Source organism: Homalodisca vitripennis, chromosome X, assembly GCF_021130785.1.
Source record: "Homalodisca vitripennis isolate AUS2020 chromosome X, UT_GWSS_2.1, whole genome shotgun sequence".
Lineage (NCBI taxonomy): Eukaryota > Metazoa > Arthropoda > Insecta > Hemiptera > Cicadellidae > Homalodisca > Homalodisca vitripennis.
The window spans coordinates 104,416,507-104,488,595 of NC_060215.1; the positions used below are offsets into that span (position 1 = coordinate 104,416,507).

General features: G+C 33.4%; 2 protein-coding genes across 3 annotated transcripts in view; both read right to left on the bottom strand.

Annotated features, from left to right (window-relative positions):
• The window catches only part of LOC124369542 (heat shock 70 kDa protein 14-like), a 42,486-nt gene extending 41,162 nt beyond the window's left edge, over positions 1–1,324 (bottom strand). The window contains exon 1 of the mRNA XM_046827566.1: positions 1,261–1,324. Coding sequence (XP_046683522.1) covers positions 1,261–1,324 — 64 coding nt within the window. The remainder of the gene's footprint in view (positions 1–1,260) is intronic.
• A 10,687-nt stretch (positions 1,325–12,011) lies between these two features.
• Positions 12,012–27,930, bottom strand: LOC124368558 (CLIP domain-containing serine protease 2-like). 2 transcript variants are annotated; one of them, XM_046825801.1, is made up of 6 exons: positions 27,822–27,930; positions 22,542–22,682; positions 21,568–21,667; positions 19,645–19,838; positions 16,490–16,585; positions 12,012–12,469 (listed from the first exon to the last, which is right to left on the bottom strand). In XM_046825801.1, the coding sequence occupies exons 1-6, from the start codon at positions 27,913–27,915 to the stop codon at positions 12,132–12,134; spliced, it is 963 nt and encodes a 320-aa protein (XP_046681757.1). In that variant the 5' UTR covers positions 27,916–27,930; the 3' UTR covers positions 12,012–12,131. The 2 variants fall into 2 exon arrangements, with proteins under 2 accessions (XP_046681757.1, XP_046681756.1); XM_046825800.1 differs by having other exon boundaries at positions 21,541–21,667.
• Between the last annotated feature and the right edge of the window lie 44,159 nt (positions 27,931–72,089).

Genomic DNA, 72,089 nt, shown 5'->3' on the forward strand with positions numbered 1-72,089 from the left:
CGAGATACTTCAAATGATTGATTTCCACGTTCCTCGGTCGGCGAGACATTTCCAGCTGTTTACTATCCATCATCTCTCGACAAACTACCTTTACCACAGCGCTATTCCAAGATTGATGAGGATTGGAAATGCAGTCTCTGCAGATCTGGATTTTTTGGGATGCCCCTGTCATCATTTAAGAGGAGGGCAGCCACTATACTGCATGAGCTTGATTAGTTTATTGTTATATAGCCTGATGTCACTGTTATAATAACATTATTTTTTTACTTTTATTATTGTTACATTTATACATAGTCTACTTACGTTTTCCCTTAAGAATATTATATATTTAATTGATCATTGTTGCTCTTTGTTATTGTTTTAGCTGTTTTGTTGATCTGATTAATTTATAGTTATGATGTGGATGTAATTTTGTTGAATTTATTGATGTAAACATCAATGGTAGTCATCAAGAAACCAAATATTGTAAAAAGGTGTATTGCCGTTCATTGTAATAAATAAATAACCGCCTATATTATCCACGTATCCAGATAACTGTAAGAACAAGTCATTCATACAGTAAGGCAACGAAGGGAATTCCATATATCAAGAACTGGATGGCTTTAAGTAAGTTTTACATACAGACTGCTGAAGGAATTGGTATAAATCACCAACTTTCTACAAACTATTGTGGCTATTTTCTATGGCTGTTAGTCCAAATATATAGATGAGACATTGGAAACTGTAATGATTACTTTCAAAGGCACGTCTAGTTCTAGAATTGGTCTTGGATCCGTTGACAAGAACAATTCTTCCGTGATGTCGCCTTCCAGGAGCTAGGAGACCTCACCTCTCATGTAATGGGAGGGGGAATGAAGGGGGGAGTGCTGGAATTCATGGAAGCCATCTGTAAGGAGTATTCTTCAGGATAAAACTGTATATGTTTTCTACGCTGAGGCAACAAAAGTGACGAAATTTGCTCGTAGAAGTAGTCTGAAACCCTATCCTACAGGCATGTGTAAGACTATCTGAAACTTCATGTACAACAAGGTATCTCTCAATCATATGAATTTCATTCCAACATTACTTGGGAATTCTTTTTGAGGTATCCACACTAAGAATAATAATTAATTTTTGTCTTTTATGGTTACTGAGATACGTGTTTATTAGACGTATTGAGGCTGCTGATGAATTAGGAAATGAAGCATTATTATAATGATTAAAAAGGACGTGACAGGTTGATGAGCCTAAAAGCTATAAAATTAACCAATGTTCAACTACTAACCTTACAAATAGCCAAACAGACGCTGGTGTTTCCCACATGGATCCCGAATACTGGATTCATGGTTTCTTATTTTCTCGTCCTATAACAAAGCATCAAATGGATGAATACATACAAAAAGTCTTAACAAAACTGAAACTGTGAAACCTAAACTCAGAGTTTTGTTTGAAAGTTTGAAAGACAAATATAAATTGCACCCCGTAGTTTATTTAAAGCTAAAACACATTATGAAGTGTTAAACCTACACACATTCGCAGGTAAACATTCCCAAGGCCGTATTTTTTGGGAATATTTTATACATTCTAAACCACCCAGTCTTAAGTGGGTTTTTAATTTCTACATACCTTCATACTCAAAACGGCTAGCAATCTATAGATAACAGCATATTTCAGTGCCAGCACCTAAACTAAATAATTGTGAAAAATAACAAGATGTAATTTAACGTTTCACAATAGCAACAGTTTTTAACATGCAATACCAAATTTCATCCGAACTGGAAGCTTTTACTAATATCCAATAAATAATAAATAAATGTGCAATATAATCACAAAACTATGTATATACTCCCTATGTGCGGCACTGGCCGCTCTCAGGTCTTGAACGCAGTAAAATGGGCTCATGGTGACTACAGTCGTAAGTGGCAATGTCAATCTAGCTGTAAACTCTACAAAAACTTCTCGGTAGCCCTAATGCCGCGCTTGTCGGGTCCTTATGTGGCTTGGGCAGATATAACCTTAGGAGTGTAATTGATTTTCTTACAGGATGTGGCCAATACAGGAGTAATTTGACAAAGATCGGGTAATTCAGACCTAATTCTATAACGATGAACCCTTATATCGCTTATATTATTGCAGTCAGGAAACTGAGCATTGTCTTTGACTGTGTAGCCTTGTAATTTAAGAGAAGATAGGAGAAGCTGGAAGCTCAATCTCTAGATGATGCCAAACCAACCAGACTGGAAGTCACCCATTAATGTTATAATCTCTGAATTAAGTGCTGTGAAAACTGTTCGTTACCAGCCCAAGAATTGGCGTGCTACTAAGGCGGGCAGGTATACCCAGCAGGAATCACTTCTGTCTGGCTTATACCTTCCAGTTGAACCTACCACTGGGCACAGCAAAAACCGATCTGTCACTTAAATCTGGGCAACCTTATGGATGTCCAGGAGCGGCACATCACTGACCGCAAATGTTGAAATTCTGGGGAATTGCCCTTGATTCGATAGGTCTGGTCTACTGCGGGAGATGGCTGTTGGAGTTGGTAGGGTTTGTTCCCTAACCTCAGAGGTTCTTGCTAGCCTCAACAAGGGTGTGCCACCCCTGCCTACTTTGACTGGAGAGGCTGGTTCAGAGCTGGCCTCCTCTTCTTTCGGGGAGACATGACTTTGAGATTAGTGCCCTAATTCTTCGTCATGGGTCTCGGTAGGAGGCGGCCCCTACTCCCTAACCTTACCCATCCTGAATATCATGTCACTCCGGAAGCAGCGCTAAGTGCAATTTATAAGCTTCTTGTCCTAAGAGAACAAAAAGTGCACTGTCTTACACAATCGTGCATTCAATCAATCGGCGCTGATGCATAACAATTCCATAGTCTTAAACTGAAAAGTTAGTGTTTATGTCTGTGTATTTTTTTTTAATTACATATTTAACTACGCGAGTTAAAACTAATAATCTATTTTAACACCATTAAAACCTAACAAAATGTAGTAAGCGACATACTTTTCTATTATTTGGCCAGAGGAAAAATGCATTTGGTAAAGTTTGGCATTAAAGTATTTCATAAGAAGTTATTTTGCACCATTTATAAGCGGTTAGAAATGAGGAAAACTGGAACGGCATTGCCGACTGTTCCGCCCCCTTTGTTCTCAGTTCAGCGGAAGCTATCTAGCTTTCACGTTATGTTTATTATGTATAATACAGTACTATAAAAACCATGTAACAACCACAAGTGATAAAATTTTTATAATCAATTTCAATTTAGATAGTAACAGTACTGATGTGTATGATATATTTATTTATAATTTATACACGTTAACAAATCAGTTAAAAAGTACTTAATGTTATTTCACATGTTTAACACAAAACTGAACATAATATTAATTATTGTATTATTGAAAACCTCATTATTAGGCCTAAGTTAAAAACAAGAGAACAAATCATCTAATCATTGATATTTTATTATTAGTTCCCAATGGCACACAACTTTGTTAAATAATACACATATTAGCTTAAATTTTCAATGTATGTATATTTTAAATATAAACCGTTGCACTGGTTTATTAAATATTTGTCCAGCAAAATTCTGGCACGCTAATAATATATTTATACTTTATGGTTACTATGAGCAGTTTTTATAATGAAAGGGTTGTACAAAATTGAACTAATTTTATTAGATAATTAATTGTATAACTTTTAACGCTGGAAACGTTTGAAAATTGTATGTAAGTATTTAGATTGATCTTATCTAATAGTAGAACCTGTTTACATTCCTGACAATATATATTTTTTTAATTTCTGGATCGATTGTGGTTTCTGTAAATATACCCACAAATGTATTGCTGTATGTTTTCTCCAACATAAGATGTTTGCATACACTTATTGGGAGTGTCGGTGGCCGAGCGTTCTAAGACACCGGACATTGGATCGGTGCTAAAGGTAATAATGGAGGTTAAAATCCTGTATGTGACTTTTTATCAGTAGCACCGATCTTGTAATGTATCAACTCTAACCCTTTTGTTTGATAAGTTCCTCGCACAGGCCAGTGACCCATAAGGACGGGTAGGATAAGGCGTAACAGGAGAACAGCATCTCTTTAAATAATTTCTTTACATCCTTCAGTTTGCTCAACTTCATCACAAATTAATTAATGGACGCTAGTCATAGAAATTTATTACAATAGTTTGGAGATTAATATCTTCAATTTCTGCCCATAGGAGCACGTACACTATTAATTTCTGAACAAAAGTTCTCTAAGGGCCCACTGGAATTAGTTTATGTAAGGGTTCTTGTTATTCCCACCTCTTGACCTAATTACATAAAAAACAATTCCAGGTGGTCTTGAGAAAACTTGTAAGTTAAAATATAATTAAACTTCTAATAATCTATTATGAAAAGTTGTAATTACACTAATATTGCTTATGAACCCTAATGAGGTTTAACATTTTTCCATTTTCAAACTGCTTAAAAAACTTATACAACTATCAAGAGCAGTTTAGTTAAAATTAACATTTTCTGGTTTAGTTGGTTTTCTTGCCCACATGAATTTCCACTATAGAAGTAGTCAAAAAGTCGATCTATGGTCGTAATAAATCTGTTTGTTGGTTTGAAAACCAACAAACGGATCGTTTTTGCTTAATAAAAGGCTAGTGCGTCCGCGACTCGTGCACTCAGCATTTGTGCTGATACTTTTATAATAGTTTTTTCGGTTTTATCAAATACATGCTTATGTTTATTTGTGAATTTCAAATCTTCTGCTTGTGGTGATTGTGTAATTTTCTTCTACTTACTTCGACATGTTCTGATTAAATTGTACGCATGTCCGATATGATGTTGTAAGCTAGTTTGAGCAAATGTTAGACGTCTAGCATAACAAACACTCAATGACCTATTCTATTATTTCAAAATATGATTTTAAGTAAACCTTAACCCGGGTTTATTTTCTATAACAACATTAGTGCGTGCTACATCGAAAGCGACATTTTCTACACGTACCCCGACTTTATGAAGTTTTTTTATTTATAATCAAAAAAATATTTTATGAAAAAAAACATATTTTAATCGTTAATTCCTAAAGTTATATTTAATTAGAAACAATAATATCTTTAAGTCAATAGTAAAAATCACTCCCTGTATGTATTTATGTTGTCCAAGTACATACTGTAAGAATTTCACAGCGCTATCTTCAGCAGTTTATCTTGGGCATGATTACAAAACCGCCTAGTATTCCTACTTTAAATGCTTGTAATGTCACGTGGAGTGATCCCAAAATGTTATCTACTGTTCTGATATGCGTAGATGTTATCTCATTAGCTTAAATACTATTTCATTATATTTGAATAGCACAAAACTATAAAGCATTAAACTTTTAAAACGAATGAGACACTAACTATTTATTTGGGAAGGCTAAAAAATTCCCTTGAAGAGGGCTTTTTAGCTTTGGATGTTAGTCAGATCTGATTACTATAAACGTTTTACATAAATATTTATGTCGTTTTTTTTTAAATTATCAACTCTGAATAACTTATTGTTTCATTTAAGACGTATTACATTAGTTTTGTGATGTAAGGTAACATAAACACTTTTACTGTATTCACTTACACAGAATTTGATTTGATCTACGAGCAGTCTCCTGATTGTATAATTTCGCGTAATGCTTATCACAAATGGCCAAAAATGTCATGTGATTGTCGATTTTCTAATCCAATTAACACAGCGAAAAGTAGTTATTCCTAATTGTATGGACTTTTCCTACTGGACCACAACTGAAACAACACTTTACGGTACTTTTGACAATTTCACGAGTTCCGCTTGTGTTAGAACGTTGTATTTCATACATTCGTCCGGGATTGTCAAAATTGGATTGATCCAAGTGTGTCAAAGCGAATGATAGTAAAATGCACGCTAACATTTAACTAACGTTGGATCTAAAATAATTAGTTCAATCTAAGAGCGGTTCACATTTTATATCAAGCCTTTAAAGATGGAATTAAACCCTATTCAAAATACTCTCCTGGATAAAATACTTGCTTCATCCCTACAATTGGCAGTTATAACAGCATAAAATTTGTTATCATGATTAATAATGAACATAGATTACTGGTAACAATGTCCTTTATTATATTATATTCTTATTTTATCTACATATCCAGATTAAAAATCATACTTAGGGTTATTATTATATGGAATTTTTTCGTTTTATCTGTACTAGATCTATATTTAAGATAAAAAGTAATTTTTATATTTAAAGCAAAATAATAGCTACCAGCTATATAAATATTCACAAAATATGGCAATTTGAATTTCAATAATCATAATCCAGGCATATTAACAAAAATCAAATTAATAATCAAATATTGGTCTGAGGATCGATCTTTGAAAAAGACCATATTTTAATTATGTTTGTTAATATATAGCTATAACTTCAATCAGATTCGTGGGATCCTGTTCTTTAATGTCCTTTGGGCTCAAGATATAAACCGCTAGGAATCTTTTCTTGGTTTTAAAGATAGCAGAACGGTTCAGAATTATTGTGCTCTGCTGATTTGTCTGCCCTCTGCCTCTGATTTCTTCTGGCCTGCATTTATAAATCTGGCTTGAACCCAATTCATTATATGTTTTCAAAGACAGCCATGTCCACACAACTACTAGTCCCAAACACAATCCCAAAGTTGCTATCCCAAGTACTAGTCATATGTCTTCCTTGCTTACATCTAGGAGTCCAACCTTTAAAATACAGACAGATAAACATTTTTGAGCCCTGAGGCCTTTTTCTATGTCTTGGATCTGATCATATTCTCTCAGGCTTTTACAAGTGCTTTTCTGTAGGAGATGGCTACTTCCAGGCTTTTGGTCAAGGAGTCCCCTGTTTCATCCCCGGAAATGCCTTTATGACCCAGCACCCAACAAAGGACAACTCTTGTTCCACTTTGTCAGTTCCGTTAGAAAAATAGAGCATTACAGCATTCCCATATTACCTTAGCGGTGAAAGAGCAGGCGTCAAGCGCCATTAAAGATACCTGACTGTTCCACAGTATTAGGTATTCTGCACCTTTAGATGAATGAGCTTCTGGTGTTTGTTTCAATAAAATTACCACGTCTTCTGATTGAAACAGCATGGCATATTTTCCTAAGGGCATCGCCAGTCAGGAATCCGGCCCATATGTAACAAACCCTGTCCTTAAGTTGAGGTATATTCGTCAGCATAAAGTTTCAGAAACCATTTAGGTAGGGTAGGCTTCCTTTGAATTCCATTTATCTCTGCTTCTTAAAGAGACATCGTATGCTGTATCAAAGGAGAATTTCTTTTACGTCTAGCCTGCCACTTTTGCTATCACTTCGTCGCCAGAAAAATATTTTATTATTGCCGTGTGTCCTTAGATATCTATTTGCTTTTACATATGGTCATATTGGCCCTGATCAACCCAATTTATGAATTAACCGTGCAAGTAGCTAGCACTGCAAAAGGACGACACAATATACGGATCGAGGATGTTTACATTGCTTATGCCTGACTGAAGGCGCCCTCAGAAATATCGTTTCAGCTTGTATTTAGTAATTTGTTAAATATTTTTCAAGGGTGCATAGCTTTTTAGAAGAAATGTAAAATAATTAGGGCATGTAGCCACATAAATAATATTAATTTTGGTGTAAATGGAAAACCTATAAAAATATAGAATTTTGCTTCTGAAAACTGTGTATAGCCTAACTATTATGGCTAAAGTAATAATTTCCTTTTTTGGTTAAAGACAAATTATTTTCTTCTAAAACTCCAATAATTTCTATATATAAGCATAGTTATCTAAATTGTAAATAATACTCATTACTATTTCTGAAAACATCTTAATTTGATTTCTGCTTAAAATATATTAATTATTTATATTCAACCTTCATATTGGAAGGTTTAATATAAATAAGCCGTTGGAAGGATACATTCCTGCTGATGAGATACATGTTACAAACTTACCCAGGAGATTCATTGCACTGAATGCGGCTGCCTTTTCAACTTCGTATCCCAGAGGAGAGTATCCTAGAACTGTTTCCAGCGGCACAGATGGAGAGAGGTCAATGCCCCGGTAATACTAACATATGCTAGTCTCTGAAGACTCTGTAGCCTTGCTGTGTTCTGTTCCGTTTACGGTTAGTGGCGTAGCCAGACAAAAAGGGATTTAAATATCAAAGCTGTTTAAGAAAGGACACAAGGAGATGTTCCTATCCCTACTAAAATTTAGGAAATGTGCTCAGAAGTGCAGTTTTACCGTAGTAAAACTTTTCTGCTTGAATAAATTATACAACCAAATATTTTAATTTTAAATGTCCAACTTTTCAGTTATTTAAGATATGTATTCTTACTAGAAATGTAAATACTTCTTAGGAAAAATCAAATATGAATCATGTTTTTAAAGGAACTTTTGTATTTTAAAATCTAATGTAATACAATTGGTCTTGATATAACTGTATTAGCGGTTTATTTTACCATCAGTCATGATTAAATAACTATACTTTTAGACGGTTTAAAGTTATTCAGTAGTTGTCACATACTACAGAAAAAGTTAATAAACATATGAAATTGATCACTTTGAGCCAATTCTCAGAACTTTAACCTCCGAGTAAGAATTAAGTGCGTGAGTGATTCAAAATTAATAACTGTAATAACACTAAATAACTTTAAAATTTCTCAAAGCACTTCAGGAAACACTGACTGGATAACAACCACTCTAAAAATATGATCTGTTCTGATGAGATTGAAACAAAAGAAGAGACTGATTGTACTAAACCGTAGTTCGAACCGGGAAAGCCGGTCACTCTGCAGTTAAACTTCATATCAGTGTAATTTTTAATCTTCATTGAATCCTTCGTCCATTGCATTCCTAAATGATCCAGAAAAAATGACCAGTAAACTGATTTCCACGCAGACTTTAAAAAGAAATGTAAGTCTTAAGACAATTGAAATGTTGACGACTTATAATGTATTACTCTGTATTACTATCCTCTTCATAATGAGGAGTCACTTAAGAAGGGTTTACATTTAAAATTGGCGAGTTACCTCCAAAATCCCTCATTTTTTATGGACACAAAAATGTTCAAAATCACCAAATGAAACTTCCTTTCCACATTGCATCACTACCTAAGGTATATTTCCTTATATAAACTGTAGAACAAAATAGAGGGGGGGGAGGGTTCTATATATTATTCACCCTGTATAAATGTTATGATTAAAATAAAAATTTATTTTTCAGTTGTTTATGGTTCACATGAAAATAAAAAGGCAGCAAACCACTGATAAACTTATTTTAATGCCTTACCGTACTCTTGTATTACATTATCCTGATTTTTGTTATAATTTAGAAGGGTATTTTTTCTGCATGTAACATAGATGTTCATAGACTATTAAAGAGACGATATTTCATTAGTTCAATGAATAAAAAGTCCCAAGAACAGAACATTGAGAAACATTGGTCCTTATACTTAACAAAAATCAGACTGATGTTCTTCCTTAACCACTGTTTGTTTCCTGTTTTAATAATAGTATGTAAGTAATTTAAGTTCACTGCTCCTGATGCCATACTTATACAGTTTTCAAATGATCAAATCGTAACATAAAATACAAAGCCTTGGTCAAATTATTTAAAGGAGCAGATGACATTTATTTTCGAAGTCAATCGAAACTGTATCAATAATAAATTTAACCGCTTCAGTTGTGTTTTTACCTGAATTTAATCCAACAAAACTGATTTGATTTTAAACTCTCATGTTGTGTACAGGGATTATTATGTTGCTGCTTAATTAGAGTCATGAGATTAAATAATGACACCAAAGCTTTTTTAATGAATGGAAAGTTGTAGATCGATAGCTAGATGGACTTAACCTTTCATCATTTTTGTAAACTACCAAATAAATCAGAAGAAAAATTAAATGTATACATTTATCACCGTTATTTAACAACGTGTGATTCTGTAATCTAATCGATCATTTTTAATTTTTGAAGACCTAATTTGAAAACGCATAGTAGTCTTGTTCCAAGCTACGAGAGGAACTTAACTTAGTTAAATTTTTTAAATAAATCTGTAGTTTGGGTTGCTTGCCATTTAATGATGTCACAACTATGTGAGCTAACACATATTTATTTAATAGTTCTAAGACATGGTTACGTTCATGTACATTTATATTTACATGTTTTACATTTAATTTGGTAATTAAATTGGAAAAATTATAATTACAAAGACCTGGAATCTATTACCATATCCTAATTCCCTTTAGTTTTGTTAGGCACATTGATATTAAATCATTCCACTTAACTTTAAATGTGTTTGAAGATCTCTTAATGGACTTGTCTTTATCTATTATTTATCGGCACTAATTTTATTTCTGTATACCCTTTTAGCCTCCGGATTTATCGAGTTGTAAATTACTACATTTGGTGTTGCTATTTTTTAAATCCATTACATGAAGTAATAATATATTCCATTTAATCTCTTGAACTCTGCAGCATACCATTGAATATTTGGCCTCACTGCAATTTTTAATCTTAAATCCTTAATTTTACAGCTCTCTTCAGGACAATGTATTAACAATAAGGTAAAAAGAGGTTTAAATCTTCAATTGTTTAAATTTACTCAGTTTTATCCATTTTATCTGAGATATTTTTCCTTTAAATCTATAATTGTTTTATTGCTTACACATGATGTAAAACTTTAAGAACCTTTTCAAACAATCCTCCATGCCTAATCCTTGGTTTCTTTACTGCTGATTATTTGTGTATAATTTGTAAGAAGAAAAATACAGTTCCAGTGTACTTGATTTTAAAAGGTAAGAGTAGACTTCAAAAAATTCAATTTTAGTGTTGCATGACTGGTTTATTTTTCTTTCTACTAGTATTATGGTTTACTAATTTTTAAGAATCAATGTTTCAACCTATATAATATTACGGCCTTTTCGTCCTTTTATTTCTTAACTAGCTGGCCTCAGATCTTTATTATAAGTTAATATTACTTCACTTTGAACTTTAAGGTTCTGAATAACTTCATCACATTATATCTGATGTTTTCCTAGCTATAACATCATTAGTAGTGTTTTTTCAGGGCCGTATCTTAAATAAATTGGCAATGTCCCTAATACATATATACTCTTGAAGTGATAAATTTGTACACTTCAAATGATAATACAAGGTCACTTACATTCCTTTACAAAACATTAATTAGCTACATTAACAATGTCCTCAAAGATATTTAGGCTTATACTTAATTTTAAAATAGTCTACGTATTTCACTTTACATTTAAAAAATATAAATAAATTTCCAGTTTGAACTCAAATACTTTAAGATATTCTGCAAGAAATATTTAGTTATTTATATTTTGCTCAACAAAAAAACCTGAGATGTCCTATTTAGTAGTATTATTCTAATTGACAGCTATAACGTCCCTATTACCAACATGATTAGCTTTTAGTGAAGCAGTTCACTTCTCTACTGGAATAATCAAGCTTTTATTATTACAAAAAATTATAAAATTCCATATTACCCGTATATAAATATAAAAAAAATCTTTAAACAAATTTGTTTTTTTGATTAATTTTCTTGTGTTCCCTCTTCTTCCTTCCTGGGATCTTCCGATAACTTTAGAGATTCTTTATTATCCTTAAATAGATTTTTTTTAACTTTCAGCTGATCAGTTTTTCAATTTTTTTGAAGTGGCACAGTCTATTGCCAGTGTTAGTATTATAGACTTCGCCTCGCCATTCCTAAAAAAATTATTAATAATAAAATCCTTATTCTGTACCTTCATGTATGTTAAAATCTTGGAGATCCTCAACTGATGTCCAGTGGGCGTATTTATACAAAATCACCACCAACGGCCGGTTGGGTGGGCTGCTTGCAAGGGCAGGATCGCTCAGCAGTCATCCAACTAAGGAGCATCCATGCTCGACGTTACTTGACCTGCTATCTCGCTATAGTCGCTGTATTCTCTCGACTATACCATTGGCTCGTGTGTATAGAGGTTATATTATGGTAAATTTGAAATAAAATTTTAATAAATCTCACATTTTATCATCAATTTATTTCTTTTTTAAGTGGTTAGTAACACAAAATGTTGTAATAATAACATTTTTGAAAAAAACACAACTCTCAAGTTACAATATTATGACAACATTGTATTCACTCTCTTATGTTGTTTAAGATCCACTGAATATACTCAGAAACCCTAACATAAACGCCAATATGGTCACCACAAAGTACGTGGCCTACTCGTGTTTTCTTTGATTCTCCAAATGAAGTGATGCCAATCAAAACTGAGAAATATCCTATTCCATTTGGTTTCGCCACTCTTCCCATCAAAGGACCTCCCGAGTCACCTGTACAACTGTCCTTTCCATTGTCACCTTTTGCGCAGATCTGAGACTTTACGACATCATAAACCCAGCGCTTGCACTCTTTTTCAGAAATTACTGGGACTGTAACCACTCTCAAAATCTTGGTATATGGATGGCCAGGTGCTAGAACAAATACATCATGGGTAATGCATGGTGATCTTTCATTAGGAACTAATGTAAAATATAAAATGTGTAATAGAATATTTTATTATCTTACAAATTACATTAAAAAGTACTTAAATTGAAAAAATTAGCAGGAAGGGCGATCACATAATGGTATTTTAAAGATGCTTGAAATACCGATATATCTCAATGAAAAATGCTGATAAACATACATACGAGTACATGAATATTTTATTTCGAAATTCAGAAACATGACCAAGTAGCTTGTGAGATAATATGTGGCGGTTAAAAGGTATTTTTGGCGTTTAAAGTTGGTAAGTAACAAATACAAATTTTAATATAAAAGATCTTTTATTCACTATTTGCTAATTATTTTGATTAAATATAAATTTGTTCACAAATAAGATACTTTTCCACTTAAATCTACAGTGACATTGGAAGTTGAAACAGAGCAAGTAATTTTAGAACAAGTAAACACATGGTAGGGCGTGATTCTTTAACACATCCTAAATCAAGAAAGTATTAGGTAGTAAAAACTTATAGCAAGCAGCAGATAAAAGCTAAATTTTAAGAAGTTGTACTTGAAAATGTGGTTATTCAGGTATTGCAGTGTTATTAAGAAACAGTTGTAAAGGTGTATTAGCATATTTTGAGCAATGAGTTGATTACAGCGATGTAGAAAGGAGATTATTTGAAAATGTTAATAAGTTAATGTCAGGAAAGATCTGAAACCCACGTTTGTGAGCAAAATAAAATTCATTACTAATTACTACCAAAGGTTTCTTCGAATTCAAAGTAACTCTTGAGTTAACTGCTAAAATATACCAGTCCAAAGCAAATTTATAATGGTCAAGTTAGATTAATTTACTGACACAAAACTAGCCTTGTTTGTTTTAAAAGATATTTAAATACTTGCAATAAACTAACCAGAGTCCTAACATGAACTCCAAATTCTTTTTAGCTTATTAAAAATAATGGATTTAGTGCTGTAATGCAGAGTAAATAATTTTAATTTTCAATCTTGAACAAAAGCTTGCATCATTCATGGAGATACTTTTGTTTTGTGTAAGTAATAAGAAGTAAAATATATGACAATTGCTGGCCTTTCGTAAAATAGTAAAAGTAAGGAAAATTGAGCAGTAATAAGAAAAGAATGTAAAAACGTGCTCTCAACGTCTTCAGTGCTTGACTCATTTACCGTTGCAATAGAGTCCTTGATCATGTAATCCATGGCAGATTGCTTTCTTATCGATTCCGCAACATAATTTTGCTTTAATTCAGTAATAACGTTTCTTGTTTCAACAAGGTTATAAGGTTCAAGAAATTTAACCATATTTATTATAACATCTGTGTCAGCAATTATACCAAATAAAACTCTAGTGCTGTTTAAAATGAAAAGAGTACAGTCCGTGCTATTATTGTTTTGTTGAAGACAATTTGCTTCGAAGAACGAATTTAAAGAGCTCCTTTCAAATGCAAAGTTTTCAATTTTTTGTTGCCAGTAGTTTTGCATGAGTTAAGTTCAAGCCCGGAATATAAATTGTAAACCATTTTTTTAGGACGTATGCCAAATTATTCTGTTTACCTCAATCCAGCCCGTTAGTATTGCTAGCAATAGCTACTACGTATCCCTACATTTTAAATTAGTGTCCTTTACAACTAAAATATCACGCGACAGTTTAAAAAAATTGAGGTTCTGCACCATTAAAAACCGGAGTGTTGACAAGAAGGAGAAACGAACTGGCAGTATACAAATTTCACATTCTTTCTATTCTACATTTAATTATCAAAACCAAATATCCTGATTATCTGTAAAACCATTTCAACTCTATCTCTGATATTATTTAACAGCCAACAAGAAACCACATTATTATCAATTCCAATTCATTAGTCTAGAATGTTTCAAAGGTCCTTTACTGTTCAACGCTCTCCTCGATGATAATAGATGTATTGAGACCGTGCTCTCTTCGGGACGGTGGTTAGGGCCTTGCTGCTGGGAGGCCTGTGGGAGTGACGGGTGTGTGCATGTTGTAAAACGGTGTGTTCGAGCATTTGAACGTGTTACTCGTTCAACGTATATATATATATATATATATATATATATATATATATATATATATATATGTCATGTTTTTCTCAATTTTTAATTTTCTTGAATTCATTTCAAGTATATAGATTTTTACTTTAAATTAATTTAATTTTTTATAGGTTAATTACCTTGACGTGGTAGTTTTCTAGTAAACTTTTGCTTCAACCAACAGTTGCATAGTATGTTTATACAAGATCAATGAGACTCGATTGCTGTCAGTTAACTCACGTGCTCTATCAATAAGATCATCGTTTGTTTTCAAACAATCATCATCAGTCTGTGTCCCGACATTGCACCTTAGTTTTTTATTTATTAATTCAGAAACTAACGGAGATAATGGCAATTTGAAGAATTTTCACCAGCCGAAGGGTTATAAATCAATTTCCTAGAAGAGAGATCAATATTAAAGGTGAAAGTGATGTCGTAGTAACAAGGTGTGGTCATGTATGCTTTATTCCCCACACATTTCAAGTTGTTTTCTTTGAATCAAGTCTTTATGGACAAAGTTTACCTACGCAACGTAAACTAATCTCACGAAGTGTTCTTGCCTATCGAAATGTTTTACCATTAAATAATTAGCACTGCTTCGATTTTTGTGTTTTATCCAAAGAGAAATTCGTTGAATCACGATATTTAGTGCAGTTCAACTAAGAAAAAAGTTGCTACACAAAGGCGTTCGTAAAAAGTATGGAACTAATTGAAGGCGTCCATCAGTTCTAATTGACGTTGATCATCGGTTCAGTACAGTCCAATGGTCCCTCTACGCACAGTCTACCGGTTCCTACAGATAGGCAACACTCACTGCACGATCCTGCTGCGCACTGGATGTGTCAGTTTCCGTTTATAATAAAAATGATATGTTGTGAAAGGCCAATATTAAAAATGGTTTTGTTGATATAACCCATACCTCATAGAGAACATTATTCCACGTATTCTTTCGTTAACTTAAACACCGGTATTAAGTCGATGATAATTAAAAATCATAACTGCCAGTGGATAGACTTATATATATAAAATTCGAAATAGATCTTACTAATTCATAGTATTGTACATAAAATTAAGATAAAAAATAACACAGTTCCATTTTATTTCATTTAATTTCACTCAAAGCCACTCTGATTGTTCATCCACATCACCTTCAAATTATTCATTGTCATCTTCATAATTCTATCTTGAATTCATTGTAATATCGAGCTACATATCCACTTCCTGAGTGTTCGAATAAATTACACAAATGAGAATTTACTCAGTGAACAACCCCAAAAATATCGCTCGAGTACATTATCATCCAGTTATTATTAATAGGTTGAAAATATAATATTGTTACAGAAACTTGTAACCTAACAACTTCAGGCATTTAAAAATTCAAAATATTTTGTCCTTACATAAACTACATTTCCCTCCAATATTGTATAGGTAACAAAAGATGCAAGAGTGTAATAGCTTAATGTAGGCCATCACAAAAAAACGAGTAAATCAATTGAAATTCAAAAGGTGCTCTGGGAAATCAATACATCATTACCAGTAAACGTAGTTTGTAAACAAAGTTGGTGAACACCTGGTATAGATTCAGGGCACAAACCAGTTATTATGAGACTGAAATATTACATGGAATTTATCCCGGGGGGGAACAGACATCCGACACATACTCTACTAATGCTTCATTGCAACACTACGCAATAACACTGTGTATGTATATCAATCCTTAAGTGGCCTAAATTTAAACAAAGGTAATCTGTAACATTTATTTAGACTTCCAGCACTGGCACTTGAACGTATATATTTAGTGTGACAGCAGTAACATATATACAATAATAAATTTACAACATGGAGATATCAATATATTACGCATTTACATTAGCTAATTAGTGCATCTCCCTCCTTAATATTCAAATTAATCTATAATATAAACAGACAATCCACAAATTTACCTGCCCAGCCCCAACCTGCAGTTTCCATTTTCATTCCACTGAAGCTTCGGCCTTCTAACATCTGGTACGTGGGCAAGCATATTGGACGAATAAATTCTAAAAAAGATCCATATGTTTTAATAATTGTTAATTTATTGCTTATTTATGGTCTTCCATTATAGTGTGAGATGTCAAAAACTAGGTAATATTTCGTCCATACTATCTATTTTACATTTAGAATAAACGAGAAAGAAGCGCTCGAAGCAAACATAACAACACAATGTAACAAAGAACTTTATAAATTATAAACATACTTGCAAAGAGTTAGATACTTGAAACTAAAAAATTCCTGACGTAATTAAAAGCCTGAGATACGTGCTAAATAATTAATCTATAACATAATACTATGCCCTCTTATATATTTTAACAAACCTAAAAAACCTAAATATCTTAACAAGCTCAAGGGATTATTGTTGACCGAAGTTGTTTTTTTTAAGCAGTATAAGCACGTTAATCGACATGTCGAGTAAGAGAACCAAAGGATGGCATTATATACCTATCTAAATATAAAAACAATCCTATAAATGTAACCATTGAAATATTTCGAAGAAATCTAAAATAGGATTTGATTTAACATATAGCCAGTCCAGACTTATACTATTTAGCGGCTATAGCGTCTATGCTATTGCTATATGATGTGCTTAAATATTGTGTGCTTTCCTAAGCATTATCCACAAAAGACATCGATTTATTTCCTTTCTATCAAGATTCAATGAATAATAGCCAAGCGGAATAATAAATTTGAACAATGATCACCCAAACTATTTCCGACAGTAGCATCTTTATCTCCTGTTGATTATTACTCTGTTATAATACAGTACTATAATCATTGGTATAGCTTTCTGTTTTACTTTTAGTTAGTTCAAAATGTGATATTTTAGTATTATATTTATTGAAACAACTCTTAAACGAATAAGTTTAGTATCCTTTTAATTAGTCGTAAATCAAGGAATAACCTATTATATTTTTTATACTTGAATCATATGTAATTACGCGTGGAAATTATACGTATTATTTACACTTGCACAACTTGAAAATATTATGTACGATTTTTATAGCCGTAGACTTAGCCAGGGTAAATGGAACTAATTAAAAACACTGTTCAACCTGCATGAAAAGTCAGTCTCGAAGTGTAAATCAGTCTCGACCGAGGTTGAACAAGGATTCAAAAAACTAAAGCCTAATTACGCTTTTTCTCATGAAGATGAATTCGTGAAGGTGAAAACGGAGCGATCAACTAAGCCGAGGTAGATGAACTGACTAACATACAATAATAGATCTAGGGCTCTGTGTAAACAGCTGACAGTTGATGACCTGTCCAGTTGTCTTCCTCCGACAACCTCTAGTGCTCGACTTCGATCTTATGTTTGTATAACGCCTATAATCCCCCCCCCCCACTTGATTAATCACTGCCACTCTCCCAGCTTGTGGTACGGTTATAAAAATCGACCTGTACACTCTTACTTCAAAGTGATATGAGCACATTGAATGAAGTGAAATTTACGTGTGTATAAGTAAAACAATCCAGTCTTATAAACGGGGATGTACAGTTCCAGCGCAAAAAACAACACGTTTGATTTAATGATGCGGAAAAAATATGAAAACAAACGGTAAACACGTAAATTGTTGATAAAAAGTGATTTATTCTGTGCAGCTGACTTTATTTAATTGAGGTGGTGCAATCAGGTTTCGGTTGAAATATTATTTTTTATCGAAAAAATAGACAAATCGTACCTCTGATGCCTGTTCTGATGACAAAAACAACAGAATTTCTGCCATTTCACGAGGAGTGGCATTATCAGGACCAAAGCAAAATAGATGAAAACAAGAATATGAATATGAATGAATGTATATGGAACAAGTTGTTTTATTTATAGAAATATTTATTTTTAATAAATAACATTTTATTAAACAAATTTTGTTTCCTTGCTTTTTACTTAGCTAATTTATAACAATAAATATGTTAAAAATTTAATTATTATAAACATTATCAATATTTTTATAATTATATCTTTTAATATAATTTACTTACATCATAAAAAGTTTAAAATTTGAGTATTTAAATCTGAAATTAACGAATCCAAGAATTTACATTTTGTCGTCAGCCAAATGTATTAGGGCCTGGTTGTTGAGTTGCCCTAATTTCTTACTTCAAATTCCTACTGGAGGGATTATGATTTTATGAATTATGATAGGGAAAATGATTTTTCTATATTCAGGGCATTTTTTGACATTGAAACAAATTCTCAACCAAAGACCGAGTGCACCCCTTGGCCGTGTAAAGCTCTGAGATGGAAAATTGAGAATTTAATAAAATTGATAACACTCGTAAACCTGCTTGTTTAATATAATAACTGAAAATGGGTTGTAAATTCGAACATCTATCCTTTTGTATCGGATTAATCTTTTTTAGTGCCTTTTGATGTATTCATCTCTGCTAAACAACCACTTTAAATGATATACATCTTGAGCTATGTTTGCGTTAATTTGTTTTCCAACTCCTTATAAACCATCCTCCACTGCATGTGAAGAGTCACTAGCTACATTAAAAGCTATTATTAAGCCCAGTATTCATTTACTAAGTATTATTAACTTTCACAACTTAAACCAAGAAAGAATATTAAACCATCTACAACAGAACCTTTTGGAAGTTTTTAAAAGGTAAAGCTTTTGAGGTCGGATTTGCGGTATTGTATTCTACTAATAAAGACTTTGATGTAGTACTCGACTTTTGTACTTCAAAAAGTTGATTTTTTTAGGTAATTATGTACCAAGAGTTATTGTTTTACCTGAAATGTTACGGGAATTACCTAGCCCGTGCGGATAACAAGTATCATCATGTATTGTTTAGTCAATTTGTTAAGTCGCTATCATACTTAGTGTTCCTTGGACATAAATTATCTCTGTTAAAATTAATAATTAATTTAATTTCCTCTCCTGAGGGAGGGAGGGAGAGAGAGAGAGAGAGAGAGAGAGAGAGAGAGAGAGAGAGAGAGAGAGAGAGAGAGAGAGAGAGAGAGAGAGAGAGAGAGAGAGAGAGAGAGAGAGAGAGAGAGAGAGAGAGAGATGTTTATTACATTTGTAAATCTAACTTACCATTATTCTTAGTAACTCACCGTCATACTTTACGATTCTTGTACTTAAACGGATAAGACATATATCGTGTAATCCTAAGTTACTGTAGTTGGAAGAGTAAGATGGATGGCAGACCGTTTTCTGAACTCTCACTTTACGAGCTGGCCCGGAGCAGCGGTATCTGTCGCAATCTATGTCAGTGTCCTGGTTGTGCTCACCGAGAACTACGTATTGCCTGTTTCACAATTTAATTTATTACTTCTTATTTAAGGTAAAAATTACTTTTCTAAGTTCTAATTTTAACTTAAACCAATCTAAAGTTACTTCTGGCCGCTTTTACCTGCCAATAGAACATACAATGGATTTTAGGTGACGGCTGTTACTTTGAGTGCGTGACCCAGTAATTAGAGTGGCGTCGCGAACCCTTTTGATACTTTTTATTATTGTATAATGACTTGGACTAAATTTTATTCTACGTCAAAATGATTTTTATCCTTGTTTGTATTTCAAATGTTTTATACAATCGATTTTGAGAGTTCTACTTGTACGCTGTAACTGTCAAATGGCAATATCAGTGAGGTATACAGGTAAAGGGAGCATGACTAAAAGTGGTTCTCTCAAATCAAGCAATCTGTATGAATATTCTTCACTCTAAACAGCTGTTTGATCACTCTGCTAATCAGAGCCTCTTAAATTACGTTTTCTAATCAGTGGCTTCGATGTACTGTTTTGATTGATGAAATACTCTAAACCTCTCATGCTGGTGGTGATGTGACGTCATTGTTGCTGGATGGTGATTATTTACCGTTCTACTGTTAGTGTTATTTTTTGTGACTTTACTTATGACAACTAAGCCTATCGGTGTGTTGAAGTTTGTGATAGAGAGTTATCTCAGAAACATTTACTACTGATAACACCTCATATGTTGTTTTAGGGTGGGGCGGAGGTATTAACCTAATTAATTTTAAGTTAAAACAAAAAGCACATTCATAAATTTTCATACCAATTAATTTAAACTAAAATAATTTAGAAAGTATTTTCAAAATGTTACATATGTATCTTGCATATGATTTCAGTATGACTATTGCTACAATTTTAAAATGTTTTTGCTTTTCATCAGATTGACAGTTGTTTTCAACACCATGCTTCACAGAAGTGCTTTATATAGCTGGGTAATACTACTAAAGTTGTTGCTATACATTTTGAAGTCGTACAACACAACAGGGCAGCACTCTCGCACTTTTCATGTTTACTATATCTCTTGAATTATTAAGATAAAGCAAAACCTAACCATTATTCAAATTTTCAAAACTTAATTATTGCTTGGCTATTATGCATTATGGATCCAAACTAAAAATGGATTTTAAAATATTTATTTATAATAAGGTTTATTAAAATATGTTTTGTATCTATCGTTAAATAGCAAATGTACGACGTTTTGAAAATAATACCATAGCTAAGATGTAGAACGAGTGAATGGTTTTCATCACTACCATAATACCACTGCCAAACCTGGTAAGTTTCTATTAAGCTTTGTACGATCTGAACGAGGTTACAAACAGTATAAATTTAGTTAATAGTTAAGAGTATGATTGCCGCTTGTACTCGTATGTTAGTGCAATTTTCAATCTAGTGTAAAAACATAAGACACGAGAAAAAATAAATTCAGTTAACATATATATATATATATATATATATATATATATATATATATATATTTAATTTTATTCTATTTATATTTTATATAATTTTAAACGCTATGTGTTTGTAAAATGAATTCTAGTCAATTGATTATCTAAAAATATCAGTAATATAATTTTAGAAAATTACGTCCTATATGGAACAAATTTTAAAATAACCTAACCATTGAAAATACTAGCAGTATATGTTTGCCTCCTACATGCATACCGTACATCAATACTCACAAACATACGCACTTATATACACGCATACAGTAGACGTACAGTTTTGGTAGACCGATGATACAATGAGCTGCTGTAACAACGTATCTATCGTTGATTAGTGTTCCACCACAATAGATTGTAGATTTCTTCGTTTTCCTTTCTAAACACAACACAGATTAATGTGTAAAACTTTGTTTAGATAAAGACGGTTTTAAATGTTCAAAATATTTATCATTTATTTATATATTTATATTCACACAAGCAATACAAATGTATACTTGCATAACACTCAATACTCAACTTAACTATAGGAAATTGGTAAACAATTAACTCACATGACTAAAGAAAACGTTTGTGCGGCCTGATATCTTGAACTTTGTTTAGAGTATTTAAATTCAGAGCGACGCAACGATCTCAATTATAAGATGATAAGTAGTTTCATATTGTTACTTGTAGTTTTGTATCTCATGAGGGGCAACTAGGATTTGTTAAAAACGGAAAGGTTTATGTTTATGTAAACTGTTAGCATTGAGTAAAATTTAGATTTCTACATTTAGATGACATTATTTTTAAGGTGAGGCCTATCCCCTTTTAGGCCTTATTTGCCCGTCCTCATGGGCCACTGGCCTTTGCGAGGATCTTATCAAACAGAAGGGGAGGGAGTCGATGCAGTACAAGGTCGATAGTACTGATAAAAAGTGAAATGTTCACAGGCAGGATTTGAACCTGCGCTATCTCTAACTCAGACCCAAAGTCCAACGTTTTAGACCACTCAGCCGTTGGCACTCCCATCATACACTCCATCGGGGATCGGAACTCGAATTCGATAATAATAATTTACATACAAGATTGTATTATACAGTATAGATATAAATTAATGTACAAAATTTTATCATACCGGATATGGGAGTTCTGTTTGTTTATCTATAATAGAAATAATAATATAAATATTAAATCAGTGGCTGCGTTAAGGCGTGACACATAACGATTAGGTGATAGAAAATAAACAACTTAACTCTCTAAATTCTATTTACCTGTTTCTAACAAACCAACCATCCATGGAAACTGCCCGACTCTGGCATGATTTCCGCCCACGATCTTGGATTGCATTAATATCGGTGTTTCACCACACTGGTTATGAGGCAGAAGCTTCCAGTTGCGATGTCTCATAAACTCTTAAAAACAATAATAGTCTCGTTAGCGTTTTAAGTATTTAAAATGCTTTTAAAATAGAATTTACAACCGTGCTTGTAGAATATGCCGTGTAAACTCAAAAGTTCAAAAACGGTGAAATACAGTTTTTTTTTAAATTCACACTACAACACCGACACTTATATCTTGCATAAGTATTTAGGAAATGGTTAACATTCAACCCTAATAATGTGTTAATGGACTTTATGTACGACCTCCATTGCCTTTTGCTATCAGCATATGCAGAATAGACAAAATTATGGGCTGGGGGGGGATTGGTTCGGAGAGGAGGAGAGGAAGTCAGTTGCTTAGAATAAGGAACGAGGTAAATGTTTAGATCTCAGCTATCAAGTTGCAATATAGGCGATAAAAATATCAAAATAAAATATAATTATAAGAAGTTTTCAAATAGTATACGAATAGATAGTCGACTATGGAATCTATAAGTAAAATTGATTGTTTCGTCGTACAACTAAAAACTACATTTCTCCGTGTTATGAATACTATTTTTTATCCAAAAAATAAAGTTAGCTAAGTTAGTTAGTTAAGTTAATTAACTATGCTTTTTATTATACTGAATATTTAATTTAAATTCACAAATTCTTTTACTATTGATTTAAAAATTATGAAAAAAGGTTAAAGTTTTGGCCCTACATGACCATCTCCTGGCGTCCTGAGAAGATAAGTCAACCTATGTGACCTGTTTGGAATATTTTTTTCATTTTTCGAATTGCACGGTGTGATGGCTTTTAAAATTGTAAATATAACGTCTGAAGACTATTAAATAGAATATTTAAGCCTTTAAATATTTTCTTGTATATTTTACAGCTAGGCTAAGGATGTGAGCATAGCAGTGGAAATACACGGCTGCATGACGTTTTACCATAATTTCGTCTGTAAAAATGTTTCCGTTACGTTAATAGGAAGGCCGCATATTCATACTTCTCCGAACACTCTTAAGGTAATAGCATTCAAGCAAGGTCTTCAGCATTGCAGTCATCCGAACAATTCTAAAACGTCATAAAACGCTTGTGAGGGATTATTTCGTTGTGAGCATAAAGAATACATGAGGACAGTTGTTGCTCTTTGTATTACGCAGCCTAATCAATCGTAACACCAAAATTTCACCAGATTTTTTACTTCAGCGAAAATGATCTCCATAAACATAGCTGCAATAATGTCGATTAATTTATTTTGAATGGTTTTGCTACAAAATAGTTGTAGTTTCTGTGAAAATCATATGTATAGGAACTATAATGACTGGCGTAAAATAAAACAGTTACAAAAAACTTTTCTGTTTCTGAGTCAGGGGTTTCATCGGACTCTCTTAAAGCCAGGACCTTTTGAATAAAAATTGGATGATTTCGAGAGTTGAACTTAAATAATTTTTATTTTTCTCAACTAATCAGTGAACATTTGAAAGTAACATTTAGACTTCATCGGTTACGGAACCCACATTTTGGTACGGAAAACAAACTGTGTGTGTTTCTAGACCTGTCCAAGCCATTCGACTAAGTTGACCACAACAGACTGCTTGACAAACTTAAGTTCCATGGCATTCGAGGCGTGCCGTGCCGCTTCAATGGCTTAGCTCATTTCTAATCCAAACATCCCAAGTTGTCCAAATACAAAATCAACTTTCCAAACTAATAGAATGGGAGCCAAGAGTATAATTTTTGTAAAGACACGAAAAAGTGACGTATATCAAAAATGTTATTCTGATTTCTAGAACAAATAAATTAGTGTACTTATAAAAGTCTTTTTGTTCTTAAAACCCCCTTGAGCCCTGACGGTGATCAAATACCGGCCCATAAGAGAAGTGTTGATAGTGTATTCAGTTTTGGTCTCTGAATATTTAAAGATGATTTAGTCAACTTTAAAAAAAAAAGTATTTAATTACTAATTATGAATGATTTTCTTTATTTATAGCCGTATAAAGTATTGGTCTTTATTAATAAATTTTTAATTTAACTTTGCAGTATCAGAGGTTTTAATCCACATACATTTATCTTCTGATTTAACATTTGCAATTGTTTTGCTGTCAAATATAGAGTAACACTTCCTGATGAAGTAATTTTGAATACTTTTCACATTCTCTTTATAGAAACAAAAATGTTCTTAATCCTACCAATTCTTCTTGGCATTGAGTTTGATTCATTCCACACAGTGCAGATAAACATGAGGTGAGTTTAAAAACTTTAAAAAGTCACAAGCTCCCAAATATTCATTTATTATTTGTACAGTAAGCCTAAATGTATGTAGAGCTAAGAAAATGTTACTACTAAAATCAACAGATTTTGTGTACTTATTATTCATGGATGATATTCATATAATAATTCTTTTCAAACTTAATTACAATAGGTAGTATAGTTAATAACAATCTCTTTTCTACTGCCTACTTCTGATACCCTTCAGTAACGGGGATTTGTTACAAACATAGTGTTTTATCCTAGACCATAACTTGCTTCCCGACTGTTGGACTTTTATCAGCAGTAAAGCTAAGATTGTCAGCGATCCCCTTTTTGGGTTCATGACATCCAAATTGTGTGCAGGGAACGCGATGGAATGTTTGAACTATTTATTTTTCCTCAGAGGTACTTGTCGGCTATCCCTCCTACAAAGGATTTCGATGACGGTCCTTTAGGTCATAGGAAACGTTCTAAAGTGGTATAACGAAACAAAAGATTTTACACGACACCGAATACATACCATTTTCATATTAAATATATTCTCTAATCAGCTTAAAAAATAAACTGACGACAATAAAAAATAAAATAATCAATGCAATTAAAACTTGGAATCACATTTCGGGGTAACATTAACAAGATCATGAGCAACACTTAACAACCGTAATAATTCTATGAGTATATATAATTTTTATTACAAAATAAAATGGCCTAAAATAATAAACCTCAAAACTGGTAACGAGTGCATAAACGCCTATGCTAGTATCGCATGAACATGCGACAGACCGGAACTAAATTGCGGAACAGAACACAATAGCTTTCATTAGTAGTAGCTATTATCGGAGTCACCTGCGATACGGTAAGTAGGTGTTATGTCACCTAATGCCTGTAATGTAATTAGTCTTTTTAATTGAACTATTACTATTATCGACACACTGCTTTGTGTAAAGTTAAATGTTAACGATAGAGGAATTGAAAGGATGAAAGATTGGCGAGATTTCCATTGTAATGTATAACACTACGTTCTAGGGAATCTAAGGGATAAAGAATCTCTTTCTTTGTGTATATTACCATATAACTTAAAATGAAACGTTATTCATTGTTTGCTTTTTGACAACTTCTTATGTTGTCAAGACAGAAGTTACTACGAAGCCGGAGGGATCACTTTTCATAAGCGCTCGTCTGATTGGGGAATTGAGACTCGAGCTTATTTATGAATGAATGAAAGGATGAATGAACATAGACACTTCGAAATCAGAGTTATTTTTCTTCTTACATCCTTTAAGCGGCAGCATATTACGACTCTAAAAATGATGTAACTGGTAATTAAAGTTTTGGAAAGTTATTAAGTTTTTTGTTGAAATTTATTAAAAAAAATTTGTAATTTAAGTTTTAACACCTTATAATAATTATTAAAATGTACAATAACTTTGATAGATTTTTTGCGACAAACACAAAAAATATTTAATATGTTGGAAAGGAATATTACGCAAAAACCTGTTGGTTCTCAGTTTGGGTCATTATTTAAAACTTTTGCTTTAAAAGAATCTCTATACGCCCCCGTGTGAAGCGGTTATTGGGTCATTTTCAGTGGCGGTGTCGCCACCTCACGCCATAACGAGGCTGGAGACCGAGGTCTAATTAGTATACAAACAATCCCGAGGTCGGAGGCCGAAGTCCAAGTAATACGCAAACTACCTCGTGGTCGGAGGCTGAGGTGTAAATACTACATAAACTGTACCGAAGCCGAAACCGAGGTCTAATTAATATACAAACAATCCCGAGGTCGGAGGCCGAAGTCCAAGTAATACGCAAACTACCTCGTGGTCGGAGGCTGAGGTGTAAATACTACATAAACTGTACCGAAGCCGAAACCGAGGTCTAATTAATATACAAACAATCCCGAGGTCGGAGGCCGAAGTCTAAGTAATACGCAAACTACCTCGTGGTCGGAGGCTGAGGTGTAAATACTACATAAACTGTACCGAAGCCGAAACCGAGGTCTAATTAATATACAAACAATCCCGAGGTCGGAGGCCGAAGTCTAAGTAATACGCAAACTACCTCGTGGTCGGAGGCTGAGGTGTAAATACTACATAAACTATACCGAGTCCGATACGGAGGTCTAAGTAATATGCAAAATATCCCGACCCAGAGACCCAAGTCTATATAAATATTATATAAACACATTATTCCAAGGCATGGAGGTCGATCTCGACAATGGGTATAGTGCGCACGTGACTATCTCATACGCTTTTGTTTGTGTGTTCATACACATCTCAGCCTACAGAGTTTTTTATTTATTAGGAACGAGGCTTACTGTCATCGGGCCATGGAAATATAATTTTGTATTTTATGTTTATGGTGATCGCAAATTTAAATTTTATAGTTACATAATCTAAATTTGTTGGATTTCCAATAAAAATTTTGGCTTTAGGCTACGTTTATTTTCAAATTTACAAAGAAAGCTAATTTAATTACCTACAACTTACTTACTATAAGTCTAAGAGTATCAAGTCTGTACGCATATGAGCTTTGGTTGTTAATACTTTTCAACTTGGCTCTAAAACCTAGTTTCCTTATTATTCTCGTACAAAATACGTATAGACACAGGTGGAAATAATCCCAATAAAATTTTTTTTAACTGGTAATAATAAACGGTACACTTCAGCTTTATCAATACTCACAAATTGTGGGACCATTTTTAAACTTTTGAGACCCATACAAAACACTAATTCAACGTACATATTTTACAATGTTCAAGGAAATAACAGATCGTAATTCTAATTTTCTATATTATATGTCATGTGGAAAATTTAAGATCAATTTTTAAAAGTATGAAAAACGTGTTCTAGCTCATTGTTTGTAAGATAATGTTAAGTTAATAAATGAAAGCATACTAATGTTCAAATAGCTGCTATATTAATGCAAGCTTACTTGATTGATGCGGAGGATACTTAGAAGCAGCCGCTTCACAGCAGACCACAACCGCTGTTAGTGTTAAAAGTAACTTGATAGTGGAGAGCTGCATCTTAACCAAGTCGTATCTTCAAAACAACTGCGATGTGATGATCAAAAGTTCCCTTTCTAATCAAACCATGCGATCGCAAATGGCAGCTAATTAACAGGATTGGATCATAAATTATATAAACCCATTGTGTTCCATATCGAGTTTATTGTCACTCCACCATTAATGATGTTCGATGCCATTGTAGTTCGCAAACCAAGCTTAGCTTAGATGATTTGAGGTGGAACTGAATTGCAATTACGATTTTAACTCGTAGAAAACTATGAAATATGTCGTACATTTTTCTAGTTTATAATCAACAAATATTTGTTTCAAGAATTCTATAATGTTACAACAGACTGTGTTTTAAACATAGCTTATTTGACGGATTTAGAAAATGGTAATAGAAATTGTTTGTAAAAAATAGTAATATAAATAAGATAAACAATATAACTTATAGGTTACATAATAGATCTAAAATCACCATAGGGGCAGTACTTTCGGCCTGGGTGTAGTGAAGTTTTGCATAAATTTTGTTTGTACAATTTTTAAAGATATTCGTAAATAAAGAGGTATCTTATTTTAGTTGAAAACATAAAACCGTAGTGCAAATTACATAGCAGTTTTGTTTACAAAACAAAAAGATTTACACAAAGGAACCACCGTTTTAAGAATGTGTTATGTGACTCTCATACCCAAGTAAGTTGTGTGGTGTTCAATGACAAGTTCTTTGGGAAAATGTTTTAGTTGGAAAAACGTTCTTAGGATTTTCTTGGCTAAGCAAATGGACAGCGACTGTTTAGCTTCAGGGCAGTCAAATCATATCCATACGTGAAGTTCTATAGAACCATCCCAGAGCATCAGAAAATCCAACAAGCCACTGATTTTCCAAGGATGTTAAAATGTAACAAGTAGTCTTAACTTGAAATATTTTTATAATGCCATAAGCGGGTCGAGCCACGAATCACTGGGGGATGTAGTCACTATACCATTCAAGGTATTGAACTACCATTTGAGAAATTTACAAAATGAAGTGTGGCATCATCGAACACATATTTATGAAAATTTTTGTATGATACACTGGTTAACTATTCAAACAACACACTAGACAGCATACCATGTTTCTGGAGCGTTGCGTCCAACAGATTAGTTTAAATTCCAACAGATGCAGCATGGTTACTATATGATTGAAATATTCTCAAAATAAACGAAAGTTTCAAACGATAAAATAATCTATGGAATATCCTATTTTTGATTACAAACAGCGAACCTTGTGTTGTATATTGACTGCGGTTTTATCTCTTAACGGAGAACACAAATCCCTAGAGGACAATCTGGAGCACACTGTTGTTGGTGACGAACAGCAAACCTCGTGTTATACATTGACCGGTGTCATCTCTTACCCGAGAACACAAGTCTCTAGAAGACAATCTGGAGCACACTGTTGTTGGTGACGAACAGCAAACCTCGTGTTATACATTGACCGGTGTCATCTCTTACCCGAGAACACAAGTCTCTAGAAGACAATCTGGAGCACACTGTTGTTGGTGACGAACAGCAAACCTCGTGTTATACATTGACCGGTGTCATCTCTTACCCGAGAACACAAGTCTCTAGAAGACAATCTGGAGCACACTGTTGTTGGTGACGAACAGCAAACCTCGTGTTATACATTGACCGGTGTCATCTCTTACCCGAGAACACAAGTCTCTAGAAGAAAATCTAGAGCACACTGTTGTTGGTGACGAACAGCAAACCTCGTGTTATACATTGACCGGTGTCATCTCTTACCCGAGAACACAAGTCTCTAGAAGACAATCTGGAGCACACTGTTGTTGGTGACGAACAGCAAACCTCGTGTTATACATTGACCGGTGTCATCTCTTACCCGAGAACACAAGTCTCTAGAAGACAATCTGGAGCACACTGTTGTTGGTGACGAACAGCGAATCTCGAGTTGTAAATCGACTGCAATGTCATATCTAGCTGGAAAAAAGTTCTTATAGGACGAGTCTGGCAACCTATTATTGGTGACAAACAGTGAACCTCGTGTTGCACATGGACTGTAGTGTTATATCTGACTGGAGAACATAAGTACTTAGAGGACGAGTCTAGAGCATTCTGTTGTGGTAGGAGAAGCTTGAGTTTCACATTGACTGCTGTGTTGTATATGACTAGAGGATACAAGTACTTAGAGAACTGGTCTGGAGCACCCTGTTTTTGGTAACGAACAGCAAGCCCTGTGTTTCGGGAAATCCATATGTAGTATTGGAGTTCTTATATATTCCAAAAACCACGATTTTTAGTGTCGTCTCTGCTCTCACCATGAGTATAGGTTGATATATTTATGTTCAAATGTTCATTAGTGGTGAAGGTGCGGTGTTTCTTTTGGGACTCCTGTTACATGAAATAGTCACAAATAATTGTGTTGTTACGCGTCACCGAACCGATCTAGAGTAGCCCGGCATAGTGGCTTGGCACTCAACGCACTCAAATGGTTATATACTTTGGTTTATTGCATTTTTTTATACGATAAATTTATATATTTTTTATTGACAGTGATGACAACTATTAGATAAAAAGTGGCATCACCTACCACCACAGTATCTTAAAAGCTAACACAAGCCCAGTTACTAAAATAGGAATGGAAGAAGGCATTTATGAAAGCTCTGTAATGTATATTATATAATAATTCAAAGAGTTATGTAAACATAAAGGATTTTATTAAATTTTCTAAAATTGGTGTTATGTTTCCTTAAGAAATATTATGTTTTGTTACTGGTCTCGAATTGACCTATCGCTGGGTGAGATTGCTTTTACGCGCAAGGCGAAGCCGACAGTTAGGAGAGATTGCTAAGTTGGTGTTTGTAATGATTTTTTGACTCGTCAAACTTGTAGTCAGATTATTCAAATTACCAAGTAAATAGTTTTTGGTACTACTTATAATATATAACTAACTACAGTAAATCATAAATCCAACAAACAACTTTGATTAGTTTATCTGCACTTCTGTTTCTAGTTTTAAAATTATTTAATGTTGACTACTGGTGAAGGTAGACATTAGAATACTTTCTTAATTATTTAAAAAGCTGTTTATTACATAATAATAAATGCCAATGGCGTAGTGTAGCGAGTATAACGGTTATCGCAAGATAACTGGATCAAGCAACGTCGAGCGTAGCTGCTGCTTGGATGGGTGACCGCTGAGCGATCCTGTCATTGCAAGCAGTATGCCTGCCCGGCCATTGGTGGTGGTTCGGAAGGGGACGCAGCTTTAGTACCCCCTGGAATAAGCACCCCCTCGGGCTTTGACGTCACGGCAGGGGGGGTTGCTAATTCAGCACATGGACATGGTCGAGGCCCTGAATTAACACTCCCTCTGTTCCAAGGGGGTGGTTATTCAGCGCATGGACATGGCCCAGTTACTGAATTAGCACCTCGTAGCATTCAACCAGCAACACAAGCATATTTCTCTTTTACAGATTTAATTTAATCGTAAATATAATTTTTTATTATTGTTCATTATGTTCTTTCATGTCAACTATAAAAATACTATACAAATACCATAATTTATTACATTTCCTCTTCAATATATGATATTTACTGCTTTATGCACAGTTATGAGATTTTTGTGAAAAAGGTGGTTTTAGATTTGATTTTACATTGGTTTATTAGTTATTTTAGCAGGAGAAAAGAAATTTTTTTAATGTTACAGAAGGTAAAATGTAGTTATGGTTTTTAATACACAGTTAGTCTGTGCTGTGTCATTTTTTGTACCTTATTGGGTGTCCTCATCAATAGAAAATTTACTGATATTCTTGTAAAGGGTATTCACTGAGCATTATCAGTACAAGTTTAATCCAATCGTGAAAACTCAATTGTATATGAAGTCATAATTAATTTACGTATTTGATTTAAAAGCTCAACGAAAATGGAGTGTTTTTTCTAAGTTTAATTATCTATAATTAAAAAACGAATATAATTTTGTTTACTTCCCGACAAGCAATTTATGCTCGTATTTTAGACAAAAGAGTTCATTGTTAGAGTAAAAAATTTGCAGAATGTTTTGGAATGCCCAAAACTTGACCTACGAAGGTATACACCTCTGTGTAAAAAGTTTTTGAGCGAAATATTTTTGTACTCAGCAAGTATTTCATGTGAAACTAAACCTATGGTTTTATTTTATTTAATGGGCATTGAAATATGTATTAAAACATAATAAATTTAATTTTTCATATTTAATTTAATAATTCAATTTCAAAATTAGTTTTTATGGAATCAAGAAAATAAAACATGAATATGACTATATGAATATATGAGTTTTTTAATTGTCATTTATTACAAACATGAGTACTTTTCAGTACATCTGCCCTTAGATGCAAAACAATTGTAATTTATGTTTCAGGCCTACCTACGGATAGCATAGAGTCATATATTTGATGTTCATTGAATTTTTTTTAATATCTGTTGTTCTAGGACATATTAATTTATTAAAATTTAGTCATGCGACAATCAGTCAAATAAAACAGTTTATCTATGATGTTGTTATCTATCAAAGAATTATTTTCTGAAAATTACTGTACGATTGTACTTGTTGTTTATTATTCTTAATATACAACAGTTAATCCACCATAATTTTAAGCCTTATAATAAGTAAACAATTTATTATTGTTAACTAAGAAGTTTGTTTTTGTTCATAAAGGCGTTCATTGTTGATGAATTTACAATATCTCTATAAGTTTTTAATTTTTTAGTGAAAAAAGGGACTTGGCAACATATATTAATGTATTTTATGTACTTTAAATGAAGGAACTCGTATCTGAGCGCATTTGGCATAAGATACTCCTGATACACTTATTAGATTTTTGTATTGTGAGCTACTCGCTGAGAACCTAAACGTCGACCGTGTTTTGTTACAATAAATCTATGTCAATGTTATTTTACATATGTTTCGTCATTATATTTGTGATAGAATGAAATTAAAATGTAATTCTTACAATGCCTTTGTAAAATTGCAGGTTTTTAAGAAGTTAAATGTTAAAAAATTGTAATAGCCGCAATTTTGAAAGTATTAAAGAAATTATAATAATATATTTTTGCAGCTAGCCTTACCACTATAAACATTTGACTAACACTTGGTAGGATTGAATTTATTAGGTTTTAAAACATTAACTTCTATATTTTAAAAACAAGTACACACACAGACAGAGAGGAAATTAAGCAATGGAGAACCATATTCATCCGTATATCAATGTGTCTGTCTTCACTTGAGCAGAAATGCATTTGAAACTATGGTAATATAGTTATTGCTACTTGTTTTAACATGGTTTTTACAGCGTTTTTATTTTTTGTTGATTATAGTTGAACTAACTAATATGGATATAACTGAAGCCAATCACCTCCACGAACATTACCGCCTTGCACAAACTCCTTTACAAACAACAAACACGATTGAGATAACAGATACTGATTCTTGTAATCATTAGATAACATAGTAATTTTTTGTCCAGTGTGTTTGAAATATACTATTTAAATTGTTTTGTCCCTAAAAATTATTGACCCATAGCCTTTGAAAATCAAACTTTCACAGTAAACAGTTTTCCCGAGTTTGATTGGTCTTTACAAAAATCAAAACAAATAGATAATTGTTTTTAAAGTGGTTAATAGGTTGATATAATCTTTGACCATGTATATTTATTAAACATACCGGATTTAAGCAATATAAAGCTCTCTGCATGGTTTGTACCATGGTTTCAAATTAAATTTACTTTACAATAAAGTAGATAAAATAAAGTTTTATTTGAATGTCTAGATTCTAGTTTTCTAACTTAAGCATATTCGATGCATAGTATTTTTTACAATAGGTAATTTGTTATTTGTTTTTGAAGTATTAAATTCAAGTCATAGCAATGCAATAAATATACCTATTAACAAATCACAATATAGTTAGAATTTTATTGTTTTATTCAGTAGGGGGTGCTTATTGTTCACATCAACAAGGTATAGGCGCTGATTTAAGGGGGTGCTAAATCAGCACAAAGCGCTGAATTAGGATCCCCCTACTCGAAGGGGGTACTTATTCAGGCTATGGACACTGCCACTGCGCTGATTTAGCACCCCCTTTCGTGACGTCAAAATGACGTCAGTAGCGAAGGGGTGCTATGCCCAGAGGGTGCAGATTCAGGCGCACCTTCGGAAGTCACCTTTAAGAAGTTGGTCTCCAAGTTAAGTGTTAGATAGGGCTTCTTAGCCCTAACTTCGCCTGGTAAAATAAGACTACTTTACTTTACTTTTAAATCACAGATCATGAAAATATTAGAATTAAAATTCGCATTCAGTAAAGTAATTATGATTAAAAAAATTTAAAAAATTTAGATTTAATCGCCAATTGGTTACAGGACCACTTGTATTCTATAATATTTCCCAAGAAGTGTCGTTAAACAACTTTAAAATAAAACTCAGTACTTAGTGACCGAAAATTTTAAAATTGAACTAAAATGAACTTTATTATAAAACTAAAATAAAATAAAACCATTCTAAATTTAATTAAAAATAAATTCAATAATTCTCTCTTATAGGCTCAACAAATAACATTTAAATTAAAACTTAGTTGAAAACCTCTTTCTACCACGTGAACACTTTTTGTTACAGTGGCCACAAGTTCAAAAGTTAAAACAGTAACTATACTGTATTCCTTTCAGAATTATTTACTTTAAACCTTGAAATGTTGAAATCTCGATGTATTAATTTATTCTTATACTTAAAATTCTTTGGTAAACAACCTCAAATAGTATTTAAACTGAAAATTTTACTTGGACAAAAACCTTTGGTGAAAATGGTTTTATCTTGCAATCTTGCATTAATAGTTTAGTTAAACTTCCGATTTCGGCAATCCAATTGTATTAAAGTAATAAAATATTTCCTTAAAAATAAAAATGAATTATTTGACAATAACTTCTTCTAAGGAAATAATAAGACTGGAATTAGAATATAAAATTTCTAATTACAAATCCAACGCAGTACAGTTTTTGGATACTAAAAATGAAACACAACTAAATAACACGTTAAAAAAGAGCTAAAGCCGTAAGTACCACATCTTCCCTAACCAAAAGTAGCTCATAACCGAAGCCTATGATTGGTCTCCGACCACCCAATCATAAGGCTGAAGAAATTAATTGTCAACTGTCCTACCCTTTTTTCACCCAAATTTTTCCAGCCTAGGAGAGAATTTTGATGGTTTTATTATCGATCTAAGTGACGATGATGATTTGCCTGATATTATTGTTTTATCTAAAATATGGATTCATAGTTGCGAGTTAAATATGTATAATATTGTAGGCTGCAACCAACATGCAAACAGCAATGACAGTTATAGTTTTCGGGCCGTGTGATTGTTTATGTGAATGAACGGTACGCGGCTGGCCGCCAGTAAACACAATCAGCTGATGCATTCAAGGTCATCGTGGATCTAGAGCTGAACGAAGTGCTGTCGCTTACGCTCTTGGCAATGTATGGACTGCATTCTCATTCCATTACGTCCTTTTTACACGATTTAAATTTATTATTAATCAATTAATATGATCGTAATTTACTCATTGTTGGTGACATGAATTTGTGCTTAAGCAGTCACGCTAGGGGGGTAATTATTTAACCATAATAACAAATAATGGTTTTGAGTACTTGATTGATTGATTCTCCACAATAGTTGTTTGGACCACTTATTTTTTTAAACGAGAGATAAGTTTGATAATAGTGGTAAAGTTTGTGAATCTTGTAGGTGTGATCTTGATGCAGTAGTATGTGAAATCTGTACATAAAAATCTCATCGGAATAACAGTAGTGTAGTGAAAATTTTGAAGATACAGACTGGTCTTCGGTGTATAGTGAGAGATATGTCAGTATTGGATTTACTTATTTTATTGTCATGTTGAAAATATCATTGTATTTGAAAAACTTTCTCAAACATTAGGCGCAAAAAAGTTAAGAAAATTAAAGTATTGAAACCTTGGATGACCATTAAACTGGGCAAAAGGCAAAAATTTAGGAATTTTCTCTACATCCGATGAAAAATATCCTGAAGATTCCTTCATAACTTTAGTTTGAAATTAAAAAAGGATATGCAATTACCTAGATAAACTAAAGATCTGGTTTTCCTTGAATACGTGGTTTTTTACCACAAAGACAAGATGCATTTACTTTTCTCTCCGTGATAAACACAACGAAAATATAATTTTTTAAAATTATAAATCCTGCATTCTTGCACGGAACAAAACGTGCATAAAGTGCATTATAATTGAACAAGATAGCAAAAAAAAAATATTTGAGAGTTCTGTTAGATAAAAGGCTTAATTGGAAAGATCATGTTTCAAGAATTAAAGGATGTCTGTATGGAGTTCTTAGACAGTTTTATCAATTGAGATTTGTATGTCCAGTACCCGTTTTAAGAACTGTTTATTATTCCTTGGTAATTACGAAGTTGCAGTATCTCTGGGAATCTGAGTCATCTTGCTGGGGTGGAACGTACTATTCAACTTTTTATCCTTTAATGATCTGCCAAAATAAAATAATTAGAATTATGACCGGAGCGATGAGTCGTGATTCGTAATTTTCCTTGTACGTGTTTCTAAACATGTTTACGCTTCTATATCTGTACATATATCGAGTTCATAGAATTTTTTTAAGAGCAAGGCATTTTACGGGGGTAACCTTAATGTATTGTCGGAAAGAGTACAACATTCAAACCGCATGTCCATTCCATTTCTAAGAATAGAAGGTTATAAACGTTTCTATATATTTTCTCCTCAAATATATTTAATTTCTTGCCTATTTCAGTATATTGTTCCTCAAATGACTCCTCTTTCTTTAGAAACCTGAAGGCCTGGCTGTTTAAAAATGATAAAGTGGAATATTCTTTATTGATATGCTCTATTTACGTTTATATTTCTTTTTTTTGTATTACTAGATTATAGCTATGTTTTCATTATTAATACTCCTCCTGATGCTAGTTAAATCGTTTACATTTGTTAAGTCATGTATATATTTATGATTTAAACAAATGTTTATGTAATTACTTATTTTTAAGTTTTTTTGTTTATGTATCTGTATGTGTGTATATATGTATGTCAATATCAATACGTTTGTTTGTGTATATATGGATATATGTATCCTTAAATTGGTTATTTTGATGTATGTATTAGTGTTTTTATCAGAATTATGTTTTCCAACTTTTTCACTGTGTCAAGTTGTTTTTTAAGTATTATAAAATGTTTAACAAGGTATTAATATATATTTAGTATGCTTTGTGTATATTTATTGTTGTATTCTTAAGGGTTTGTAGGGAGCCTGTTACCACCTCTACACACCAACATGCTAGGTAACAGGTGGTTAGGATTAACAGGATATCCACTATGTACGAGTAACATTTTATTACTTTGTCATACAAAATAGTGTTGTACGAGTGTGTGTTGTTTTTTACTACCTTACGTATGATTGTTAATTATGTATGCACATTTTAGAAATAAAGTATTTATTTCTTAGTTTCTTTCCTTATTTTAATCAGTTATTTCCTGAGAAACAGCTGTATTTTTGTACTATTACCTTCCTTCGCGGATACTTTCTTGAGAAATGCATCAAAAATTCTACTTGTTGTATAGAAATGTTTTTATATATCTTTGCCCATAACTACAGGGTGTCGCATATGTCAGTTTCCCCACAAATTAGAATATTTTGTTTCGATAGGTTTGTTACAATGTTAAGTTGGCAGCAACATAAAGTAAGTTCATTGTTGTCTGTTCCAGTGGCTAGAGTAAAGTGACGTTCTTTACATCTGTTATTTGTTTGTGTGTGTTTTTAAAATGTTTACAACCCAAAAACGACTTTACATCCTTCAGTTGTGGTGGAAGCATAATAAAAATACCGCTATATTAATCTAAGAATTTAGTGGTAAATATCCAGGTGTCGCATTACCCACTCGACAAAATATGCGGAAGTTAAATAAGAAATTTGAAAACACAGGAAACCTTTTAAATGCCCCGAAGTGTGGTCGTCCATGATCAATTTGCAACGAAGAAAACCTGCAGACAGTTGCTCAAGCTTTTGTAGCCAGTCCCAGTAAATCAACTCGTAAGGCATCTGCTGAACTATAAATATCAAGAAGAAGCGTGCAAAGAATGTTAAACCAATTAAAATTCATGCCATACCGTCAATATTTAGCCCTTCACGAGGATCATTCCGATAGGCGATTGGAATTTTGTGAGACAATACTGTATCTGCTCAGAGGCAGATCACAATTTCTTGCAAACAATTTTGTGGTGTGATGAGGCATGATTAAAACTAAATCGACGCGTTAATCGGCATAACTGCGTGTACTGGAAGGGATGTAGATCCTCATAACGTAATTCAAGCAGAACTCAATGTGCCTGGTGTTATGGCATGGGAAGGTATTTCGAGTACTGCACTGGTTAGTCGTTATTTTCTTCAAGGAAATATTAACTCAGAAAGTCACTTACGGTTGTGGTTGCTGCAAGAAGTAGTGGTTCCTGAGCTCAGAAACAATACTGTTTTCAATATTAATTCGCTCATCTGGCAAAAAGAAGGTGCCCCAACACATTTTGGTACCCAAGTTCGTCATGTTTTAAATAACACATTTAATGAATGGATTGGTCGCCGTCGTACAATCAATTGGCCAGCGCGCTCGCCAGACCTGACATCATGTGATTTTTCCCTGTGGGGTATTATAAAGGAGACAGTGTATGCTTTTAAACCGTAAAATCTTGACGAGCTACGAAACCTAATTAGAAATACATTTGAACTTGTTAATAATGATAAACCTCTATTGCTAAAAATTTGTGATTCTGTTCTCAGTCGTTGTATGAAATGTATACAAAATAAAGTTGGACATTTCGAACAACTGCTATAACGTAGTATGGTAATATGTAGGTAATTTCATATAATGCATTTTTTTTCTTGATAAAAATTGTTTAATTCTATTAACCTATAACGCCTTTAGATTTCTCTTATTGGGAATCTGACATATGCGCCTCCCTGTATTTATTAAATAAAATTTTTAACATAAAATGTAGCAGGTGCTACAGCGACAACAATACTTGTGGTGATACAAAAAACTGAAATTTTGTAAAAATATTATCTGGTATTTCATAGTTTAGTAATAATTATTCTTCCATAAGGAAACCTAGCAATATTATATAATTTAATTTGGTGATAATCTGTGTGGACTATTGAAAACCCGTTGGCCAAATCGTGAATTTAAATTGCTAAAACCGGAAAAGAGATATTTACATAGGAAAAGAGTTGTTTTCATAGGAAAAGTAATGTAATAAAAACGGTAAACGGACTGTAAATACTTTTTTTCGGATTACCCTAATTTTTGTAAACGAATGTACTCATTTGACACACCACGTAATACGAAAGGGAGCAAATCATTTCCCTTATGCATCGCCAAATGAAACTTGGTGTAATGAATTTAAACATTGTGCTTCTCACTCGTAATATAATAATACATATTTTTAAATCCTAAATGTTCTAAAATATATAGCCTAATTCGTTTTTTATAATAATGTATTGACATGGACCGTTATTACTTGTTAAGGTTTAGTACTTCGATTGGCGTAACTGTTGTGGAAAGGGTTGATTCAATGCGAATATTGAATTCAGTTCCATTTAACCTTCTCTTGTGCAGCCTTGGAAATATGACGATTTTACAGACTTGACTCATGGAATTTTGAGTCCACCTCCGTCTAAAGATTTACTGGAATCTTTGCATCGTTTTTGACATCAGAGACACAGACTCCAAAAACAAGATTTCATACCCTGCTCTAAGCGAGAGCTGAAATGGAACTGAACTCAACATCGGATTTAGATTAGAACACAATAGTGTTTAATAAAACTTGCCATAGCGAAATCGCGGATATCAAATTACATAGCAAGTCATAAAAAGAGTTTGTACAATTTAAGGTTTACAGGTATTTATTTTAATCTCTGATTAGCTAGGTTTCCAAGTTTTATAACTACAGCTCAACTTTGAATAGGAATATAAACTTTACTACAGCGCTATCGTATAAATAGCTATACTAAATATTCCTAAAATATAAAATGGTGTAATATAAATACTAAGTAATTTTAACTCCTTTATTTTCCTGGCCTATCTTGACTATCAGTGATAACACACAATTATACACATTTATAAAATTTGTATAAACTGCAATTTAGTTAAATAAAAATATCCAATGGAAAAGCATATTCTTTTCCAAATTCTACAAACTTTTAAGTAGAATGTTGACTATAATTTTAGGTTAATATAGTGTTACTATACAGTTCAACTTTAATGCATAAATTATAATTAATCGTGCATTTGTAATAAAAATATACAAATTTCTATTACGAGATCATTATTAGTTTGCATATATTCTTGAACAATTCTTTATAATGCAGGTTTAATTGTAATAAACATACGGATAGTTATTAGTAAAAAGATTTATACAATATCCTTAATATTGTATTATACCGGGTGTCTTAAAAGTCCCCCACTTCCTATTAATTTTTTATGAATAGAGATTGAGCGATTTACTTTAGGCGTTGTTTATAGGACCAATTGAGGAGTCTTTTGACGAATGAATATTTTTTAATCCTCTTTCCCCCCTTTTTTGAGAAGTCAAAATTTTCAAATAGAGACCCCTAGCATCTTATTTTAAAGGTATTACAAAAAGAATAATGATCGCGCAAACAAGAGGTCTCTAATGTTACTCTATCAAATTTGGTGGCCACTTATAGTTTGAATTTGTTATGAAAACCTCCACATTTTAAATTACAATTAAAGTTATAAACATTCACTTGCTAGTTATTTTAAGAAATTAGGACACAAAATCATAAAACAAGTTATTACAAGAACCAACAACACCAACAACCATGATTAACATAGCATTTATTAGGTTTTGTTTTGTCTCACCGAAGCCCACTAGGATGGCCTGGGAATAACAATAGCTGGTTTTGCCATGTGATCTCTTATTGTTTGCCAGTTAGTATGTGAGACACATTAAGACCACTTTGATTCAGTAACTGGATTGAAGAAGGGCTTACTCGAGTGAAGGCCACATACAACTGGTCGTGGGAGAGACAAGAACTTCTTAATCCCACTAACCCTATTTTTGACGATTTACCTTGAGATTTATCCACTGTAATAGAAAAACAGAGTTTGAATGGGAACTGCAGTCTTCTAAAATTGAAACTGGTAGTTTGAATGAATCATAGACGTACAGTTATGGAGACTTTCACCTGTGTCCACAGCCCTGTGAATATATTTCGATGCAAAGATTTAACTTGCAGTCTTTTGCTATTTCATAATTTAGGAGAGATGATATTCTTCCTAAATATCAATATTAGAGTTATTACATTATTAAAGATCAGTTTTCAAATATATAGTTGTTCGGGTGAAATTCTTGGCGGGTTATGATATTGTAGAAACTAAACGGGATATTGACTCGCGTCTTCTGGTTTTACTAATGAATCGCTAGGTGGCTGCTTTACAATCTCAGTGGGAAGGTGCTCCATTAAAATAATTTACGTGTACGTTGTAGTTGTTTTTAGGAGTAAGGGTGATCCTTCCCTCAGCCTTTATTTTCTTTAGAACTCAAGTTGTGTACGACCAGGTGATTCTTTTATATCTTCAGGTCTTGAATTCATTAGATGCTTAAAAGCTAATCTTTACCTATGTAAAAATAAAACTTTAATTTGATTTCAACATAAATTTAGGATTTATAAGTCCTGTGAATTCCCAAGTAAGTATGAGATCCAATAGCTGTTATGACACTGTTAAGGTGTACTTTCATATTTAAGCGTAAATATAAAACTGCAACAATGGGTCAAGTATGATATCTTAATACTGGCTTTAACTTCGTTAGTGCAAGTTCTTTTGGGTACCACCAGAACAGCAACAGTCAACCCCATAATGCAGCAATGCAGTCTTGGAGAGTCTTGTTCAATGCCGTAGTACACTCTTTCCTGATAATCAGCTTACTTTCTGCAAGAACTTGGAATTATTTTGATTGTTTTGAAAAGTTTCACATTAGAGTATAAGTAATTTTTAAGTTAAGGATAGCTTAAATGTCGAGTGCAGGGTTTTCTCGATCCCATCCAACAACGTGGATACAATTCCAGATAATGCGACCTCTATTTCTATAATCTGTTGCCAATAATCTCCTTAGGATTGCTAGGAATAAATTATTTAAATATTTATAATAATTTACACAAAAAGTAACCGTGAGGATGAATACGTTTTTCAGGTTCAAACATACTCTTATATTTACGCCCAAAAATAAACTTCTACCGTTAGGCAAGAGGAATAATATTCTAGTGTCTCTCAAAAACCATATGGATTTTATTGGGTTATTTGTTTTGCACAAATCCCACAAAATAAAAAACCATATTCATATAAGTAGTAAAATTTAAAAAGGAATTTTCAATAGGTTAGGACAGGGATTTTTTGATAAATTATACAATATAAAAAACCATATTCATATAAATAGTAAAATTTGAAAAGAACTTTTGAACAGGTTAGGACAGGGATTTTTTGATAAATTATATTGATTTTGCAACTATGACCCTTAAATAAAATAGAAAGTTTCAGATTCATGTAATCATGGATCATGGGTAATCCGTGGCTTATGAAATATTGTGAAGGATGGTAGGTCAGTTCCTCGTTCCTTCGTGAAATTTAGGCAAGCAATGTTCTCAACATCAACCAAGATTTTAATATTAAACATATTTATAGGCTGAAGTTTGCTGAATCCTTTCTTAGTAAACATCTAATGCCTATAAGTTTGCTCAATATATAATTTTATACTTAGTGATGGAATGCCTACTGTACACAATTTCAAACTATAATTAAGGGAGACTTACAACAGTTTAAAACTGTTGCTATTAAAGTAAATTAAAAATTACTTAACCATTAAAAAAAATCATTTATAAGTCATAACATATCTCGTGGTACAAACAAGATCAACTCGCTTACATAAAGATACCATCATTTGACGATAACAACACAGTATATAAATAGGCATTACCCTCGTAAAAAGTGATATTCAGTTACGTAACACAAAACACACACGATACAACGTACAATGAGCGGTAGGCGTACGGTCGCGGTTTCAATCTGATCAAGTTGCGTTGCTGTTGTCACTATTAAGTGCGTTATCAACTGGGTTATGACCTATTGTTTGTAACTTCATTCCCTTTATGGTACTAAAGATAACGTGCGACTTGAACTGCAGTGTCTCATTGAGAATATTTGTTTGATCTTAGACTTATATAAATAATGTGTAAATTTCAAATTCTTCACATGTGCTCAATGTTCTTTCCTTTTGGCATAAATTTAGCAATGCCTGGCCATACTCACTTAAATTTACTGAATTATCAATGCAGAATTGAGAGGCGGTGGATCTTGGCTTATTTTTCATTAAGCCAGGTGTATGTCCATAGTATTGCTTTCTGAAAGATCTATCGGTTTGGCTTATATAGGGCAATGGACAATCTGAGCAATTAATTTTATATACACATTATTTATCAAATTTATCTATGATGCAACATTTGTTTGATATATTAGAAATACAGTTTCTGGTTATATGTGTAATTTAATTCCATTAGTCTTTAAACTCTTGTTTGTGTATTTCTGCAATCAATACACATGTACTTCTTTTTATACATGGTCCTTTATTTCAATTGAATTGTTCTTGATTATTAAACTTCGTTCCTTATTATTTTCTCGACAATAATTATTTGGAAAATATTAAGCAAATAACCTCAGAGTAAACATTTACATACCTAAGATACCTTCTTATTATTACAGTGCCTCTCTTACATCATAAATTAGATTTACATTACTTCTGATAGAATAATTAGATAACCCAGATACCTCATTAATTAACTGAAGTCTCTCTGACATTCAAATAATCTAAGTGTGAATATTTAGCTACCTAAGATACCTCCTTATTTATCTGACACCTCTCTTACATTGTAAAAAGGCCTGATGTGTACACCTGAGCGTAAATACTTACATACCAGGGGGTTGACCAGCCTAGAATTATCTTACAAATTCGCAGTAAACAAGCTCCACAATTTAAGTTAATTTTACATGATTACATAACTTTCATTTACTTTCAACTTTTACAATTTTACATTCTTTACCAAAAAGTGAACCAAACAGTCAATGTTTATTTGCGCGAGTAATAGCAGACTAGGTAACGAACTGATAGGGTTAGAGATGTAATCAAGTAACAACAGCAGGTTGACGAATATAAGGAGCAACACGTCTTATATTCATCTAATTAAGTTAATATATCAATCAGTGTGGCTGCATCGGAAGACTTGGTACTCAAAGCTGGAGGTTATCGATTCAGTTGCTCCCAGCCGGAGGAACTTTTGGCCTTAAGAAATATAAACCATTTCAAATACATGATGGTTTTTAATGGTTTAATTTTACTCCTTTTACTATTAATTAGCTATCGAAATTTTTTCTGTTTATTGTAATTGCAATTATTGTTGAGAGTTTTAATCTATTTATTTTTAAATGTATGTACTATATTTGTATGACCTTTAACCATTTTATTAATTTTATTTATTGACAAACATATTCTTTTAACATTTTACTGTCACTAAACGTTTTATTAATCTCAGACTTTAACCATACTATATTTACCTATATATTACCTATATAAAGTAAAAATGGGACACATCATATGATTTATAATAATTATAATTGTGGGGAAAGCCATATATATCTTTGTAACATACAACGATGGCAAATGTTATGCTTTCAAAAGTCATGTCTTGATTCATTAAAAGTCAGAGAAAGAGCTTGGCGATGCCTTGGAAGTAGTGGTGCAACTGTGAGGACCAATAATGATGGGACACAAATGTTATTATTAAACGAAAAACATCAGTAATTTTATGAAACATGCATGACATGATAGTTAAATTAACATAAATTACACACAAGGGAATAACTTTACATAATACCTCCAAGACTGAGAAAGCAATTGCCTAGTAAGCTGAGATTTGCCGGAAACAGATCAGATATTACCCACATACAATATATTTCATAACAAAGCAGCTAAGTTTTTTTTGAAATAAATAAAGCTTTTATCATGTAAGGATTTTAAATTCTAAACTGTAAACGTAATTTTGTGCAGAATTTGTTTTGTTAATGTGTTTTTCTTTTGTGACCAAGATTTATCATGACTCATTAAAATTTACCTCTGTTATATCTAATAAAATCTGTAAATCTGTAACTTGTAGATTAAATTGTCATCGACTTACTGTTGTCCCCCCTTTTTATTGCTGATTTTTTTCTTCCTGAGGGAAAAGGACAGTGAGTCTCCACGCTTAGTCCTAAAAGACCCTTTGCGCCTCCCTTACTTTAATTTTGTTTCCTCAAAGTCCGAGGCTTTTTCAAAAACCGATCAGATTTGAGGGCTCCTGTTCTCTGATATCCTTGGGGCTGAGGAGATATGCTCCCAGGAATCTTTTCTGAGTTTTGATGATGGCAGGGAAATCTAACCAAAATGTGTTCTGCTGATTCCTCCTCTTCTCCACAGAGTCTGGCTAAGGCCCACCCTCATAAGATGTTTCCTTAGGGGGCCATGTCCTGTCAACATTCCTAATATCAGTTTTATATCCTCCTTATTCTGATCTAAGAGAGCTGTCCACCCTTTGATGTAAGGAAAGATAAACATTGTGGATAGTCTTAATCCTTGAGGCTCTACTCCAATTAATGTTTCTTATCCTATTTTCCCAATCTTTGACCAAAGCTTTGCTGTTGGAGAAGGCTATCACGCAACCTGGCTCAGGCCCCAAAATTATGGACTTCGCTCCCTTTTTGGCGAGGATGTTAGCTTTTTCATTCCCAAGAATGCCTTCATGACCCGGTACCCAACCGAGTGTTACTCTGTTATTCGTTGCCAGCTCTGCTAGAGCATTCATACATTCCCAGACTGCTTTAGAATCAAACGAACAGGTATCAAGTGTCTTTAGTACAGTCTGACCATCAGAAAGTATTAAGTATTTTAATCCTTTTGTCATCATTGCTGAAATATTTAGAATCAAGGTAGTTGTAGTCATTTAAATCAAATATTTTCTTGTCAGACAAAATATTAATCTTTCTGCAACGGCATCCTTCGTTTATTGCAATACTGAACGTATTATGACAGATTTTATTTGACCACAATAATTTTGTCTTATTTTTAAATACTGAAGAGAAATAAGACAGTTCAATTTTGATCTACACATTAATGAAAGATTAAGGAAACACAATAATGTTTGTACCTACAGCAAACTCCACCACTTCCAAGCATTCTTATGAGTTGGCTAACTTTATGATTATAGTTTATATTTGAAACTTATTCAGTTTATATATTAAATAGTCAGTGTTGCCTTTTATATGACAGAATTTCCATTTGATTGATTTATTCTTTTCCACCAGTGAGCCATTTCCTTACCATGCCCACAAACGTTACTGTGTATCCATGATACATGTTACTGAGTAAATTAAAGAAGTTTAACACTTATGCCAGGTATATCTTCAGCTTTCTGATACTTCAAGTAAGGAATCTGTGTTCGCCTGCCTTCCCAGTCCATGTGCACCTGTGTGCAGGATAACACTCTGATGGCCAAGTAGGAAAATAAAACAAAATTCTCGTGTCGGAGTGTTATAATACAGGTACTCGGAAGATACATATTAGGGAAATTTCAAGTATCTTAACTATATTGACTATTTTCATTTCTTATTGCCTATTATATACAAATTATTTCTTGGTTCTGGTAATACTTCTTCTTCTTTCAAGGGGTGGCTTATTGCATAGCCTATAGGTCTCAAGAGCTTGTTGCATACCCAGAAAGTTCGAAATGAAGCCCTAATAGTACTACAAATCACTGAGAACATCAGATCAGGTATTCATGAGGAAACTTATCATTCTTGTCCAAAACACAAAAAACTTCAAAACGGTTTTACCTAGCATATAGCAGCCAGAATTTTGTGATGTGCAATTCGGCCTTACCTATGCATAGCATTCAAAATGTATTATTTCTATATTTAACCATTCTGATTAGACGTTGTCTCGAATTTCCAGACCTTTTAGGCCCAGAACAAGGCCCAAAAGGGGTTTTTTTGGTTTTTAGGCCCAATATACAAATACGAGATGACCATTGCCTATAGAGAGAAGAACAGGGGAAGTTACGAGAAGTTGATATAGTAGCTAAACGCCACTATATCAACTTCCCTACCTTGATTCCTTATTCCTATTTAAATAATAGACATGTTGATAATAGTGTATTTGGATATTAAATATTTATATATTTCAGACCCTGGATTGAAATAGTCAGTATTGATATAGGTTTATACGTAATAGGTATAGTCAACGTTAGCATATTTAACTAAGTATAGACGAGTAAATACACGACCCAAAACACGTTCACTCGTACGAACACACGAAATTTTAAATTATTTCAAAAAAATTGTGTGGCCCTTCCAATACAAGCCTTTTTGAGCGTGGACAGCTACTGCAGGATTGAAACTGCCGGATTAAGTTGTTTAATCACGACTCCAATTTTATTGTCATCAACTGAGCAAGGGTCAATTTAACGAAATCGCGGTTTCCTTTGAATTGTTGCGGTGAAGTGTATCTTCTCATTCAAGATGAACTATTGTGTATAATAATTTTTCATGGGCAGTTAAGGAGTACCTCAAACTTTTTCCAGCGTATTTAATTTTATATTCTCTACGCATACGTGTAATACCTAAAGTCAGTCATCATTATTATTAATATTATTCATTGCGTGTTTACAATGTGATGCGCGAAAGTTTAGCCATCATTCGGTCAGGATTATGTTCAATGTAATGTTTTTTTGAATCTACGGCATTTTTGACCGATGTAGGTGCTAGGACCACCGAGATACTTCATCTTATACCTATATACCTATACTTTTGAATAGAGATTTACAGTGGTTTTTTGTTCAGTTGAAGTTTTTATACATCAATTAATAGTGACTGGTCTTATAGATGATAGGATGTACGGGGTGAGTGATAATGTGGTATTATAAATTCAGAACACTTTCTTCACTATTACACTGTGGAAGGTAAACTGATTCAACGTGAGTTTAAGTTCAAGTGCAATATCATTTAAGTGGTTGAGGAGTGAATGATGAAAATAATTTCGTGTTATGTTCAGTAGCATACCAGAAAAGTTGTCAATTTTATGTCATGTCATGTTACAGAGTTCCTACAATCATTATCTTAGGCGATATTTATTTAAACAATTATTTGAAACGTTTAGAATTTATACAGATTTATTTGATCCAGACACCTACTCTTTTAAACGAGCAAGCCGCCGCGCTAGACTGTCGAGGCTGCACCGTAAAGTAGTACACATATAAAATGTAGGTTTTAAATAATCTTTTCAATGGTTCCTATGCACAAGGATATAAAAAATTACATTATAACAGAACATAAAGTAAATATACGAACGTAAAATAAAATTTTAGTACAAGTAACTAATTTCCCAATATCATTGTATTAATTATGATCATCAGTGACCTATTTTTTATTCTAGCTGGGAAATCTTTTTTTATTTCTAACAGAAATTAAAAATTGCGTACCAGAACGTGACGAGAGCTCTGAATTACATTAATGTGTACAATTGTTTTATTATGTATTTGTTATTAATTATGTACACTTCGTTGCTCTTAATTAATTAAATAATGCCTAATGTATTAGTGTTCCGGCATAGTATATAAAACTGTTTCAGCGGAATGTGAATTTTGTTGTTTACAACTTTAAATTAAGTAAAATGTGTATATAATCCTAAATAAGCAATCAAATTGAAGATATACGTTGCACAGATAAGTTGAAATTGGTTAAAAGCTCTGTTTTATGGTTAAATGTGGTTGAAATAGTTTGTTAAAGTGCTCTACAGTTAAACTATCACTTAGTAATCAAATGTGATTTGTGTTTTATGTCACCACCTGAACGCCTACTGATAATTCTCTAATAATATATTAATATAAAATATGCAAGCCAGACATGCTTTATGAGCAACTGACTTTGTTAAGTAATTCTTGAAAAAAAAAAACCTTTTGTAAACCCTGAAAGTTTAATTGTTTGTTATTACCTTTAAATAAACATATTATGTCATAAACATACCTCATTTACGGAAGTACGTAATTCTTATTATGTGTTCGTTTTCAAGTTACTGTCATTAAGTGGTTCGCCATGAACAGAAAATTAGTTCTGCCATACGTTTAGTGATTAAACTTAGTAGGAATTTGGCTGAGAAATCATAAACATCTCCACTCCTGCAACTGTATAAATCGAATTTATTAATGTCCGCGGAAGATTGTTCCTTGGATCTAGGTCAAACAAGGGTTCCAGAGATATTTTCGTAAAGCTCCCATGAATGGGAATCCGAACATTACATACATGAAATTAACTCTTTTTTGACATTCTAGCGAGTGTCAGCAGCCACACTCAATCAATTACATATAAGAGCCTAACCTCTACTACAAGCCCATCCATCATTGCTATCATAGTTCTATTGTCGATATCTGATTAATTTGTATACGATATTATGAGGCATATTTTTGGTCATTAACAGCATTTTATCGCATAATAAAGAATTATATTTAAAGTATTTTCTTTTTGTCTAAAAAATGTTGCGATGATTTAGGTTGTTAACCATGTGAATTCATCCTTCCTTTATATTGGTAGGTGTGGTGTAATGCATGCAAAATTTACTTAATTATTTGTTTAGCGTTAGTTAAAGAAATATGAATGTTATCTTTTCTGTCACTGCTAGCATAATTATAGAATTTAATTGTTCCTTGTTACAAATTACACAAATATTATCAGTTATTATACACGTTATATTAATAAAAATACGAATGAAAACAAATAACATGACAACAATAAAACCAAATTCCGCCGGGAATTTAAAAGTAATTGACCTTAGATACAAAAATATTCAAACATAATAAAAATTTTAGACTTTGAAAAAATAAGAAAAGTTAAACACAAAAGATGAGGTGCACATTTGTCTAAAATATAGTGAATATTCTAAAAATATTCTAAATATCAAGATGAAAAACAAGATAACCAAAATTTATGAAAAGATTAAAACATTAAATAGAGGAAACTATTCAAAATTACAACTGCGTTACGATATATTTAATATCGGTTTTAATTTTCTACGTGTTTAAATTGTTTTTCTTTGTGAATTTTCTAGCTTATTCAAATGTACACTGAAGATGGCTTAAAGCATCACGTGTATGTAAAATAAAATTTTACACCGGGTTCAGATGATTGCTGGTTTTTTATATTAATGTAAACTTAATGTAACCTATCATATAGAATGAAAGTTGGATTCTTACAGTACTGTTGTTCCATGAATGATCCAGGACACCAAAATAATGTCACTGTAAACGCTCTAAATAATAAACGTCTAATAAAACAATAATACGACTGAACTGCACACACGGTGTACCTAACCGAAACCGAACACTAAACTGAAGTGACTGATTCACGCGTGGTATATAAAGAGGGGCATTAAATAAACAAATCGCGACGTGAATCCTGACTCATGCCGATACTGACGATCAGAAGTGGAGACTTCCACGTTGTTATTATTGAGGTCTAGCACTCTCTACAAAGCTATTCCTTTAATAATACCCCTCAGTGTATATAATTTTAAAGCCAGTTAAATTGACTATAAGTTATGTGTTGACAAATGTTTTTACTATACCTTAATAGTAAAAGAAGAAGTTGTTCTTTCTTAAAATCAGTGGCGGTATCTCGTCCTCTCCCGTCCCGTTAAAAGGAAGGAGGCGATCTTCCTCTTGATGTCGTCTAACTTCAGGACGTACGATGACAGGTTCATATGTTTGGTGAAATAGTTCTGGATTATTTTTACCTCATAATCAAAATATATCCGCAAAGAGATTGCAAGTAGCTTTAGGGGTGTATACTGAACGATCTCTAGATGGAATGTCTCCGTAGATGGTTAATTCCATTTCAACCCATTGATGAAGCCCTAAAGCCATTTTATCGTATATTAAGAGGAATCCAATTGTTGATATGAACCATATCGTTGTCGTAGCTATCAGTTCCTAAGTTTTTACACAGAGCTCAGACGCTCCTGAATCCTACATAGTGAGCCAGGTGCAGACTTGGCTTATATGTAATATCACATCTCTTCTTTAAGAAAGCTTAAAGAATCGACTCAGCAGTGAACCAATGTGGAAAATTTGATGTACTGATCTTTTAACGAGGAGTTTTTCCAACTAAAATACTGTCTAAATTATCCACAAAAGTTAAAAAAATGACACCAACTATACAGTTCTAAACCGTCTCTACAAGATCAAAAATTCTGCGACTGACTTCCTCTATCACCTGCTAAAATTATAAACTTGGCCTTGTTAGTTAACTCAATGCACAAGTATATTTAATTCGTAGAAAATGGGAGGATGATCAGCTTACACGTGTAAGATTTGGTTTAAAGCAGCAGCGACAATAGGAGTGGGTACAGAACTAAGTATGAGATCCAACAACACCCCGTGTTGATTGATAGTGGTTCTCTTGAGTTGTCATTAGTCATTAGCTATAATGATCATAATAAGTGAAGTTGGTCTGCTAAGAGATCCAAGATCAGGATTAACAGTCCAACTGTGCCCTGGCAGGTTAAGATCTCCTCATCAGTATGTGGTTGAAGGTTGTGATAAAAGAAATAATTAATTTAAAAAATGCACAGTAGTGAGCGAAGATCTTGGGGGCCTGCAGTGGAGGAACGTAAATCCCGCCTGTCAGGACGGGATCAGCAGAGATATGGGTTTTGGCAGACAGGCAGACACTTTCAACATCACGTACTGTTGATTGAGCTACATTAGCAGTCAAGCATGATTTGTCTACTACAAGGACACCGCTACTATTACTTTTAGTATTTTACTGCGGAGATCTGTAAAGACGATAAACCAACATAGAATTAAAGAAATCAGGAATTCCATTAGCCTCGATCGAAACCAAAATGTCATAAATACAGGTGGATACGGCTTAATAGAGATTTAAAAGTTTGGAACGAATTCCGTTTACGTTTTAGTAGTAAACAAACAATTTAGTTTTCGGAGAGGTTTGCTACGGTTGCCATATTTTAGGGATTCCAGGAGCATGCATTATGGTGAGAATCACCAGCTTCAGTCCTATTTATCAACCCCTCCCTGACGACGTACAAACCGTTGCGTTCCAGATAAGTTCTGTCATGTGAGATACTAGTATTGGTGAGGCAGGGATCCATAGCTTCCAGTGAATATTGATTAAATTAATTAATAAATTCGGCCGCGTTATTGCTAAATATAACATTGGGGGATCTGGGCTCCATTGTATAGAGAGTTCTCATGCGGAAAGGCTTTAGGGCAGGATCAGTGGAAGAACAGAATCTGTCGGCCATCAGAGCGACAACATTATTCTCATGCTTGCACTTAAATTGACTATACACATCGGGTGCAATTATATCTAAAACTTACAGGACTTATAGGTTTTATTTAAAATTAATAATATAACTTTGCCACCTTGCTACCAAAATGGAATAAAAACTAACTCAAATGTTACCTTGGGTGGGTTTTATATATATATATATATATATATATATATATATATATCTAATTTTTGAGAATATATCTTATTTTAGTTCATGGTATATATTTAGATTAATGATGTATTATTTACAATTAACTGTAATTTGCTACTATCCACGTCGTTTGGATAAAACTGCTTCTGTGATAGACAAAAAATTGGGGTGATTAACAAAACGCGAAATAAAAATAATAAGCTACAATTAAAGATCTATGCTACGAATGGGTAATATGTAAGATGAGTGACTGGACAGTGCGAGAGGTTGATTGGTAATTTGTTTAGAATTAAAAACAATATTTGCTATATGAAGACTTGAGTTTTCTTCGCTCCAGTTTATCAGTTTTCTTTCACTTTGATTCATCGATTTTGAGTGCTCTGGCTTTGGCCTTCCTGAGAATAAAAATATCCGGAGAGTGGATGCTCCCGATCTCCTTGGCAGCTTATGATGTCCTTCGATATTCATCTTGCAAACAGGTGTGAATGGCCTGGTTCTAGGAATGAGACATAGTGAAGAGGCAAAACTTGTCGAGTTGCACAAAACACAGCTATTTCATACTTTAATCCTCAAGAACTCAGATTTTTGTAAAAGGTCCGTATAAGCAGCGGAAGCCCAGAGAGTTCACCGTATATACAGGTCGTGAGAAACAGAGGGGGTCGCGTTGACGAATGAATACACCGGGAGGGGGAGGTGTCCGTTCAAGGCATGAGAGTGACAGAAGGAAAGTCTAATGCTTATAACTTCAATTTTGAATAACACATGTTTATAGATACACTACCAACGAGGAGCTTAACCAACAATTGTTTTTGTTTAACGAATTGGGGAATATTTATATAACTAAACGAGCAGTTTGTTTGTTAAAATAAATTGCAATTATTGTAATTGGGATGGTTTGGGGGTAGAAGGAAATGTGGACCAATAGGAACTCCTTTCAAGTGAGTTCTTATTTTAAATATAAGAAAGACGAATGGTCTCCAATGTTGCCGTATCCAATTGTTGTGATTTTGCAGTCTTCCAGTCATACGGAATAAACGCGTTTACGTTATAAAATGTGCACAGCAATAAAAACCGCGTTTTAAAAGAGGTGATCCTAGGCGAAATTATATTTCTTTGGTAAGCTGTTGATGAGATCTACTCCTGCCTGTAATGGCAAGCGTTTGTGGACTAAAATCCTATCTTAATCCTATCTTTCCTGGATCGGTAGCATTCTCTGCCTCATGTCTTGTTGGAGTGAATATCTCATTCGTTGGCCAAGGAACGTTTAAACATACTATATGGCGTTCATTCAGACGTCAGTACCAAACAATAATCACGTCAAATCTACCAAAGAACGGGGACGCGTATAAGGTAGTATAAATATTTAGCTTAATACTATCGCTCAGAGCATTATCGCCCAAACGCCATACTGTTTTAGCGAGCCTAGTCACAGCCTAGACACCGTGTAAGCGAGTCCACACTGTCATCTGCATCATTACCTCACACATCTGGTCTCTACCATGGACAACAAACACTCCGAGGGTACGTTTTAGTGAACTAAAGGAATGATTGATAAAAGAATAGAATTGCTATACTATGCAGTAAATGGATATTTATTTTAAATATTATTCTCTGCTAAATAATACAGTTTTACTACAATTTAATTGAAAATTTACCATGCATTATTCTTTAATTAGCTACATAAAAATTTAATTTTATAGTATTTAGAGTAGTATTAAGAGATGACAAACTTATAGATCTTGATTAATAAAAATTAGAAATTGTACATGAATATGCCTAACCAATGTCTTATTCGTTTGCATATTTAATTAATATTAATGAAGATAATTTATTTATTATCTTAATATTGCGAACAAACAAATATATTACTACATAATTTGCCAATTAAAAAAATTATTGTTTATTTTATCAGTATTTGAATAATATTTAAAATAAATTAGGAATAAATAATTATTTGCAACATTATGAAATTATGAGCATTATACTTATTTCATTAATCGGTTAACAAATAATCCACATTTTAATTAAATTAAAATAATATTCTAAATATATAAAATTCGGAGGGATTTTATTCAATTTAGAGAGAAATAAATTGAACGTAAGAGATGAATTACCATAGTTTTATGCAAGATAATACTATATGTTGCATAATTATTAATTTGTTACTTACACAATACTTAATACTGCCACTGCTTCTGTTTGTTTTAGTGATTTAGTGATTAACATTGCAATCACGAATTACATCTCACTATTTAGTGTGTGCTGTCGCACATTGGTATTTGGGTATTTGTATCTAAAACGTAGCATGAAAGGAAAATTGAAATTTAACCTACAATATTGAGATTTATATCGTTGGAGAGGTGATACACTGACATATCTGGACATGTATATAGGATTTTCAGACACCACGCAAGGCAGGTGTCGAAGTTTAAACGTCAGTTTCTATCATCAAATAGTGATTAAGTTCTGCTTCCTTTTTACTCATAGTTTCAGATTATATTGTCTCACATTAGATGGAGGCCTATTTGTTTAGTTTTGAACTAAAAGTAGATGTAATATTATAAATATAATAATATATACAATAATATATATATATATATATATATATATATATATATATATATATATATATATATACTAATACGGGAACGGGAGAACGGTATAACAAGGATTACGAAATGAATTTTAGATATAGTATGTAAGCTATGACTATATTACAACACTGAGTCTTTCTATTTCAATATACAGGGTGTTCCTAAATATAATGTCATGAGTTTCAATCTTGATAAGTTCAAAGTTCATATAGTGTCGAATAATACGTTATTTAAATCCAAACACTGCCTTGCAGATCTTTTACCGAGTCCAAAGTTTTTTTTAAATATGGAATAGACATAGTATCTCAAAGTTCTGCATAGATAAGTGGTGTTGGATGTGATACTGCATGCGGGGGTAAACAGTTCGTTTCACTATTCTCCAAATGGAGCATCATCTCATAAATGTTGATGTTAAACAGAAAGTGACTGAAGATGACTGGCAAACTGCGAGGTCGAAATACGAGTATTTCAGGAATGTTGTAATTGACTAAGAAATGTTTCGTTGCGGTGTGTACCAGTCATGTAACCGACAGCATAACCCAAAAAGTAATGTTACTGCTGAATTTTTAAAATTATATGGAAGTAATTTCTCATTTTCATTGTTTTTCATTTAATCTGTACTTGGGGAATTTTAAAGTCTTGGGGAAACCATAACATATTGTTCTCTGGTGGCCATTTTGAAACTGTTATAGATACGGAGAAATCCGAAACTTTTATAAGTTGCTCAGTTATAACATACCTTTATTTGAGTTCATTTCATGGTTCTATATAATACCGTTCTACTTATACAGAGTGTCTTGTAACTCTCTGGACAAAACGTACATCACATTATTGTTCAGGTCAAGTCAAACACATTTCACCATTTGAACATATGTCTGTGTCGCTCCGTAGTTCCCCATTTGTCTATATATAATTGTATTTTATAAAAAAAATAATATCTTATAAATTAATAAATTAAATCATATCAAATTTTATATATATATTATAATAAATATTCATAAACAACCACAAGCAAAAAAATTACTATTAGTTCAAAATAAACAAATAGACCTGCATTTGATGTGAGAGAAAATAATCAGAAACTATGAGTATGAAAAGAAGTACTTTAGGCCAAATTTCAGAGCGTTATGCTTCACTTTGCACTGCGTCATTGCGGTAGGCTGACCGGGCTTCTACGCACACGACCCGCAGAATTTCCACGAATACTCTTAAGAAGATTCCCTGTAGAGTTTTTAAAGGGTAGGATGAGGTTAGACGTATCTTTGTATAGTCGATAAGTACGGAGGGTTAGCTCAGGAAAATACGGAGTAAAATAGTGGAATATCATGATGGTGGATTCATTTCTGTTGCTAACGAAATTATTTACATTAAGAGGTTCAATTAATATTATAATTGGATATTTAAATTGCCTTCTATAAATAGTTTGTAGATTCCCCTTTAAGTCTTCGACTACAATCGGCAAGCCCTATCTCCTTCACACTACTTGCGTTTATCAAGTTACAAAATACGAAAGAATTTATATCATTGTATATTGCTTTCTAAATCAGAAAACTATATAACGTTATGTGACCGAAGCCTTAGTGTACTTACGTAGTTCTTAGTACTATTATATATCCTAATCGCTGAATATAGATGCTTGCCAACATGATAGTGACTTCACAAAACTGGAGATTACGAGAACGTTATACACGATAAACTGATAAGCATACGATAAACATCGCAGCCTTAGGTAGGCTAACCACGATTCCACGGTTTTATGAGACTCTGATTCCGATCACTGTATAATTTTATGAACCCAGTTTTACTATATGCTTTAGCTACAGCTCTCTAAGGCCGCATGTTCCATTGATGGACTGGATTCTAAAAATAATTTTTAGCCTTATGGTTGGTGATTTCACGTTGTCGTCAGACCCACTATCCAGGAGTTCCTGCAATATAAAGGTGCCCCAGACTACCCATCTACTTTTTTATATAGGATGTCCCGTAACTCTCTGGACATAAGTATATAAAGTAATTGCACCGGTGAAGACGAACCTATTAGTGAACTAAAATCCATATTAGACCATGCTATCGAGTCAGACCAGCGCCTTAGTCTATACACCTCCGAAAGTTTTGCATCCGCAACTTCCTAGTCATCAAAACCCGTAAAAACCAATGACGGTGCGGTACAGTGCGACCCAATCCCTCTAACCACCCAAGAAACTCAAACCCTTCCTGTTTCAATCCCAGTTCCTGACCATAGCAATGAAATTATAGACAGTTTAAAAACCACAGTGGAAGTATTGGAGGCTGAAATTGAATGTTTGAAACTGCAACATACACAGTGCGTCTGCAAGAATCGAAATGAAACCTGGAAACTCGTAAAACACAAAAAAAAACAAACAATCCATTTCCTGTCCTTAAGCACCCCTCGAAACAGTGTAAACCAGGTAATTCACAGCCTCCTAACCCACCTAAAGTTCCGAACCCGACACCATTTTCACCATCAAAGCCTACCAAAATTCTAATTAAATGTAAAAGTAACAACCGAAAACCAAAACCTCTTCCACTACCTGTATCTAACCCCATACCTTTCGAGTCAGTTGTGATCGAGGGAGATAGCCACGTCCGCCATATCGCTGGAATGACATCCCAGCTCCTCTCTCGACGCGTTTCTGTGACAGGGGTCTGCAAGCCTGGGGCGAGGCTGCTTCAGATCACCTCATCCCAACCTCAGCCGGTGACGAGAGGGACTCGATGCAGCGTCCTGATCGCCGGAACCAATGACATTGCGGCCGGGGAGCAGCGGAATATATACGACAACCTGGAGAAGAGGATCACGTCCGTAGCTTCTCATAACAGGCTGATTGTCGCCACGCTGCCCCATCGCCACGACTTGCCCTCTACGCACGATATCAACCAGCACACCGCCCTCGTGAATGCTTATATAGAAGAACTGGCTGCTAGGCACCACATATCTGTCCTAGATGTGAACAGACTGCAACGGAAACACTTCACGAGGCACGGGATGCATCTCCACACTAGAGGGAAGTGGCAGCTGGCCAGACTCATCGTGGAGGCTCTTGGCGGGTTGAGCGCCTCGACTGCTGCGGCCAAGAAGGCTGAGGTTGCTCCTGACACCCGCACTGCCGTCCCACCACTGCTGCAGCCGCCGCCACCACCGTCACTGCCGCCGTCACTGCCACCGCCGACGCCACCACCGTCACTGCCGCCGCCGCCACCGTCACTGTCGCCGTCACTACCGCCGCCTCCGCCACCGTCACTGTCGCCGTCACTGCCACCGCCGCCGCCACCATCACCGTCACCGCCACCGCGAACAGACTATATACAGTTTACTCCAGAGCCCCCGATGCCGACTATATCTTGTGACGACGCCATGAAGGAAGATCGAAGAAACGGCCCTGTTGTCCATTCTGCAGCTTCAAATTTACGAGAGCAAAGAATTAAAACTGCTTTTTTAGGGACCCCTCTTTAAATCAGCGGACAAAATTGGCAAACAATCGCCATCAAAAACGAACAAACTCAAAAATTTACAAACAAATTGAACTGAAACTGCTTCATCAAAATGCTCAATTTGCAACCAACAAATTAGAAGAAATTCAACTCATGTGCGAGGATCTCAAAACAGATCTTCTTGTTGTCACTGAAAACGGTTTCAACAGTGATAACATCGCACTGTGCAATATTCCAAATTATAAATTGGCTTCCGCGTACTGCGGAAGGAAAAAGGAGGAGGGGTTGCTATTTTTATAAAACAAAATTTCACGTTTGCCCCCTTTCCGATCCAAGAATCACTCGAAAAAGATTTTGAAGCAGTCGGAATCAAAATTCAAACAGACAAATCAAAATTAGTAGTGATCGGAATATATACGTCCCACAGTGGAAACGAAGATATTTTTTTATTTCAAAATTCGAACAATTACTGACAGACCTGACTGATCAACGTCAGGAATATGTCGTGATGGGGGATTTCAACATTGACGCGTTGGACAACACACACCATTCCACAGTTCGATTAGTTGATTAGGTCATTCGACCTGGATTTGTTAGTCAAAACTCCGACGAGAGTGACGGCTACAACCCAATCGGCTATCGACAACATCATCACCAATCATCCAAGTGTCGCGGTATCTGTGGTAAACTCAGCTATATCTGACCACTACGGGCAAGAAGCTGTCGTCAGTGGAATGAAACTTGAAAGGGAGCCCAAAATTAACCAAACAATAAGAAACACAAGGCCAGAAAACATCGCTCACCTCAACACTTCCCTGTCAACAGAAAAGTGAAGTTTCCTTCACTCTTCTCAATCTGTAGAGCAGTAGTTAAAAACATTTAACGACGTCCTAAATTTCCATATTAACACATGCTGCCCTACAAAAACGATTAATATTTGCGAAAAAACGTCAAAAAACAGATGGATCACAAAAGGTATTCTGGTCTCGAGAGAGAAAGTGAAATTTTTCTCTGAAATTAACAAACGTACTTGCAATGAAAATTTCAAAACATTCTTCAAAAAATACAAAAAAAATTACAGGAAAGTGATCCAAGCTGCGAAAGCATACGATGTCTCCAAATCTATTGTATCTTCTAAAAATATTTCAAAAACAACTTGGGACATCATTAACAATAAAACAAAAGTTAAAAAACAAATCAAAATTAAAAATGGGAATATACTTGTGGAGAATGGAACTGATGTGGCCAATCAGTATAACGGATTTTTCGCATCCGTTGCTGTTGGGCAAAGTTCTCGGCCGTCTGAACCGCAAATACGTCCCTCGCGAAGACAGAGTCCAGCAGCCTCAATGTTGCTGACGCCTGTCACTGAGGATAAGCTTCACCGAATTATTCAGCAGCTCCCAGCCAAAAAGTCAAATGATCTTAATCTAATGTCCACATGGCTCATCAAACAATGCTGCAAGCATTTGGTGAGACCTTTAAATAAATTGGTAAATTCTTCATTCCAAACAGGAATTTTTCCCTCCCTCCTGAAAATTGCAAAAGTTGTTCCAATTTTCAAAAAAGACGATCAATTTTCAATCAATAACTATCGGCCAGTCTCAATTTTTCCAGTATTGAGCAAAATTGTTTAAAAGCTTTTTCTCATAACAATGCTTCAATTTTTGGACAAATACAGTCAGCTCTCAAATGAACAATTTGGATTCAGAAAGGGCAAATCGACGACAGACGTAGTAGTGAGTCTTGTCGATATGATTGTAGAGGGAATAGAATGTCGGAACCACACAATGAGTGTGTTCTTAGACTTGTCCAAAGCATTCGAATGCGTTGACCATAGCATACTGCTCGACAGACTTTGGTCCCATGGCATCAGAGGCGTGCCCCTTAAATGGCTTAGCTCATTTGTAAGTCATAGATCCCAAGTTGTCTAAATATCAAATCAATCGTCAAAAACCAATAGAACTGAGGTACGGTGTTCCCCAGGGATCCATTCTCACTGCTTTTCCTGCTTTATGTCAACGACATAGGATCATCACTTCTGCATGGAGGACTAGTGCAGTATGCTGATGATACGACTCTCTGTTTTAGTGCAAGATCAAGTGAAGTGTTGGAACAACAGGCCTTTGTTGACATCAATAACTGTGTACAATACTTCCAAAGCCTCAATCTCACAACAAACACCTCAAAATCCAACGTTTTAAATTTTGCTTTGCGCGATGTAGGCAACCATTGTGGATCTGCCGTCTTGTTAGCTGATTCCACACTGGAAGAAGTCCTCTCTTCAAAATTCCTAGGAATACACCTTGATCGAGAGTTGACTTGGAATGAACACATCAATCATGTTTGCACAAAAATTTCCTCAGGTATTTATGTCTTGAGATCCTTAGCAAAATACTGCCCAAGTCAGGTACTGATAACGGCGTATTATGGCTTAATTTACCCCCATTTGTCTTACGGAGTGGTCCTGTGGGGAGCGTGCGCAAGCTCTTAGTTTCAGAGAGCATTCAAATTCCAAAAAAAAGCTATTCGAATAATTGCAAAAATAAAATTCAGAGTCGTGCAGGCAAGCTTTTAAGGAATTACAGCTGTTAACTCTCCCGTGTCTGTACATTTTAGAAACCACTTTGTTTTGTATGTATAAGTGTGCCTTAACCAGAGGCCGGGACATACATAATCATGAGACACGAGGTAGAGAATTACTACGAACTGCAAGCCACAGAACAGTGGTTTTTGAACACCTGCCCTCACAGGCAGGTGTTAATTTTATTAACAGACTGCCAAATTCAGTAAAAAATTCCCTAACGCCCAAGGCGTTCAAAAGGCGCCTTAAACACCTCTTGGTGTCACAAGCATTTTATAATGCAGGGGAGTTTTTAGCATTTAACTGGGAGACCGCCCAATTACACGACTGATTCTGCTGCTTAAAGTGGGATATATTGGCGAAGGATGAAAGGTGCATAAGTGTAAAATTGTATGTGTGAATGAGAATTTTGTGGCATGAATGTAAGAAATTTTAGATTAAAATTTGTGACGTTTGCTATACATTGTAATATTGTCGCTGCAATAAAGCTGATTTGATTTCGATTTGATTTGGAACAATTCGCCATATGAACATAGGCCTCAGGTGCTTAGTTTCCCATGTTTCAATTTGAGCTGATTATTTTTTGGGAATATGGCCAGATGTTATAAGGTCATCTTTAATACTCTAAGATAGTAGGCTGTTCAGGCTTTATAACTTTCAATATCTTAAAAACCATTAATTTTACTGAATAACTGCAAGAACAATACTGTATGAAATTTAATTCTAAATTTTATTTCGTGAACGTTATTTAAATCGAATAATAATTAGCTGATTTTTTAGTAGATTTCCTGTGACAAGACATGGCTCACATGGAATTTTTCAACAAATAACCAAACAGTACAAAAATTGAATGAACCGAATATCCAGAATATCATGCTTATCTCACTCGGATTCGAGTTATTTTAATTAAAGTGATGAACTATATTAACATACGTTAGTAAGTAACTTTTGTTTTATTAAACAAAAAAACGGTATTGAAAAAAGGGTATTAACAACAATAAGTATCCTTTAGAAAATTAAAATACTAAAAACAAACTACTTAATTTACAATAAAAACTGCTTTATTTGTAGTGAGGCTTCCTTTATTCACAAATACTGTCAAACAACTAAATATAAGTGATTTTTAACCACGCTTACTGTTGCCAACTAAGAATAATAAACAACTAGCGCAATCTTACAACTAGTGAATGTTTAGATAACATGTTTTATTTTTATTTTATTTTGGAAACCCCGTTTTTATGAGATAACAGCTGATTGTCGTGTGAACTGTTTACAGATCTTAAAATATATTCATTGAACATAAAATATTTCACTCTACACTATCCTTAGTTTAAATATCTATTAAAATTATCTTCCATCATAAAAAATGTACGTCAAAAGAAATATAACATAGTGTTATTTTAGTAACCGGCCCTGTTACCATAAACATATAACCCAAATTCGATATGATTTAATTTATTAATTTTTAAGATATTATTTTTGTATAAAATACACTTATATATAGAAAAATGGGGAACTACGGAACGACACAGACATATTATGTTCAAATGGTGAAATGTGTTTGACTTGACCTGAACAATAATGTGATGTACGTTTGTCCAGAGAGTTACGAGACACTCTGTATAATATGTAGAACGGTATTATATAGAACCATGAAATGAATTCAACACACTGAATAAGGAACCGGCTATCTTATACAAGTAGTTATAATTATTTCAATATACAGGGTGTTTCTGAAATAGAGGGCCATGAGTTGTGATCAGGGAAAATTCAAAGGCAAACATAGGTCAAGTGATATATCATTTTAAAGCTTCTATAATGCAAAATCCTTTAAGCTTTGTTTTACAATTTTTATCTTTATCAGTTTAAAAACTGCTACCAAAATATCATAAATTAGGATGATGACGCTATCATCCTTCCAAAATAAACACTATTCAGCTTCTCTTTTAACACTATTTTTACCATTACCAAAATATCATAAATTAGGATGATGACGCTATCATCCTTCCAAAATAAACACTATTCAGCTTCTCTTTTAACACTATTTTTACCATTACCAAAATATCATAAATTAGGATGATGACGCTATCATCCTTCCAAAATAAACACTATTCAGCTTCTCTTTTAACACTATTTTTACCATTACCAAAATATCATAAATTAGGATGATGACGCTATCATCCTTCCAAAATAAACACTATTCAGCTTCTCTTTTAACACTATTTTTACCATTACCAAAATATCATAAATTAGGATGATGACGCTATCATCCTTCCAAAATAAACACTATTCAGCTTCTCTTTTAACACTATTTTTACCATTACCAAAATATCATAAATTAGGATGATGACGCTATCATCCTTCCAAAATAAACACTATTCAGCTTCTCTTTTAACACTATTTTTACCATTACCAAAATATCATAAATTAGGATGATGACGCTATCATCCTTCCAAAATAAACACTATTCAGCTTCTCTTTTAACACTATTTTTTACCATTACCAAAATATCATAAATTAGGATGATGACGCTATCATCCTTCCAAAATAAACACTATTCAGCTTCTCTTTTAACACTATTTTTACCATTACCAAAATATCATAAATTAGGATGATGACGCTATCATCCTTCCAAAATAAACACTATTCAGCTTCTCTTTTAACACTATTTTTACCATTACCAAAATATCATAAATTAGGATGATGACGCTATCATCCTTCCAAAATAAACACTATTCAGCTTCTCTTTTAACACTATTTTTACCATTACCAAAATATCATAAATTAGGATGATGACGCTATCATCCTTCCAAAATAAACACTATTCAGCTTCTCTTTTAACACTATTTTTACCATTTCCAAAATATCATAAATTAGGATGATGACGCTATCATCCTTCCAAAATAAACACTATTCAGCTTCTCTTTTAACACTATTTTTACCATTACCAAAATAGATTGCTGTTATAATTTGGTTCCGTTTAATAAATTACTCTAAATTACAATAACTCTCAAACGATATCCAAGTACGATCACTATTCCAATGAAATGGTGGGTTACCTAAATGATTTTTAATGCAAAGATTAAAACTAAAATTAAAGGTATGCTATAACTGAGCAACTTATAAAAGTTTCGGATTTCTCCGTATCTATAACAGTTTCAAAATGGCCACCAGAGAACAATATGTTATGGTTTCCCCAAGACTTTAAAATTCCCCAAGTACAGATTAAATGAAAAACAATGAAAATGAGAAATTACTTCCATATAATTTTAAAAATTCAGCAGTAACATTACTTTTTGGGTTATGCTGTCGGTGACATGACTGGTACACACCGCAACGAAACATTTCTTAGTCAGTTACAACATTCCTGAAATACTCGTATTTCGACCTCGCAGTTTGCCAGTCATCTTCAGTCACTTTCTGTTTAACATCAACATTTATGAGATGATGCTCCATTTGGAGAATAGTGAAACGAACTGTTTACCCCCCGCATTTAGTATCACACCCAACACCACTTATCTATGCAGAATTTTGAGATGCTATGTCTATTCCATATTTACAAAAAACTTTGGACTCGGTAAAAGATCTGCAAGGCAAAGTGTTTGGCTTTAAATTATGTATTATTCGACACTATATGAACTTTGAACTTATCAAGATTGAAACTCATGACATTATATTTAGGAACACCCTGTATATTGAAATAGAAAGACTCAGTGTTATAATATAGTTATAGCTTACATACTACATATAAAATTCATTTCGTAATCCTTGTTATACCGTTCTCCCGTTCTCCTAAATAGCGAACAGGTGGTCTGGGACACTCTGTCTTAGTAAATCTCGATTCCCTTCAGGAGGGATTATTTCTAGCTGGTAAATACTGCTAGTAGATCGTAGCACAGCAACCACCTTTGTGCAAATTAATCTGGGCTACCGATGTAGACTTCCAAGAGTGGCATATCGCTAACCACAAATATAGAAATAATGGGATAAACAGGTGTGGTCGATAGGTCTTGTTTATTGCGGAAGACGACTGTTAGAGTGGATGGGGCTCCTTCTTTAATGCTAAAGGCTTTTTAAAGCCTAAACTTGAGGGAGTATGGTGGAAACGGTTGGAGAGGTTGGTACAGAGCTACCCTCCCTTTCCTCTAAGAACTGAGATTTAGCTCGTTATCCTTTCACATGTGGTCCTGATAAGAAGGCGGCTTCTACCACCAACCTTACTAATCCTGAATATATCCTATCGCTCCAGAAGGGTTGCAAACTCTCTTGTAGGAGATTCATAATGAGATTATATTGATAAATACAATTATTTGGTACAGTAGAATATTCCTCATTGCAATTAATTACAATATAAAGAATGAAACTTATATACTAATATTCTGTCTTATATTTGAAAGTTTGCTCATGAAATATATTTTAAATTGATATGCGTAAGAAAGATAGCTATCAGCCCAGAGGGTATTTTTTGTCCTCTCCGTATTATAGTCAAGCGTCTCAACAGTTTTAATGTATGAGATGTATTTACGTTGCTGTGGATGGAAACAATTTACGTTGGGCCACAGAAGTAAAGTGACAACTTGAAAAAAATTTAAACTTATCAATTAAAATATTGTATCTTTTATTGCCAATGCCTTGGATTAAAATAATCTTACACTTTGTTCATTACAATGAAATTAGTTAGATCCTTGGTTACTGAGACAATTTTGTGGGCTTTGTTGTCCTTATTCAAACTATTTTGCGTTTTAGGATGCAATAGTTACAATGAAAGTGTGTTAATCTTACATACATTGTTAGAAGTACGTAACTTTTGAACGTTATATTTTGATATCTGTCAAAATGAATGTGTTTTGCTTATATGTAACTTGGACGGTTCAACGCGTTTCTATTGAGTGAAGCAAGGCTTGATGTAGCATGTTTATCAAAGGAAGAGTTTTTTTTCTCTTGTGTCTGACGGTTGTGCCTGTGTTCCTGGCTCAAGTAATGATTATACTGTTGTACCACTGACATTGGTGTACTTCAAGATGACATTCGTCTGTTACTGCTACCAGTAATGCGTTGTGTAATGTTGCAGCTTGGAATGCAATGTACTGGATCCTGGCAGCAGTTTGTTCCTTTTTGACACTGGCGATTGCATGTAGTTGCTGCTGCTACCGTCAACATTTGAAGAGAATCGCAGCTCGCCAAGCTCAAATCCGGGTCAAACTCTCTGATCTCAAATTTGGTTTGTATCGCTTAATTTGTTATGTGTAATATTTTACATATTTTATAATTAACCATTAAAATAATTAAATAATCTAATCTACATTTTTATGTTTTAAGTAAGAATATTTTGGGACTAGGACCACTTTGAATAATGAAACATTTTCAGTTCACTTATTTTAATACCACCCAATAATCGATTATAGATTAATATATGTTGTATTAAAGTATTTCAACCGATGGAATTTATTTGAAGTAAACAAAATTTCTACAAAATAATAAATATTTATATTGCTTTAAGCTTACATACAATGTTAGCTGGGTTTCTCGAATTTGATTCAATACATTGTATCATTGCGGACGTTTGGTCATATTGCTCAATGTATTTCTTAGTATTTAAACCTACCAAGACAGGTAAATCTGATAAATATCTTCGACTGATCCTACGGAGAGACTTTTAATATTGGTTACGCTTTCTGGAGATCAATTAACTAATTAAGCAAGAAGGGCTGGCCATTACAATACCAAACTTCCCATTTTAGTCACTGACCCTCGGGTCAGAAAGGGTTATATTGTACAGAGAAGGTACAATGCGCTGTATTGTTTTAAACTTTCGTGGACAATTTTCGAACAATTGTATCGACTCAAACGCTTATAATAAAAGGACGTAAGGACGAATAATATTTGGCATGAGTTGTCGCAAGGTGAGGGTTATAGGGAAAGTCTTAACAGCTTGCTTCAAAAGATTGTTTTTGTACATCCAGTGTGGTTTGAAAAACTTATGAGAGAACACTACCCTCTTCGGGAAAAACCATTCAATACTCAAGTTTTAAAAGGCCAATCAAAACGTATCAAACACCCGGTACTATGGATGCCTTTTAAAATAAATTTACAAAACTAATAAAAGTTCATCTGCAATGAAATTTTTCTAAATGACTCACCATATTTGTCCTCTTTCTTAAAAGAATTGATACTATTGTACATATAAAAACCATACCTAAACATTTGTACGATAGGGGCAAAACCATTACCTATATAAAGCATTAAAGTCATTCTGTTCAATTAAGCAGCATACCCCTTTTCAAAAATGTGTTGAGTGAAATTTCTAAAACTGCTTCTTAATATTGAAACTGAAAACATCCTGTATTATTTATAGACATAAAACCACCGAATTGGTATAAATTTTAAGTCCCATAAAGTACTAAAACAAAACTTGAGCTATGGAAATGTAAAAAAACTTCTTTGTAAATTTAATCGGAACATTTACATTGTTATAAGCAATTAAATTTTTTTTATTTATAGAGTAATTGTTTTTGTTAAAATTATTAAAACATGCGTAGTTTTTATTATATTTAATTTAGAAATATATTTTCTTTAAGCCATAAATTAATAAAAAAAATGTAAATCCCTGAAGCTACAACTCATGTACATAATGTAAAACCTTTTTATTGGTATCTTCAGCTGTTTTTATCTACACCTGATTACAAATTTGGAAAAATTTTTACCTGTTATAAATTTACGTACAGTGGTAAAAAAATTGTCTACTTTATTTTATTTACAGCAGTTATCTGAAAGAGCTACGAACTATAAAACATATTTGCCAAGCGCAAAATCGAACGCACTACTCAACATATCAACCATTTGCAAATAGTAATTGCAATATAGTTTATGGAATGGTATACTCTAATTATTGAATGATTATAATTAGCTTTTAAGGCTATAATCATTAGGTTTGTATAATTATTTTTGAACTAATTATTTTACTATTGAAACAGTGAAATGTTTCTTCATTACCGTATGGCAAATGAGCTAAAGGTATTAAATACAAACAATGGCTCACTTTTATTTGATTCTATCGAAATAAAAAAAATTTCTTCAGTAAAATAAAATAGTAACTATAACTATATGAAGAAGACTTATGTCGTGATACTGTGTTTTGATGTTCCCAGACGCGAGACCCTTCACTGTTGAGTATGAGACAAGAGACTGAGTGAACCAGTGCGTGAACTAGAAGCTGGCAATGAATTTACACGTGGCCCTGATATGGGGGCTGTTGTTTACATGTAGTTCCGGATCATCCAGCATCTCACAAGGATTTATGAAGGTTATATACTAATATTGACACATGCCATTAATCACTTTACATTTATTAAAATTTATCATGTAAATAAAATATGTAATAATATATCAAGTGCTTCAATTTAAAATTTCCTGATAATTCGTTACAAAATAAGTTAAACTATTTAATAACAAGTCGGTAAACAAAGAAATCTTTAGTTAATTTAGACTTAACTGAATTTAAATAAAAGTAGAAATTTTATGTGCTTAAATATTGCTAAATTTTAATGCCCTTTTAATTTGGAATAACGCGTTCGCCCGCTTAACGTTAGCAATAATTTTGCCGTGGTACTGTCAGTGTACCAAAAATCATCTATAAAGATATAAATACACAATGGATTGAAGCCCGTTTTTAAACCACAGCTTTCTTTGGGCGCGCCATCATCTATGGAAAGTAGCACTACAGGTAGTTATGGAAATAGTTATCAATACTTTTGTTTAAGTCTTAAATATTTTATGTAGTAGCTCATAATGCTGACGGCATTTATCTCGTTTAAAAATGACTGTTTATGACGAATAGTGGATAAGAGTTTCATAAAGTTGGTCGTGGCGAATGGAGACGCTGTCCATTTACTCTTACTTGGGGACTTCGCGTTATTAGCAAAAGTTACGTAATAGGAAATATAGATATGGCCTGGGACATTAGAAACGAAAATAATAACAGCACCCGTGGACTCTTATGGAAACTTGTCATCAGTCCTCGCCGGTTTTTGAGTACGAGGCGGGCACACGAGTTTGTTAGAATTTGTAATAGATTAATAACATTATAGTCAGGTATTTCAGTGAAGCCGACTTTTAACTTGCTCAAAATATAAAAAAATAATTTTAATACACATATTTCTTGAGAGTATGAAGGCCCATTCTATTTCGAATATGTTTTTAATCATATAAAATCCTGGGTTTCACAAAAACTAAGAAAGTTTACTCAGACCGATTAATACGCAAGGGACGAATGGCCAAAACGTAAACCTTGCATATAAAATCTTTCTCAGTTTGCTTTGTTATATAAAGTAACAAATCTAATAGGTTGTATTGGATTGGCAATGCAATCTTTCTCATCGACGTTCAGTATGTTATCGTTAACAAGAGGGCTGAGCTTCCTCATGCAGCAGTTTGGACCAGAAGGGGGCTCGTCATTCTACCCAAAATTGTCCATTAAGTAACCTTAGAATCATGCACTTTTAATTACTAGAAGTCAACTCCACTAAACAAGGTACCTTGTATTATCCCTCCATTAATTAAATATTCATTAAACAAATTACATTAATGTATTTCCTTTTGAAAACTGGATTGAACCTACTTACTATTTGGCATGGAGCTACGTTAGAAAAAAAATGTAATGATTACAATCTACAGCAATAATATCATTTCATTTAAACATGAGTATTCAATATTGTAAATCTCACTTAAAAACTGTTAGAAATAGACACGTAGTTTAAATACAAAACACATTTATTTTTCAAAGATGTTTAAAATGAGGTACTACGTGATACGACTTTCTATTAAAATGTTTAGAGGTACCCCATTTTACCTTTTTTTAGAAATAATTATATTTTGGAGGTTGGCAAATCTTATTCAATATTATGTTCATGTGACATATCATTCTGAAGGGCATTTATTACATATTTTTAATTTTATTGTTGTTTATTTATTGTTATTACGCTTTTTTCACTATTTTATTTTTTAAATAGAGAAAATATAACTTTTATGTAAAACACCAATTATGTTTTGTTTTTGCCCTTAGTTTTTTAAACAGTAAACTATTTTTGAGAACAAATTTCACCGTAATATTTCTGCCAAATAGAGCTTTAAGATATCGTGCAACATGTCTTATGTTTACACTTGAAAATTTTGATATTTCAACAAGGGACCTCCGGTTTTTACCCATCATGTACCTTAAATTGGATGAAATTATTTTAAGTAGATTTCTTGCATGTAATTTAACGGGAATTCTTTTTTTCTCTTTCCTACAGCTCTAACTGTCTCCTAATTCTATAACACCTTATCTGACTCACCCTACATATGATATTAGAATAAGCCCCAGATATAAGCGTTGTATTTATCTTTATGTTTCACAACGTACGATATTTGGCGTTCAACATTTAGTAATGAATAATCAATATATTACATGAAACAAGGTCAAGAATTCTCCTACAGGATGTTCTATAAGACTAACATTTTCGCTCAGACTAGTACGCAGAGAACTCCCATAAACCTTGTTTTATAAATCTCTTATAACTAACTGTACTCCATCCTATCTCGCTACTTCAAGGCGGATTATACGTTGCTTAACAATGTTGAAAACCAGGAACTATAACAAAACCAGAGAAATATTGTCTATTTTATTATCCCTAAGATATGAAAATCTCTGCAGCTTATCTTATCTGGTAGCTTGAGAGCGATATTAACGCGCAACACCGGTGGTCACCGGAACTGTAAAATAAATGAGAGATGTTTCTAAATATACCTGAGGTAAGTGGATAAGATTGTATGAAAAGTACGTCTCAGCATTATATTCTACCTCGCTGTTCTAGAGCGTAGACTGGTTGACCTGCAACATAGCATAAACAATGAATTATTTCCTTCTCTGATACAGGAATAACTTCATCCTATCCCATTTCTTCAAAACGGAATGGAATTAGGAAAAGGAACATAAAATAACAGCGTTTCTCTGCATCCGTGAGAAAAACGACAAAAAATGTCAGAAAATGTATATCTCACAATAGAGCCAAATTTATATTGTTTTTATTTTCTAAATACATAACACCCTCAAAATGGGTTTAACTTTCAACGCTAAGTTAATATTTTCTTATTTTTTGTAATTTCCACCTTGTTAGGCTTCGTGCGTTAAATTGTGTTTCTAAATATAAGTAATTGTTAATAATTTATTGTAAATTACATTTCTATGAAATATTACTTTCGAATTGGTATTAATGTTTGAATTTGTTTTCATTTTAACTAAAGTGACTTCGATAGTACAAGTATTAAACTATAGTTTGTGGAAAAACATGACTAATACGGATTTTTAAAACCAGACAATCGTAGGTGGTGGTCGGAGTCACCTTTAAGACGTTGGTCGCCAGGTTGAGAGTTTTAGCCTTAACTTTCACTGGTAAAATAAATAATTCTTTATCTTTCGATCTTTAACTTTTTTATTTTAATTTTGAAATTATTCTGTGATGGATATTTTTTAAACACGTGTTTTTCATATATCATGGGAAAGTTAAGGTTTTAAATAGCCCTGAGGGAAGGACCATATCCTAGTCTGAAAAATTAATTATTCTTTAAGAAATATAAAACCCAAATTTTATAAATTTTGAGAAGGATGAAGAACTACAATAACCGGGCTGAAGCTTTTGAGGATCCGCGGAGTGATTCGAAATAAGTGACAAGGGAAAACAGGGAGACATTAATATACCCCATGTAAATGGTACTGTTCATGTATATTTCTCAACGCTTTAGAATCGAATACACACTAAAGGGAGATAATTTTATATCATCATATAAAAAAGTGAACATTTATTCAGCATTTCTGAGGTATAGGTAGAATATGCTATGAACATTTATAGGAAA

What these genes read in the sequence shown, in the direction of transcription:
- LOC124368558 (XM_046825800.1), bottom strand. Translation starts at nt 27,915, where the DNA reads ATGCAGCTCTCCACTATCAAGTTACTTTTAACACTAACAGCGGTTGTG. An exon ending in GGTTGGTTTGTTAGAAACAG is followed by an intron (nt 21,668 to 22,541) that starts GTAAATAGAATT and finishes TGTTGTGTTTAG; the next exon opens with AAAGGAAAACGAAGAAATCT. An exon ending in AAGAATCGTAAAGTATGACG is followed by an intron (nt 16,586 to 19,644) that starts GTGAGTTACTAA and finishes GATCTTTTTTAG; the next exon opens with AATTTATTCGTCCAATATGC.